Source organism: Ranitomeya imitator, chromosome 5, assembly GCF_032444005.1.
Source record: "Ranitomeya imitator isolate aRanImi1 chromosome 5, aRanImi1.pri, whole genome shotgun sequence".
NCBI classification, from domain to species: domain Eukaryota; kingdom Metazoa; phylum Chordata; class Amphibia; order Anura; family Dendrobatidae; genus Ranitomeya; species Ranitomeya imitator.
Window position 1 is genome coordinate 676,342,108 of NC_091286.1, and position 72,089 is coordinate 676,414,196.

The following is a 72,089-nucleotide window of genomic DNA, read 5'->3' on the forward strand; positions in this document are numbered from 1 at the left end:
GGAGGTAGGGCATCAGACTTGGACTCTTCAAATACATCCTGAAAGTCCGACAAGAACTCTGGGATGTCAGAAGGAATGGATGACGAAATAGACAAAAATGGAACATCACCATGTACTCCCTGACAACCCCAGCTGGTTACCGACATAGAGTTCCAATCCAATACTGGATTATGGGTTTGTAGCCATGGCAACCCCAACACGACCACATCATGCAAATTATGCAGTACCAGAAAGCGAATAACTTCCTGATGTGCAGGAGCCATGCACATGGTCAGCTGGGCCCAGTACTGAGGCTTATTCTTGGCCAAAGGTGTAGCATCAATTCCTCTCAACGGAATAGGACACCGCAAAGGCTCCAAGAAAAATCCACAACGTTTAGCATAATCCAAATCCATCAGATTCAGGGCAGCGCCTGAATCCACAAACGCCATGACAGAATACGATGACAAAGAGCACATTAAGGTAATGGACAAAAGGAATTTGGACTGTACAGTACCAATAACGGCAGAGCTATCAAACCGCCTAGTGCGTTTAGGACAATTAGAAATAGCATGAGTAGAATCACCACAATAGAAACACAGTCTGTTCAGACGTCTGTGTTCTTGCCGTTCTACTTTAGTCATAGTCCTGTCGCACTGCATAGGCTCAGGTTTACTCTCAGGCAGTACCGCCAGATGGTGCACAGATTTACGCTCGCGCAAGCGACGACCGATCTGAATGGCCAAGGACATAGACTCATTCAAACCAGCAGGCATAGGAAATCCCACCATTACATCCTTAAGAGCTTCAGAGAGACCCTTTCTGAACAAAGCCGCTAGTGCAGATTCATTCCACAGAGTGAGTACTGACCATTTCCTAAATTTCTGACAATATACTTCTACATCATCCTGACCCTGGCATAAAGCCAGCAGATTTTGCTCAGCCTGATCCACTGAATTAGGCTCATCGTAAAGCAATCCGAGCGCCAGGAAAAATGCATCAACATTACTCAATGCAGAATCTCCTGGTGCAAGAGAAAACGCCCAGTCCTGTGGGTCGCCGCGCAAAAAAGAAATAATAATCAAAACCTGTTGAATAGGATTACCAGAAGAATGAGGTTTCAAGGCCAAAAATAGCTTACAATTATTTCTGAAGCTCAGGAACTTAGTTCTGTCACCAAAAAACAAATCAGGAATCGGAATTCTTGGTTCTAGCATCGATTTCTGACCAATAGTATCTTGAATCTTTTGTACATTTACAACGAGATTATCCATTGAGGAGCACAGAGCCTGAATATCCATGTCCACAGCTGTGTCCTGAAGCACTCTAATGTCTAGGGGAAAAAAAAGACTGAAGACAGAGCTAAGAAAAAAAAATGCTGTCAGGATTTCTTTTTTCCCTCTATTGGGAATCATTGGTGAGGCTCCTTGTACTGTTATGGCTGGCAATCAGGCAACACAGCGTGCAGTAATCAGCGCACATACAGAGATCTGGCAATAACCAAAAACAATAGGACGAGCTCTGAGACGTGGAATCTCTGTAGACTGCAGTACCTGATCTATCCTCACACAACTATAAGCAGCAGTGGATTGCGCCTAACAACTACCTATGCAACTCGGCACTGCCTGAGGAGCTGACTAGCCTGAAGATAGAAATACAAGCCTGACTTACCTCAGAGAAATACCCCAAAGGAATAGGCAGCCCCCCACATATAATGACTGTTAGCAAGATGAAAAGACAAACGTAGGAATGAAATAGATTCAGCAAAGTGAGGCCCGATATTCTAGACAGAGCGAGGATAGCAAAGAGAACTATGCAGTCTACAAAAAACCCTAAAACGAAAACCACGCAAAGGGGCAAAAAGACCCACCGTGCCGAACTAACAGCACGGCGGTGCACCCCTCTGCTTCTCAGAGCTTCCAGCAAAAGACAATAGCAAGCTGGACAGAAAAAAACAGAAAACAAACTAGAAGCACTTATCTAGCAGAGCAGCAGGCCCAAGGAAAGATGCAGTAGCTCAGATCCAACACTGGAACATTGACAAGGAGCAAGGAAGACAGACTCAGGTGGAGCTAAATAGCAAGGCAGCCAACGAGCTCACCAAAACACCTGAGGGAGGAAGCCCAGAGACTGCAATACCACTTGTGACCACAGAAGTGAACTCAGCCACAGAATTCACAACAGGCATCGAAGGCCTAAAATAATAACACATGGCTGTAGGCAATTTTAAATTGGTTCCAGGGGTACACGGGCAGCAGTGGTGTGGTCAGTGGAGGCCTAGTGGAAGGAGTCACCGCAGACAGGCATCGAAGGCCTAAAATAATAACACATGGCTGTAGGCAATTTTAAATTGGTTACAGGGGTACACGGGCAGCAGTGGTGTGGTCAGTGGAGGCCTAGTGGAAGGAGTGACCGCAGACAGGCATCGAAGGCCTAAAATAATAACACATGGCTGTAGGCAATTTCAAATTGGTTCCAGGGGTACACGGGCAGCAGTGGTGTGGTCAGTGGAGGCCTAGTGGAAGGAGTGACCGCAGACAGGCATCGAAGGCCTAAAATAATAACACATGGCTGTAGGCAATTTTAAATTGGTTCCAGGGGTACACGGGCAGCAGTGGTGTGGTCAGTGGAGGCCTAGTGGAAGGAGTGACCGCAGACAGGCATCGAAGGCCTAAAATAATAACACATGGCTGTAGGCAATTTTAAATTGGTTCCAGGGGTACACGGGCAGCAGTGGTGTGGTCAGTGGAGGCCTAGTGGAAGGAGTGACCGCAGACAGGCATCGAAGGCCTAAAATAATAACACATGGCTGTAGGCAATTTTAAATTGGTTCCAGGGGTACACAGGCAGCAGTGGTGTGGTCAGTGGAGGCCTAGTGGAAGGAGTGACCGCAGACAGGCATCGAAGGCCTAAAATAATAACACATGGCTGTAGGCAATTTTAAATTGGTTCCAGGGGTACACGGGCAGCAGTGGTGTGGTCAGTGGAGGCCTAGTGGAAGGAGTGACCGCAGACAGGCATCGAAGGCCTAAAATAATAACACATGGCTGTAGGCAATTTTAAATAGGTTACAGGGGTACACGGGCAGCAGTGGTGTGGTCAGTGGAGGCCTAGTGGAAGGAGTGACCACAGACAGGCATCGAAGGCCTAACATAACAAAAATGTCAATACAATGGTATTGTCAGTGGCAGGCATTGATGGATGTCAGCGCATAGACTAAACATTGGTGGAGCTGTGAGATAATTTTGCAAGTGGTAGAGCACTGTTTGAGCTGGGGTGGGGGGAAACTGTCTTGTGGCCGGCGGTACAGGCCCAGGGCCCCTCATATTACAACGGTGTGTCTGACGTTGGGTGCGCACCACCACCGCCAGAGACACTTTATTGTACTAGGAGGGACCCAGTGGCAGTGCCGTCGACCAAAAGCGGGCTCACCCACCTCTTCAGACAAACTGCACTCTCACGGGTGCTGTCGCCAAGTGTCGATACCACGGCCCCGTGTGGGGAGTTTGGCCATTTAGTGAGGTGTAAACATGTCATATGCTGGACAATCAGGTGCAGAAAATTACGAGATTGGAAAAGGCATTCAGAATAGTCCACAGGCAACACCTTTTCATAGGAAAGCTAGGTGTCAGCCGGGCAAGGTGGGGCAAAAGATTTCGAAATCCAGTTGTGGTTCATTTTAATGAAGGTTAGATCATCTACATTTTGGGTAGCCAGACGAGTCCTTTTTTCTGTTAGTATTGAACCTGCAGCACTGAATACTCTTTCTGATAGGACACTAGCTGCCGGGCAAGCAAGCTCCTGCAATGCATATTCTGCCAATTCTGGCCAGGTGTCTAATTTTGATGCCCAGTAATCAAATGGGAATGACGGTTGAGGGAGAACATCGATAAGGGATGAAAAATAGTTTGTAAGCATACTGGACAAATGTTGTCTCCTGTCACTTTGAATTGATGCTGCAGTACCTGTCCTGTCTGCGGTCATAGCAAAATCACTCCACAACCTGGTCAGAAAACCCCTCTGGCCAATGCCACTTCTGATTTCTGCCCCTCTAACTCCTCTGGTCTGCTGGCCCCTGCAGCTCGTGTGAGAACGATCACGGGCGCTGTGTGCAGGGAATGCCAGAAGCAAACGGTCAACAAGAGTTGATTGTTTGGTTGCTAATATTAGTTCCAAGTTCTCATGTGGCATTATATTTTGCAATTTGCCTTTATAGCGAGGATCAAGGAGGCAGGCCAACCAGTAATCGTCATCATTCATCATTTTAGTTATGCGTGTGTCCCTTTTGAGGATACGTAAGGCATAATCCGCCATGTGGGCCAAAGTTCCAGTTCTCAAATCTGCGGTTGTGCTTGGTTGAGGGGCAGTTTCAGGCAAATCCACGTCACTTGTGTCCCTCAAAAAACCAGAACCCGGCCGTGCCGCGCCACCAATTTCCAGTGGCCCCGGAAAAGCTTCCTCATTAAAAATATAATCATCCCCATCATCCTCCTTGTCCTCCTCCTCCTCTTCGCCCGCTACCTCGTCCTGTACACTGCCCTGGCCAGACAATGGCTGACTGTCATCAAGGCTTTCCTCTTCCTCAGCTGCAGACGCCTGATCCTTTATGTGCGTCAAACTTTGCATCAGCAGACGCATTAGGGGGATGCTCATGCTTATTATGGCGTTGTCTGCACTAACCAGCCGTGTGCATTCCTCAAAACACTGAAGGACTTGGCACATGTCTTGAATCTTCGACCACTGCACACCTGACAACTCCATGTCTGCCATCCTACTGCCTGCCCGTGTATGTGTATCCTCCCACAAAAACATAACAGCCCGCTTCTGTTCACACAGTCTCTGAAGCATGTGCAGTGTTGAGTTCCACCTTGTTGCAACGTCTATGATTAGGCGATGCTGGGGAAGGTTCAAAGAACGCTGATAGGTCTGCATACGGCTGGAGTGTACGGGCGAACGGCGGATATGTGAGCAAAGTCCACGCACTTTGAGGAGCAGGTCGGATAACCCCGGATAACTTTTCAGGAAGCACTGCACCACCAGGTTTAAGGTGTGAGCCAGGCAAGGAATGTGTTTCAGTTGGGAAAGGGAGATGGCAGCCATGAAATTCCTTCCGTTATCACTCACTACCTTGCCTGCCTCAAGATCTACAGTGCCCAGCCACGACTGCGTTTCTTTCTGCAAGAACTCGGACAGAACTTCCGCGGTGTGTCTGTTGTCGCCCAAACACTTCATAGCCAATACAGCCTGCTGATGTTTGCCAGTAGCTGCCCCATAATGGGAGACCTGGTGTGCAACAGTGGCAGCTACGGATGGAGTGGTTGTGCGACTGCGGTCTGTGGACGAGCTCTCGCTTCTGCAGGAGGACGAAGAGGAGGAGGAGGGGGTGCGAACGGCTACAGCCAATTGTTTCCTAGACCGTGGGCTAGGCAGAACTGTCCCAAACTTGCTGTCCCCTGTGGACCCTGCATCCACCACATTTACCCAGTGTGCCGTGATGGACACGTAACGTCCCTGGCCATGCCTACTGGTCCATGCATCTGTTGTCAGGTGCACCTTTGTGCTCACAGATTGCCTGAGTGCATGGACGATGCGCTCTTTAACATGCTGGTGGAGGGCTGGGATGGCTTTTCTGGAAAAAAAGTGTCGACTGGGTAGCTCGTAGCGTGGTACAGCGTAGTCCATCAGGGCTTTGAAAGCTTCGCTTTCAACTAACCGGTAGGGCATCATCTCTAACGAGATTAGTCTAGCTATGTGTGCGTTCAAACCCTGTGTACGCGGATGCGAGGCTAAGTACTTCTTTTTTCTAACCATAGTCTCATGTAGGGTGAGCTGGACTGGAGAGCTGGAGATCGTGGAACTAGCGGGGGTGCCGGTGGACATGGCAGACTGAGAGACGGTGGGAGATGGTATTGTTGCCACCGGTGCCCTAGATGCAGTGTTTCCTACTACGAAACTGGTGATTCCCTGACCCTGACTGCTTTGGCCTGGCAAAGAAACCTGCACAGATACTGCAGGTGGTGCGGAAAATGGTGGCCCTACACTGCCGGAAGGGATGTTGCGTTGCTGACTAGCTTCATTGGCCGAGGGTGCTACAACCTTAAGGGACGTTTGGTAGTTAGTCCAGGCTTGCAAATGCATGGTTGTTAAATGTCTATGCATGCAACTTGTATTGAGACTTTTCAGATTCTGTCCTCTGCTTAAGGTAGTTGAACATTTTTGACAGATGACTTTGCGCTGATCAATTGGATGTTGTTTAAAAAAAATGCCAGACTGCACTCTTTTTAGCATCGGATACCTTTTCAGGCATTGCAGACTGAGCTTTAACCGGATGGCCACGCTGTCCTCCAACAGGTTTTGGCTTTGCCACGCGTTTTGGGCAAGATACGGGCCCGGCAGATGGAACCTGTTGCGATGTTGATGCCTGCTGCGGCCCCTCCTCCTCCGCTTCAGAACTGCTGCCGCCTGCACCCTGTTCCCCCAATGGCTGCCAATCGGGGTCAAGAACTGGGTCATCTATTACCTCTTCTTGTAGCTCGTGTGCAACTTCGTCTGTGTCACCGTGTCGGTCGGTGGTATAGCGTTCGTGATGGGGCAACATAGTCTCATCAGGGTCTGATTCTTGATCAGCACCCTGCGAGGGCAATGTTGTGGTCTGAGTCAAAGGACCAGCATAGTAGTCTGGCTGTGGCTGTGCATCAGTGCACTCCATGTCAGATTCAACTTGTAATGGGCATGGACTGTTAACTGCTTCACTTTCTAAGCCAGGGACGGTATGTGTAAAGAGCTCCATGGAGTAACCCGTTGTGTCGCCTGCTGCATTCTTCTCTGTTGTTGTTTTTGCTGAAGAGGACAAGGAAGCGACTTGTCCCTGACCGTGAACATCCACTAACGACGTGCTGCTTTGACATTTACCAGTTTCACGAGAGGAGGCAAAAGAGCTAGAGGCTGAGTCAGCAAGATAAGCCAAAACTTGCTCTTGCTGCTCCGGGTTTAAAAGCGGTTTTCCTACTCCCAGAAAAGGGAGCGGTCGAGGCCTTGTGTAGCCAGACGACGAACCTGGCTCCACAGCTCCAGACTTAGGTGCAATATTTTTTTTCCCACGACCAGCTGATGCTCCACCACTACCACTACCCTCATTACCAGCTGACAATGAACGCCCCCGGCCACGACCTCTTCCACCATACTTCCTCATTGTTTTAAAAACGTAAACAAACTTACGGTATTTGTTGCCGTCACACAAATTACACGGTGAGCTATAACTTCAGTATGATTTAGCTACCCCTTTACAGGTGAGTGAGACCACAACGAAAATCAGGCACAATGTTACACACTCTGTTGTTGGTGGCAACAAATGAGAGAGATGCCACACACGCAGGACTGTCACTGAAGCACAAATGTAAATATTAATCTCCCACTGATTGACGGCTTTCAGATAGTTTTTGGATGAATCAATAGTCTCCACTTGCTCACATTACTCAATGTTAGATTTTTGCATCAGTCCATGAACATTACTGCAATGTATTAGAACACGATATTGAAAAATTAATTCCTTTTCTCTGCCTATAGAGTCAGTGTTAATGAAAAAACTGTATGTGATGGAATATTTTTTAAATATTTTTACTGAGATCAGTGATTGAAAATGTATAAAAATCACCTCTTACTTTTCAAAATATTTCACCCTTGCCCTGTGAGCTAGATATGAATTCTACTGGATTTTTAAATGCTCCATGATGACCTATTCATGAATACCTCAAGACAAAGTAGAAATGCTTTGTCTTTGGCTATTATAGTCCATGTGTTAATTTATACTGCTTTCCTGGTAAAGTGCGTTTCCTATGCCATTCAGTTCAGCCTACGGGCACCACTCACTTGCGCCATTAGAACTGGGCTGGCTTATTTAGATTTTTTTTGTTGCAAAGTTTGATCTGGCTTTTCTATTTTTATGGCTGGTTAATAGTTTACTCATTATGACCCCTTGTGATCAAAACAGGAATAAAGCATGAGAACCACCAACACTTCAGAAATACATCACCAAAACTATCATCAGAACAGGAAAACAGCATCACAACCACCAATAGTACAGAAATGCTAACCATAACCACCATCAGTACATTAATACATAACTAGAACTACCAACAGTGCAGAATGACATCATAACTTCCAACAGTACAGATATACATCACCAGAACCACTATCACTACATGAATACATCACCAGACCACCATCAGTACTTGAATACATCACCAAAACCACCAACAGTACAGAAATACATCACCAAAACCCCCATCAAAACAGAAATATTGCATGACAACCACCATTAGTACAAAAAAGTTTTTTTCATCTATTTTTTTCTAAAGACACAGGAACATCATTGAGACTTTGAGAAAATTGCACTATTGCCATTGAATAATTTGTTTAAACCAGCAGCATAGAACACCAAACATGTTTTATCCAACTGGATCTAATATTTCCTGGAGGATTTTTTCACCAGCCACAGGGTAGCAACAGCTGTTTTTCCTAATGCCTACATAATTGTTGTGCCTGCCACAACTTCACTATTTCTTCATAGGGTATCACCCTATTTTTTGGAAAACATAACGACAACTACCATCAGTCCATGAATGTATCACTAGAACCTCAATCAGTACAGGAATACATTGTAATGAACAACAATGCCCTGAACATTCTGACTTCCTTATATTCAGGCTAAGTAACTCTCTCCATACAAAAGTACACATCCTGAATTTAATATCATGCAGATATATACCTATTTGTGACAGTGATGGACTGTGCCTAGGAATGTATCTCCTCATTTCAACTGTTCTTAGGTGGCAAAGCATGCCTTCCTGGCTTTGCAGAAACAGAACAGTCTACAAGAGTGCCACCTGATTTCTGATATCAAAACTCAATGGAATTCAACTCTGCATACTGTATGCTGGAGTATCTGCATCAGTAGTGCAAAGCAATGACGGACGACATCAGGCAGCAGCCAAACTGGAGCATGGATTATTTTGAGACACACCAATGGCATTCCAATACTGCAAATATCGGGTATCGGAGTTCAGTTACTGAGTTCCAATACATTTACGATATCGAATACCGGAATCGGAAGTTCCCATAGTGCAATAATGCACTATAAAGACTGCGTGTCTGTGTGTGCAGGTGGGGTCTATGCGCGACCGTGGGGGGTGTGTGGGCCTGCCGGGGTCTGTATGGGCCTGCAAGATGTCTGTGCAGGCTGCCAGGGGTCTGTATGGGCCTGCCGGGGGTCTCTGTGGGCTGCCGGGGGTCTGTGCGGGCCTGCCGGGGGTCTGTGTAAAATAATAAACCGTATACTGCCTGTCCGCTGTAGTCCGATAAATAACGAGTGTCCCACAATGATCTCGCCTATAGAACAGTGACATCGGGTGATGTCACTGCTCTATAGGACCTTCAGTGACACACTGACAGGAGACAATGGCTGAGAGGTTACCTTAGTTCAGAGTCTCACTTTATGGCATTTGCTGCATGGGAAATTTCTCACACAGCAATGCCAAAAGAGAGACTAGGGACTATTTTTTTACAGGAATACAGTGTGGAAGGATACCTTCCTCCCGTCATTGTATTCCTGGAGCCCCTTGAGAGCGGTCGCATCAGTTGATGCTGCTGCTCTCCACGGGAGGTCGTCGTGGGACACTCGTGGATTTCTACCGGTCAGGGGGTAAATTGTTTCTTATTTTAATATTTTTTACAGATGACACTGGCTTCGGGGATCAAAGTGACAAGTGATGGTGAGTATGTACTCTATCTTATATGTACTGTATGTCTATATGTATGTATGTACTGTATGTAATATATGAATGTATTGTATGTAGTATCTATGTAGTATGTACAGTATGTAGTATGTATGTATGTATGTGGCATGTGTGTAGTATGTATGTAGTGTGTATTTAGTATGTATGTTGCATGTATGTAGTATGTATGTAGTATGTTGTATGCATGTATGTAGTATGTATGCAGTATATAGTATGTTGTATGTAGTATGTATGTTGTATGTAGTATGTATGTTGTATGTAGTATGTATGTTGTATGTTTCAGAACTGAAGCCACCTATGGATGTATCATGATTTTAATAACGCACCAATAAAAGAATATTTTAAGTCCATGCAGCTGGATTTTTTTCCTGAATTTTTTATTATTATGGAATAGTCATGCTTTTAGGCCCTTGATACAAAAGCAAAATGCCAGGTCTAATACCAGCTTCCAAAAGAAAGTTAAAATTGTCTTATTATCTAGATAACCTATGTTACCTGCTCTGCAAACTATTGCCAAACAGACGCCTGCCGCCTTTACAGCTGACCAGCAGAACCCTCTGTGATTGATCAGATGACATATTTGGCATTGTAACAACCTGACAAACTTCAGTGAAGATAGACATACCAGTAGATCTACCAGATTTAGTCATACACAGACTGTGTCCTTTTTCAGGAAGTTACCCTGAGTGCCGATCTCATGGACTTCTGGATTGGCAGATTAGAATATTGGCAAGAACTGGCCCAGTTCGCTATGGGCATAGTGTCATATGGAGCCTACAGTGACTTGTCAGGGAGGGTATTTAACACTGCCAATGGCTTTGTCACACCCAAGTGGACCATGTTGTGCACAGCAAGTGTGGAAAACCTTACACTTGTCAAAATAAATCAGGCATGGATCAGTGCGGACTTTATTCACCTATGACTGATACCAATGAGTAAATCATGCAGACGCTCATCTCTACTCAACACCAAACACCCAACGTGAGGTTCACTGGTTCTTCGTCATGGACACTACATTTTGACTATTTTCCAAATTGGATTTATGTTATATAAAACATTCAAGATAAACAAATAATCATTTATGATTATACCAATTGTGGATATGTTGCAGATGTCTGCTCTCACTAATAGGATACATGTTATTATTAGTTAAAAAAAAAAAGTAGAGATCACAAAGAAGAAAAAAAATCTGGTTTCCAAAAGAATCCAAATCACCAGGGAAAAAGATGATGCGCCGATAGATTGGTTGATGTTGCTGATATTAAAAAATTAGATGCCTAACAAGTTTGATTGTTTGATATGTCAATGTCACTTTGATTCATGCAGATTAAAAGGTCTGAAACAGAAGGTTAAGCAAATTTTACATTTAGTTCTCACCATTTATTATTGTTTTCAAAACACAATCCCAATTACAAAGAGTTAGGACACTGTAAGATATATAAAGAAAAAAACAGAATGCAAAATTTTGGAAATCTGTTAGCACCATATTTTGTTAAAGGGACTCTGTCACCTGATTTTGGCGGGCCCTGTGTTCGGTCCGATGGGCGGTGTTTTCAGTTGTTTCATTGACCGCCAAAATCAGGTGACAGAGTCCCTTTAACAAAAGAACATAAAACACAGATGAGAAGTTTCACATTACACATTGTTCCATTTCAATTGACAAAAATATAAGAAATAGATGGTAGCAAAAGCAGTTGGGACAGAGTTATCCAAAGGCTGGAAGAGTAAGTGGTACTAATGAAAACAGCTGTACGGTCAATTTTCATCTAATGCACACAAAAAGAGCACTGTAGAGAGGCGGAGCCTCTCAGAAGCAAAGATGATCAAAAGGGTCAGAGGTCACTGCTTCTAACTGGCTGAAAAATCATTGCTGCTAGTCAGAAAGCCGCAGTTCTCACACTGTCAAGTGACAGTGCGAGCCCGCCGCTGTGATCAGAGGTATAACATTTACCTCCAGTCACTGGTGTGGACTAAAGAGACTACTTCTCCTATCAGCCTACGCCTGCTGCCGCTAATAACAGTGAGAGCAGGAGGTGGCTGATGGGAGTATAGATGACTCTCCATTACTGACCCGTGGGCTTGATGTCACCAGGCAATACAAAGGTGACATGAACCCCACAAATATGAACATATGCTACAGAGCAAGTGAGAAGAATCAGGCAAAGCGACAGAATTGGCGCATCTAATAGCTGTGGGTTCCTATTTTTAGTCTGGGCAGGGCCAAAAATGGGGAGACCCCACATCGTTTTCTAAAAATTATTTAAATAATTTAAAAAACAGCCTGGGGACCCCTCTATTCTTGATAGCCAACCTTGCTAACACTGACAGCTGAGGGCTGCAGACCCAGCTGTCAGTTTTGCCTGGCTGGTTATCAAAAACACAGGGGGACACATGCCGTTTTTTAAAAATTATTTAGAGCGCAGCCACCGGCTGATGAATACTCCCATCAGCCGGTATCTGCTCTCACTGTTAGCATATGCTGATGGGAGCAGTAGTCCCATTACCTGACCAGAGGTAAACTTTATACCTCAGATCACAGATGCAGGCTTACACATTTGACGGTGTGGGAACTATGCCTGTCTGACTGGTGGTAATGATTTTATTGTCGATCAGAAGCAGTGTTTGCCACACTGTCATGCACATGACAGCTTGGCAAATACTGGATGTTCGGGCCCCCCATTCAAATGAAAGCAGTTCAGGTTCTGGTCCTCCTATCTTTATGGTACCTGAACATTTTTTTAACTGTTTGACCGAACCCACCAGACCTGGACCAGAAGTCTGCCCATCTCTAGTTACATGTGCGTCTTACAGTTCAAATGTACCTTACCGGGGTGGGTGGCGGTGGTCAAGCAGGGTCAAAGAAGGCAGCAGCAAGGTCATATTTACATCACTTCACAGCAAAAGTGAGATGATGCTGTGGGCTCTAAGCAAGGTGGAGGGTTGTCCTGGCAATGAGAGTCCATTATTATTATTATTATTATGCTGCGCACATTGATATTCCATCGGTATTTAGTAAAATGGCTCACATTTGCAGATTGACATCTTTGCTCTTCATTGAGACAAGAGCAAAATCTGCATAGGCACCGAAACCTGCACCATTTTCCTGAAGCCCTCCACGAGATCAATGTGAGCAAAAGGGACTCAATTCCTGCCTTGCACCACCAGGAGATCCCCTCCTTCTAGCCTAGGGTCTCGCAACATCACTCCTTTCCTGCTACTGCTGGCTTCCCGTAGCAGCCACCCTGCTAATGTCTCCTTTGAACCCACTCAATTGCCGCTCCCCTTCACGATAAGCTGAATTTGGCCTAAAAGACACGCCCCCCTTTTGCTCACAAATTTTGGGGAAAAAGATGGGTCTTATGGTCAAAAAAATGCGGTATCAATACAATCCTGAAACATTGTGTTAGGACTGGCGGAACGCATCAAATAATATTTAGAGAGGATATGAGGTATGTTCACAGTCCGGGGTCCACCGTGCAGAAAGCACACCTGCTGCTCGGTAATGGTGGACTAGATGGTGGTATAATGTGAATACACACATGGGATAACTTAACCCAGTATGAAGGAAGCGAACCCTGTTGCTTCACAGGGATGCGATACCGCACAGAGAGCGCAAGTAAAGGGTCACAGAACTCTGTCCCAAGACACGGGGAAAGAGTTCCTCTGGACCTCATACGCTTGACACCGTTTCTGTGGTGTCAGGGGAAGAACAGAACTAATAATAATAATTTATCGCACAAGAGTGCGTACAACGCTGCTCTGGCGGATGCCACTAACCACCCTAACCAGGGCCTGGAAAGTGCACTAAGCTCACGGCGCTGCACTGGCGGTCGCTGCTGAGACACGCTGTATTGTGTGCTGGATGTGCAGAGTAGCACTGTCTGGCACTAGGTAGCTTCCACCTTTCCCGAACAGGCAACAATACTAGGGATGGTAATGATTCGGAGCTTTCATCCATCGACAGGCATTCATCTACACACACACACAAGTAAATAACTTTACACTAGCGCATGGCCGCTCGGCCATGGGAACCTTTCATAGCTTTAGTGCTCCAGCTGAAGCTGGACCTTCCTGATGGTCCAATAGGAGCCGTAACAGGACCTTAGCATATGACCCCCGACCTCCAATGGGAGGTCGTCCCATAGGCATGCTCAGTAGAGGAAAAGCAGGACTTAGTCCCAGAAAGGCCTGCTTGCTGCTGATCAGTGCTGGCTACAGAGGCAGAGCCTGGAAAGGCAGTAGTAACCATTCGCACAGTATCAGCTTGAGCCAGACGCTGGGACTGACATCTCTGCTGAGCAGGTTCCACTGTGGCTGGAGGAGAATAGGTGACCACAGCACACATGGTTTGAGATCCCCCCGTGCAGTGGCGGGAACTCAACACCTAACACACTGCAGTCTTCTCTCTTTTAAAGTGGACTAAGGCAAAATGGAAAACTGCTTTTTGGTCCCAACTGTTTTTTTTTACATATTAGATTGCAGAAAAACATATGTCCATCAAGTTCAGTCAAGGAATGGGAAAGAAAATAAATGGAATTCTAATTCTATTCAAATTCTATTTGATCAGAGAAAGGAAAAAATTATGTGCCTGAGGCAAATTTTCCTTCCTGATCCTAAGTGTTGATCAACTGGATCAACACTCAGAACAACAATATTACACATTTATGCAAGTATTCATATTATTTTCTTCTTAAAAAAATGCATCTAAGCTTTATGAAGTAGATTAATAGTTCTGACAAACAAGACTCTTGTGGATTTTGAAACTTCTTTTTGCTGACACTGCAACACTTTTGTCATTTGAAGGGTTTTACATGAAACACAGTATTTTCACTTGGGTCTTTTGTCTGCCTGTACAGATAAATTATGATTTCCCTTTTTTACCTTCTCAAAACGAAATAAATATAATTCTTTTAATCTTTGCTCAATAACCTTTATCAGTTTTTGTTGCTTTGCTTTGTACCTTTTCAAACTCCTGGGAATCCTGTCTATGAACTGGTGTCTAGAACTGAACTCCATTTTACAGATGAGTCTGCAATAAAGCTTTGTAAAGTGATAATATTATGTTCCTCTCCCACTAGTCCATTCCTCAATTCCTCAAAGCTCCTTATTGACATGCTGTTATTTATTCTGTGATCTAGAAGTACATTTGATACATACTCCCATGGTGAGAGGGAATCTGGAAGTCATAAGTCTGGATGAGCAACATTGTCCAGAATCACTAGTATAGTGGAGTTGTTCTCGACGGATCACATGTGGATTGAGGAGGACCAGGACATAAAGAAAAAAAGCTAGCATAGCTAGCTGGTGGCACAGGTGAAGCAAAGTCAGGTATGTGAATACATAAAAGAACAGTAGCAGTATTGGAAAAAGGTATCTTACTTCAGACAAACAGTTAATCACATGATGAATAATAGAGAAGTAAATGCAGTGCAGTACCTTAGATATGGTCAATGGTTATTGTTAGGGTTGGCGGATTGCACTAAATAAATTAAATAATAAAGCGCAATTGCAACCCGTGGTCCACCATGCAGAGATGTTAAATAGTGATGAGCGAGTGCATTCGTTGCTTGGGTTTTTCCGAGCACGCTCGGGTGATTTCCGAGTATTTGTTGTGTTTGGAGATTAAGTTTTCATCGCGGCAGCTGAATGATTTACAGCTACTAGACAGCTTGATAACATATAAGGATTCCCTAGCAACCAGGCAACCCCCACATGTACTCAGCCTAGTTAATAGCTGTAAATCATTCAGCTGAGGCGATGAAAACTTAATCTCCGAACACTAACAAATACTTGGAGGTCACCCGAGCGTGCTCGGAAAAACCCGATCAATGAGTATACTCGCTCATCACTAATGTTAAACTAAAAGGGGGGTAGAGGGGGGGAGGCATCTAACCAACAAAATAAATCCAAAGAATATATTTATTAACCTAAAAAAAATGCCTAAAATTATTTATTCACCAAAAATTGTGCATGGTTAAGGTTCAGTACAAAAACACGGAATCAGATTAGAATGAAATGTACACAAGAACCAATCGTAAAAAATAAAATTTTTTATTAACAAACGGCAAAAACAAAAACACATGTAAGGTATTAAAAAAGAAGAAGGCAGTCAGCCGAGGCAGGCATTTGCACCCACCAGAGGTAATCTTTGTACTACTAGTATACTCGTTTGTTGCTGATTATTTTACGTCTGTGGATAGAATAATCTTGTACCAAGTATCTTAATATCTTTGTTTAACGTATAATCATGTGTAGCAAATTAGTGTGTTTAGTTCTTTGTAGTGCTTCTGTACAATACATGGTAGGTCTCCTTTGCCATTTTTTTGGTTTCCCTTGCACTTTTTTTGTTTTTTTGTTTTTGCCGTTTGTTAATAAAATTTTGTATTTTTTACGATTGATTGGTTCTTGTGTACATTTTTTTCTAATCTGATTGAGAGATGTTAAGCTGCAGCTAGTGTGAATAATGACGGAACACACAGCGAGCGATTGCTTGCACACACTGAGATATACATCACTCAGTGAACAGCACATGAAGCTGTGTCACTCGCAGAAAGAAATTGAACAGATGCTCTGCAATGGAGCTGTGTCAGTCACACACAGTAATGGAAAGATGCTCTGCGGTAGAGCTGTATCATTCACTCACAGTAATGGAAAAGGCATGAAGCTAGATACGATCCCTGTTAAACTCACAGGGGAAAGTAGCCTGCTCAGAAAGCAATCAGTGGTCACACAGTCAGCAAAGCACACAACAAACTTCTCTCCGGAGGTGCCGCAATTCTAATGGCTAAACGCCAGCCCTGAATTCATGCAGACAGACAATCTCCTCTCCAGAGGTGCCAGAATTCTAATGGCTTACCGCCAACACTGGTCACATGCTGATAAAGACCACACTGATGCAATGTCCCATACACACATGTAGGATAATGATGCTAGTGCACAGGCATGCGCCTCCGAGAGCCTTTTATACATAAAGCTCAAGTCCAGTCAGACAGGACCTTGCATGTAGACCAATCCGGAGCTGCCACATCACCAGAGCAGCTGACAACTGAGCACCAATGAGATGGCGCCACCTCACGGACATGCTCAGTAACGTGATTTCTGGACTTAAGCTCCGGAGCGCAATGCTGCACGTGTATATCAGTGGTTACCATAGACTTAGCTGGAGAGCCAGCAGTAACCACATGTACAGCACGAGCCTGTGCAAGAATCTGGGACCAGAGTCTGTGCTGAGCAGTCATCCCAGCGGCTGGGCCTGAATGGAAGACCACAGTACCAGACAAGGCTTGGGATCTATCCCGTGCAGCCAAAAAATCCTGGAGCCTAACAGTTATTGGCTTTTATTCACAAAACATCATTAGGGGAGCAGGTAAGCTATTATATACAGAAAGCGACTAAGATATTTAGAGAAATTGACTGGCTTGTATAAACAACCTAAATAGCTTGACTTAAGGTACGTCACATTTAGCGACGCTGCAGCGATCTAGACAACGATGCCGATCGCTGCAGCGTCGCTGTGTGGTCGCTGGAGAGCTGTCACACAGATAGCTCTCCAGCGACCAACTATGCGAAATTCCCTGGTAACCAGAGTAAACATCGGGTTACTAAGCGCAGGGCCGCGCTTAGTAACCCGATGTTTACCCTGGTTACCAGTGTAAATGTAAAAAAATATCTTAGTCGCTTTCTGTATATAATAGCTTACCTGCCCCCCTAATGATGTTTTGTGAATAAAAACCTTTATTTTGCATACTAATCTTATAGAGTGTGCAGTGTATTACCAACCCTTTTACTATTTGGGACTTTTTACAGTCCATTACACCGGCACCTCGCCATTATTGACTGAGTGCACACCATTACTTATTTAATAACAGTTATTGGCAGCAATGTAACAGACACATACAGTGCCTTCAAATAGTATTCATACCCTGTTAACTTTTTAACAATTTCTCACATTACACACACACACAAACTTAAATGTATTTTATTGGACTTTTATGTGATATGGCAACAAAAAGTAGAAAGTATTTGTAAAACATAAAGGAAATTACCGTATTTTTTGGACTATAAGACCTAACGAACCATAAGACGCACTTAGGTTTTAGAGGAGGAAAGGAGAAAAAAAATTGTAGCAAAAAATGTGGTCAAATCATACTAATATCCCCCATCCTGGTATATACAGTGGGTACGGAAAGTTTTCAGACCCCTTTTAAATTTTTCACTCTTTGTTTCATTGCAGCCATTTGGTAAATTCAAAAAAGTTAATTTTTTTTCACATTAATGTACACTCTGCACCCCATCTTGACTGAAAGAAAACAGAAAAGTAGCAATTTTTGCAAATGTAATGAAAAAGAAAAACTGAAATATCCCATGGTCATAAGTATTCAGACCCTTTGCTCAGACACTCATATTTAAGTCACATGCTGCCCATTTCCTTGTGATCCTCCTTGAGATCGTTCTACTCCTTCACTGGAGTCCAGCTGTGCTTAATTAAACTCATAGGACTTGATCTGGAAAGGCGCACACCTGTCTATATCAGACCTCACAGCTCACAGTGCATGTCAGACCAAATGAGAATCATGAGGTCAAAGGAACTGGCCAAGGAGCTCAGAGACAGAATTGTGGCAAGGCACAGATCTGGCCAAGGTTACAACATAATTTCTGCAGTTCTCAAGGTTCCTAAGAGCACAGTGGCCTCCATAATCCTTAAATAGAAGATGTTTGCGACCACAAGAAGTCTTCCTAGACCTGGCGGTCCAGACAAACCTAGCAATCATGGGAGAAGATCCTTGGTGAGAGAGGTAAAGAAGAACCCCAAGATCACTGTGGCTGAGCTCCAGAGATGCAGTAGGGAGATGGGAGAAAGTTCCACAAAGTCAACTATCACTGCAGCCCTCCTCCAGTTGGGCCTTTATGGCAGAGTGGCCTGACGGAAGCCTCTCCTCAGTGAAGATAGACCTTTTTGGTTATAATTCTAAGTGGTATGTGTGGAGAAAACCAGGCACTGCTCATCCCCTGCCCAATACAATCCCAACAGTGAATCATTGTGGTGGCAGCATCATGCTATGGGGGTGTTTTTGAGCTGCAGGGACAGGACTACTGGTTGTTATTGAAGGAGACATGAATGCGGCCAAGTACAGAGATATCCTGGATGAAAACCTCTTCCACTGTGCTCCGGACCTCAGACTTGGCCAAAGGTTCACATTCTAACAAGACAATGACCCAAAGCACACAGCTAAAATAACAAAGGAGCGGCTTCAGAACAACTCTGTGACCATTCCTGACTGTCCCAGCCAGAGCCCTGACCTAAACCCAATTGAGCATCTCTGGAGAGACCAGAAAATGGCTGTCCACCAACGTTCACCATCCAGCCTGACGGAACTGGAGAGGATTTGCAAGGAAGAATGGCCGAGGATCCCCAAATCCAGGGGGGAAAAACTTGTTGCATCATTCCGAAGAAGACTCATGGCTGTACTAGCTCTAAAGGTGCTTCTACTCAATACTGAGCAAAGGGGCTGAAAATTAGGATCATGTGATATTTCAGTTTTATTTGCAAACATTTCTACATTTCTGTTTTTTTCAGTCCAGATTTGGTGCAGAGTGTACATTAATGAGAAAAAAATGAACTTTTTTGAATTTACCAAATGGCTGCAATGAAACAAAGAGTGGAAAATTTAAAGGGGTCCGAATACTTTCCATACCCACTGTATGTGTATAATATATGGATAGTATGAAAATAACAGAAGTGATACATTTCTTCTTACATTTTTATGCAGTAGAAAATATGTCTTCCTATTAAAGAAAAGAGAATTCCTTATGGGAAAGTCTGTGTTTACAAAGGTCATAAGCCGGCAGGCCCCTGTAGTGTATACACAGACCTGACTGTCAGGATGTCATGTACCGTGCATAATTAAATACGCTATGTACCGCACTGTGGATCTGACCCTGACTTTCCTGAAATTGCAGGTTGAATTTATAGATCTGTCAGAAATGTTATATTAAAGGCCCTTTATGAATGGAATTTGTGGAGAATACTGTAAATCCTATTACTTTATTGGCTCAATGCTTACTGCTCTGTTGAAAATATTATTGGCCTCCAAAGAGCCAGTTTATTACAAAAATAGACAATTGATTTTAATTTGTTCTGCGGGGAAAGAGGTTGTCCAAGAAAGACATCTCCATTAGGGCTTTTAAAAAGGGATCGCTCAACACTTTTGCAGAACAACCATGTGTTATCAAATTAACCAAGTCACTACCCGAGACCACTTGATATGTACTTTAGTACCACTTGTAGGGTTCGTGCAGCTAACACGTCTACCTTTTGCAGTGAGCTCAGGTATATATATACACATCAGCCTCTCTGAGTCCAATGATTTCAAAGACTTCTCCGTTGATGTCACCAGACAGAAGCAATCAATCAAAAGGAATGGTCGACTTTTCAAAAGATATATCGGAAGCTTGACCAGTATACTGCACTGCCCTAATAACTCTGAGTAATGGTTTTACACACTCGGAGACCATTTTTTCATTTCTAACTATATCAGAACCACAAGATGCACAGTTTAGGAGAATGGGGTCCAGTTATTAGGTTGTTTTCTGATGTCAGGTTCCATTTAATGAAAATATTCTGATGTTTTTTGACGTAGTCTTTTTTACAGGTGTTTTACTCATGTAGTGTTATAGCGGTATTATTAGATAAATACAGCACTATTTCTGTGTACTATATGGTGGCATTTTTTCTTACAATATTAAATACTGTAAATATAGCATTAGTTATGTGTGTGTGGCACCCCATGAGTTCAGATACCACAGTGGTATTGCCTTTCTTTCGGGGAGGGTAATGCCATGCCTGGAGACAGGAGGAATCCCTTTGGCAGGTAACCTTACATGGAACACATTCTGACTCCAGGCCAGAAGGGGGAGCTCTACACCCGACTTGAGGGGAGCTGCTCTCTCTGGTCGTGAGGATGGGTCAGTTACTAGGCAGACAAGCAGACAGTTGACAGTTGGTAGCAGACAGTGAAGGAGCACAGAGGTACTTAGGAGCTAGAGAAAGAGTGCTACTGGGCCTCTCTAAGCTGAGCGCAGAAACCGGGTACCGAGAGCCAGAGGCTGAGGGGGACTGTAAGCCCCACGGCAGAAACGGAGGGCAGGAAACTAAAAATGACTTGCCCACATATTACCTGAGTTACAGCAGCAATCAGAGTCCAGAGTCACTGTGAACAGAGACGCAAAAGAGTCAGCTCAAGTTGCCTACCGGGTACTGTCCCTGGACAGGGAAGAAAGAGGGCCTTGTTAGAGAGCTACAGGCAGCAAGGGACCACAGACCAGCGCATAGTGGAAGGCTCCCAAACTGTCCTGTCAAGGGGATTTCCACCTGTCTTCAAGCTGCCTGGACTCCAGCTACACCTGTTACCGGTACCCTGGACTGAGGCTGAATACCATCTCAGTAAACCAGGTAAAGACTGCAACCCTTTGTCCTCCATTTATTTGCAGCATTCATCATCCCTGCCAAATACATCGTGAGCCCTGGGAACAATGCTTCACTTGTGGGAAGCGACACCATCTTTGCTGCAGCACCATAACCTCAGAGGACCCCCTTAAGCAGCGTCAGTCACCTCTGACCGAGAACCACAGGTGGCATCAGAAACTTTTCTTATTTCCACAACCCCTTTAAAGACAGTCCCTTTCACTTGGGTGCCCAGGGCCACGGACCGGGTCGCTGCCACTGTTGTTAATTGCAACCGGACCCGGTACCGAGTACCCGACAGGCGACTCATGTGTACTATATTGTGGCATTATTTCTTTATAAAATTCCTAAAATGGTTACCCTATATCAACTGGGTAGGGCAAAATCTGAGTTATATCCCAGAGAACCTAACGCGGCTCTGGTTTATGGGAACTCGATGTCACGCTTCTACTTAACCCCTTAATCCCATTTAATGTACTATCCCGTCAAGGTGACCTGTGACTTAATTCCCAGGGACAGGATAGTACGTCATAGCGCGGCCGATCGCGGCTGGGTGTCAACTGACTATTGCAGCTGACATCCGGCACTATGTCATGGACCGCTCCTGGCACATTAACCCATGGCACACTGCGATGAAACATGATCGCAGTGTTCTGGCGGTATAGGGAAGCATCGCGCAGGGAGGGGGCTCCCTGCGTGCTTCTCTGAGACCCTCTCTGAGATGTGATCGCGTTGCTCTGAGGGTCTCCTACCTTCTTCTCCCTGTAGGCCCCTGATCCAAAATGGCCACGGGGCTGCATCCGGGTCCTGCAGGGAGGTGGCTTCCAAACGCCTGCTCAGAGCAGGTGCCAGGAAGACTCCCAACTGTGCACGTCAGATCGCTGATCTGACACAGTGCACAGCAAAGTGTCAGATCAGCGGTGTTAGGACTGGCGGAACGCACCAAGACAGATGATAAAGGTGCGTTCGCAGTCCGGGGTCCACCGTGCAGGTGAGAACCTGCTGCTAGCAATTAGCAGACAATATGGCGGTATACACGCGTGGGTTAAACCTCACCCAGCGTGAAGAAAGCGATCCTGTTAATTCACAGGACCGCAATACCGCACTAGTGCGCGAGCAAGTGGTCAGCGGACTTAACCCCAGAAGGGATTGGAGCCCGATTAGACCCTTGCTGGCGTAACACCGCAACTGGGTGTGTAGAGAACCTTAAGCAATCTATGTGCACAAGAGTGCGAGCGATGCCGCACTAACGGACGCCACTAACCACCCAGACTCGGGTATGGAAAGCGCAAGGCAGGCGCACGGCGCCGTACTGGCAGGCACAGCTACAGGACGCTGTGATGTGTGTTAGTGCTGTAGGCTAAGTCGGGCGCTAGGTAGCAGCCATACACCTTCCGCGAACAGACATTCAATAGGGTAGGGGTTTCCAAGGACGACTTGCACTCACAACATACACACATAAGCAATTGTAAGAAAATACTAGCGCATGGCCGTGCGGTCATGCGCAGTTTATATAGCAGCAGCACAGGAAGTGGCCACAGCACTTTTGCCCTTCTAGGACCTGCCAAGAGGACCAATGGAATGTGCTGCAGAGACTGAGCACATGACCCTCGATCTCCAACGGGAGACCTTACGCTGGGCATGCTCAGTACATGCAGACAAGGACTTAGTCCCAGAGAAGTCCGCTCGCTGCTGACCAGCACTGACTTTAAAGGCAGAGACTGGAGAAGCAGCACTAACTCTCAGAACAGAGTGAGAATGAGCAAGACGCTGGGACCGACGTCCTTGCTGAGCAGGCTCCACTGCGGCTGGACAAGAATGGGAGACCGCAGCGGAAGTGGCTCGAGATTCCCCCTGTGCAGAAGCGGGAACTCGACCCCTAACATTACCCCCCCTCCTAGGGCCCCCCCCTCCTTGGGCCTCGCTACGTTCGAAGGCAGCAATGAGCTGCGGAGCCCGAATGTGCTCAACAGGCTCCCAGGACCTGTCCTCGGGGCCATAACCCTTCCAGTCCACCAAATAAATTTTTTTACCACGCACCACCTTGCACCCCAAAATAGCGTTCACCTCATAATCGTCCGTAGACGAACCCGATGTCCCAGCAGATGACTCGGAAAAGCGGGACATATACACAGGTTTCAAGAGGGACATATGAAAGGTGTCGGTGATACCCAGGCGTGGCGGAAGGGCCAAACGATAGACCACAGGATTAACCTGTTCGAGGACCTTGAATGGACCCAAGTAGCGAGGAGCAAATTTAGTGGACTCAACTCGCAGCCTGATGTTACGGGCGGAGAGCCACACCAAGTCGCCAGGAGCAAAGGTCGGGGCGGGGCGCCGATGAGCATCAGCGGAGGACCTCATTCTCTCCTTAGAGGCCCGAATGGCATCCTGAGTGCGGTCCCAAATATCCCGTGCCTCCACAGCCCAGTCTGCCACCCTGGAGTCGGCGGAAGACACGGGCATAGGCACAGGTACCCGTGGATGCTGACCATAGTTGAGGAGGAATGGGGTTTGTCCAGTGGAGTCGGCAACGGCGTTGTTCAGTGCAAACTCTGCCCATGATAGCAAGGATGCCCAGTCATCCTGCCTGGCTGAAACAAAATGTCGCAGGTATGTGACCAAGGTCTGGTTGGCCCTCTCTACCATCCCATTCGTCTCGGGATGATAAGCGGAAGAGAGATTCAACTCAATACTGAGAAGACGACAGAGCTCTCTCCAGAACCGAGACGCAAACTGGGGACCCCGGTCACTGACAATTTTGTCTGGCATACCATGTAGGCGGAAGATATGTCTGATGAACAACGCTGCCAAGGCCCGTGCAGAAGGTAACCGCGGCAGCGGCACCAAATGCACCATTTTTGAGAAATGATCGGTGATGACCCAAATGATGGTACAGCCGCGAGACTTGGGCAAACCCACAACAAAGTCCATCCCGACCATCTCCCAGGGCCTATCTGCCACTGGCAAGGGATAGAGCAAACCAGCTGGCCTTTGACGCGGAGATTTATTTTTGGCGCAGGAGACACACGCCAGAACATAATCCCTGACATCCCGGACCATATGCGGCCACCAGTACGTCCTCGCCAGTAGCTCAGATGTCCTCTTTGTCCCAAAGTGTCCACCCACCCTGGACGAATGAGCCCAAGAGAGAACCTCCGGTCGCAAATTAATGGGCACAAAAGTCTTGCCCGGAGGCACAGACTCTAGCGAAACCGGCGCCAGGGTTCTCAGGCTCTCGGAAGGGACAATAAGTCGAGGCTCCTCTTCCTCCTCCTCAGTTGACATAAGGGAGCGAGAGAGAGCGTCAGCACGGATATTCTTCTCCCCGGCGAGATAATGAAGGGAAAAGTGGAACCGGGAGAAGAACAGGGACCATCTGGCCTGGCGAGAATTTAGCCGCTGGGCTGTCTGCAAATAGACCAAATTTTTGTGGTCCATGTAAACTTGGAAGGGAAACCACGCACCTTCCAGAAGATGTCTTCACTCCGAAAAGGCCAACTTCATTGCTAGCAACTCCCTGTCCCCGATGGAGTAGTTCCTCTCCGCTGGCGTGAAGGTCTTGGAGAAGAAGAAGCATGGATGCTTCCGACCTTGAGCATCCTTTTGGTAGAGGACTGCTCCAGCACCAACGGACGAGGCATCCACCTCCAGTAGGAATGGCTTATCCACATCGGGACGATGTAAGATGGGAGCGCTAGCAAAGTGGGACTTAATAGAAGTGAAGGCCTTGGAGACCTCTTCCGACCACAATTTGGGATTCGCTCCCTTCTTGGTGAGGGCTACCAAGGGAGCTACCAGAGTTGAGAAGTGGGGAATGAACTGGCGGTAATAGTTTATGAACCCCATAAAGCGCTGCACCGCTTTAAGAGAATGGGGCTCTTGCCAGTCCATCACAGCCTGTAGTTTGGCAGGATCCATAGCCAATCCCTGGGCGGAGATGATATAGCCCAGGAAAGGTAAGGACTCCTGCTCAAACACACACTTCTCCAACTTTGCGTAAAGAGAGTTTGCCTGTAGGAGGTCGAAGACTCTGCCAACATCTCTCCGGTGGGAGTCAATATCTGGAGAAAAGATGAGAATATCATCCAGATAGACTACAACCGAGGTGAAAAGCATATACCGGAAGATGTCATTGACAAAGTCTTGAAAAACGGCAGGTGCATTACAGAGCCCGAAGGGCATCACCAGATACTCATAGTGCCCATCTCTGGTGTTAAATGCCGTTTTCCACTCGTCCCCCTCACGGATGCGAATCAGGTTGTAAGCACCCCGCAGATCTAGTTTTGTAAACACTCTAGCTCCCCGAAGCCTATCGAAAAGCTCAGAAATCAACGGCAAAGGGTACTTGTTCTTAACTGTGATAGCATTAAGACCCCTGTAGTCTATGCATGGACGTAGTTCTCCATTCTTCTTCTGCACGAAGAAGAACCCTGCCCCAGCAGGTGACACTGACTTCCTAATGAACCCTCTTGCCAGATTCTCTTGTATGTACTGAGACATTGCCTCCGTTTCCGGGAGAGATAATGGATAGACTCGACCCCGGGGAGGCTCAGCACCAGGCAAGAGATCGATAGGACAGTCATAGGGGCGATGGGGCGGAAGGGTCTCCGCCGCCTTCTTGGAGAATACGTCTGCATAAGACCAATATTGCTTGGGGAGAGAGGATAGATCTGCGGGTACCTCAGTAGTAGCAACCTGAACGCACTCTCGGTGACACCTACCCCCACATGATTCACCCCATCCCAGAATTCTGCCTGAGGACCACTCGATGTGAGGAGAGTGGTACCGTAGCCAAGGTATCCCCAACAGGACCTCATCAATACCCTCAGGAATGACGAGCAGAGAAATAATCTCCTGATGGGATGGCGACAGGGACAGAGTAATAGGGATGGTCTGATGTGTTATCTGTGCGGGGAGTGTCGACCCATTCACCACTCGTACCGTTACTGGTTGGGATAGCATAACCAGGGGTATTGCGTGACGTTGGGCAACGGCAGAAGACATAAAATTGCCCTCCGCCCCAGAATCCACGCAGAGGTCTACCGAGTGGGAGGATGAGCCAAAGGTAATTGTCCCCTTAAAGGACAATTTGGAGGCAAACGTCGCAGTGTCTAGTGCACCTCCACCTACTACCACTAGACGCTGACGTTTCCTCGACCGCTGATGACATCTGGTGGCAAGATGTCCTGACTGTTGGCAAACCTGGCAACCCTGGAGTGCACGAGCAGTCTGGGACTTAGATCCCGCTCGTGACACCACCTTAGGTTCCTGGAACTCAGGAGCCTGAACTGGAGATTCCAAAGGTTTGGCGAAGGTGGGAGCCAGCCGAAACCTCTGCCTACACTGGGCTCGCTCTAACCTCCGCTCGTGAAAACGGAGGTCAATGCGAGTAGATACTGCTATTAACTCCTCCAGTGTGGCGGGAATCTCCCTAGTGGCCAGAGCGTCCTTAACGTGGTCAGCCAGCCCCCTCCAAAATATAGGGATAAGGGCTTTATCCGTCCACTCCAGCTCAGATGCCAGAGTGCGGAAATGGACGGCAAAAAGGCTGACCAAGGACGAGCCCTGAGTCAGTGCCAACAGTTGGAGCGCCGTGTCATGGGTGACACGAGGTCCTAGAAAGACCTGTTTCAGAGTGCTCAGGAATAACGGAGCACTCTGCACCACATGATCGCCACGCTCCCACAGCGGCGTAGCCCACTGCAACGCCCTGTCCGACAATAAGGAAATTATAAAGCCCACCTTAGCCCGCTCTGTAGGGAAATGAGAGGCCAGAAGCTCGAGATGTATTGAGCACTGACTCACGAAACCCCTACAGGACTTACTGTCACCAGAAAATTTCTCTGGTAGCGGGAGGCGAGATAGCGTCGGTACAGGAGCGGCAGTGGACAAGGTAGCTGCAGCCACACTTGCAGCCTGAACAGCGACAGCAGTAACGTCCACAGCTGAAGTTGAACGCTCAAAAGCCGCCAACCTTCCCTCCAGCTGCTGGATGTACCGCTGTAAACGCTGATCGTCCGCCATTTTACTAGCCAGACCCTGGCGCTAGTATTATGTTAGGACTGGCGGAACGCACCAAGACAGATGATAAAGGTGCGTTCGCAGTCCGGGGTCCACCGTGCAGGTGAGAACCTGCTGCTAGCAATTAGCAGACAATATGGCGGTATACACGCGTGGGTTAAACCTCACCCAGCGTGAAGAAAGCGATCCTGTTAATTCACAGGACCGCAGTACCGCACTAGTGCGCGAGCAAGTGGTCAGCGGACTTAACCCCAGAAGGGATTGGAGCCCGATTAGACCCTTGCTGGCGTAACACCGCAACTGGGTGTGTAGAGAACCTTAAGCAATCTATGTGCACAAGAGTGCGAGCGATGCCGCACTAACGGACGCCACTAACCACCCAGACTCGGGTATGGAAAGCGCAAGGCAGGCGCACGGCGCCGTACTGGCAGGCACAGCTACAGGACGCTGTGATGTGTGTTAGTGCTGTAGGCTAAGTCGGGCGCTAGGTAGCAGCCATACACCTTCCGCGAACAGACATTCAATAGGGTAGGGGTTTCCAAGGACGACTTACACTCACAACATACACACATAAGCAATTGTAAGAAAATACTAGCGCATGGCCGTGCGGTCATGCGCAGTTTATATAGCAGCAGCACAGGAAGTGGCCACAGCACTTTTGCCCTTCTAGGACCTGCCAAGAGGACCAATGGAATGTGCTGCAGAGACTGAGCACATGACCCTCGATCTCCAACGGGAGACCTTACGCTGGGCATGCTCAGTACATGCAGACAAGGACTTAGTCCCAGAGAAGTCCGCTCGCTGCTGACCAGCACTGACTTTAAAGGCAGAGACTGGAGAAGCAGCACTAACTCTCAGAACAGAGTGAGAATGAGCAAGACGCTGGGACCGACGTCCTTGCTGAGCAGGCTCCACTGCGGCTGGACAAGAATGGGAGACCGCAGCGGAAGTGGCTCGAGATTCCCCCTGTGCAGAAGCGGGAACTCGACCCCTAACAAGCGGTCTGTCACTTTACTGTGATGTCCCCCCCTGGGGCAAAGTTAAAAAGTAAAAAAAAAACGTATTCAGATGGGAAAAAAAAAAAATTTCTAAATAAAAAAAAATATATAATGTTCCAATAAATACATTCATTTATCTTAATAAAAAAAACAATAAAAGTACACATATTTAGTATCGCCGCGTCTATAATGACCCAACCTATAAAACTGTCCCACTAGTAAACCCCTTCAGTGAAAACCGTAAAAAAAATAAAAAAAAAACTAGGCAAAAAACAACCCTTTATTATCATACCACGTACAAAAAGTGGAATAGCACGTGATCAAAAAGACAGATATAAATAACATGGTACCGCTGAAAACATCATCTTGTCCCGCAAAAAAACAAGCCGCCATACAGCATCATCAGTGAAAAGTAAAAAAGTTATAGTCCTCAGAATAAAGCGATGCAAAAATAATTATTTTTTCTATAAAATAGTTTTTATCGTATAAAAGCGCCAATACATAAAAAATAATTTAAATGAGGTATAGCTGTAATCATACTGACCCAAATAATATAACTGCTTTATCCATTTTACCAAACGCAGAATGGTATAAACACCCCCCCCCCCAAAAAAAAAAAAGAAATTCATGAATAGCTGTTTTTTTGTCACACTGCCTCACAAAAATCGGAATAAAAAGCGATCAAAAAATGTCACATGCCTGAAGATGTTACCAATAAAAACGTCAACTCGTCCCGCAAAAAACAAGACCTCACATGACTTTGTGGACCAAAATATGGAAAAATTATAGCTCTCAAAATGTGGTAATGCAAAAAAATATTTTTTGCAGTAAAAAAGCGTCTTTTAGTGTGTGACAGCTGCCAATCATAAAAATCCGCTAAAAAATCCACTATAAAAGTAAATTAACCCCCCCCCCCCCCTTCATCACCCCCTTAGTTAGGGAAAAATAAAAAACATTAAAAAAGTACCGTATATACTCGAGTATAAACCGAGATTTTCAGCCCAAATTTTTGGGCTGAAAGTGCCCCTCTCGGCTTATACTCGAGTCACGGTGGGCGGCAGGGTCGGCGGGTGAGGGGGAGAGGGCGCTGAGGCATACTTATCTGCTTCCGGGGCTCCTGCCGCTGCCCCTGCCTGTCACACTGTCTCTGGGTGCCGCAGCTCGTCCTGTCAGCGGTCACGTGGGACTGCTCATTAGAGAACTGAATATGGACTCCACTCCCATAGGGGTGGAGCCACATATTCATTCCTCTGAGCGGTGCCAGTGACTGCTGACAGGAAGAGCTGCGGCACCCAGAGACAGTGTGACAGGCAGGGGCAGTGTCAGGAGCGCCGGGATTACGTGAGTATTTTATAGTCACCTATCCCCGTTCCACACGCCGGGCGCCGCTCTGTCTTCCCGGCGTCTCTGCGCTCTGACTGTGCAGGTCAGAGGGCGCGATGATGCATATAGTGTGCGCGGCGCCCTCTGCCTGAACAGTCAGTGCAGAGAGACGCCGGGACGAGACGCTGGAACGAGACGCCGGGAGCTGCAATCAAGAGAGGTGAGTATGGCTTTTTTTTTTATTATTGCAGCAGCAGCAGCAGCAGCAGCAATGGCACAACTTTCTATGGCACATCAATGGGGCAATAATGAACGGTGCAGAGCACTATATGGCACAGCTATGGGACAAGAATGAACGGTGCAGAGCACTATATGGCACAGCTATGGGGCAAAAATGAATGGTGCAGAGCACTATATGGAGCATCTATGGGGCAAAAATGAACGGTGCAGAGCACTATATGGCACAGCTAGGAGGCAAGAATGAACGGTGCCGAGCACTATATGGCACAGCTATGGGGCAATAATGAACGGTGCAGAACACTATATGGCACAGCTAGGGGGCAAGAATGAACGGTGCAGAGCACTATATGGCAGAGCTATGGGGCAAGAATGAACGGTGCAGAGCACTATATGGCGGAGCTATGGGGCAAGAATGAACTGTGTAGAGCACTATATGGCACAGCTAGGGGACAAGAATGAACGGTGCAGGGCACTATATGGCAGAGCTATGGGGCAAGAATGAACGGTGCAGAGCACTATATGGCAGAGCTATGGGGCAAGAATGAACGGTGCAGAGCACTATATGGCAGAGCTATGGGGCAAGAATGAACGGTGCAGAGCACTATATGGCACAGCTAGGGGGCAAGAAAGAACGGTGCAGAGCACTATATGGCACAGCTAGGGGGCAAGAATGAATGGTGCAGAGCACTATATGACACAGCTATGGGGCAAGAATGAATGGTGCAGAGCACTATATGACACAGCTATGGGGCAATAATGAATGGTGCAGAGCACTATTTGGCACAGCTATGGGGCAATAATGAACGGTGCAGAGCACTATATGGCACACCTTTCTATGATACATCTATGGGGCAATAATGAACGGTGCAGAGCACTATATGGCACAGCTATGGGGCAATAATGAACGGTGCAGAGCACTATATGGCACAGCTATGGGGTCATAATGAATGGTATGGAGCATCTATTTTTATTTTTGAAATTCACCGGTAGCTGCTGCATTTTCCACCCTAGGTTTATACTCGAGTCAATAAGTTTTCCCAGTTTTTTGTGGCAAAATTAGGGGGGTCGGCTTATACTCGGGTCGGCTTATACTCGAGTATATGCGGTATTTATTTCCATTTTCCCATTAGGGTTAGGGCTACGGTTAGGGCTAGGGTTAGGGTTGGGGCTAGGGTTGGGGTTAGGGCTAGGGTTAGGTTTGGGGCTAGGATTAGGGTTGGGGCTAGGGTTAGGGTTTGGATTACATTTACGGTTGGGATTAGGATTAGGGGTGTGTCAGGGTTAGGGGTGTGGTTAGGGTTATGGTTGGGATTAGGGTTAGGGGTGTGGTTAGGGTTGGGGTTTAGTTGTGTGGTTGAGATTAGGGGTGTGTTTGGGTTAGGGTTTCAGTTAGAATTGGGGGTTTCCACTGTTTAGACACATCAGAGTTCTCCAAATGTGACATGGCGTCCGATCTCAATTCCAGCCAATTCTGCGATGAAAAAGTAAAACAGTGCTCCTTCCCTTCCGAGCTCTCCCGTGCACCCAAACAGGGGTTTACCCCAACATATTTGGTATCAACATACTCAGGACAAATTGCACAACAACTTCTGGGGTCCAATTTCTCTTGTTACCCTTGGGAAAATGAAAATTTTGGGGGCTAAAAAAACATTTTCGTGGGACACAAATGATTTTTCCTTTTCACGGCTCTGCAATATAAACTGTAGTGAAATACTTGGGGGTTCAAAGTTCTCACAACACATCTAGATACGTTCCTTGGGGGGGGTCTAGGTTCCAATATGTGGTCACCTGTGAGGGGGGTTCTATTGTTTAGGTACATTAGGGGCTCTGCAAATACAATTTGACACCTGCAGACCATTACATCTAAGTCTGCATTCCAAATGGCGCTCCTTCCCTTCCGAGCTCTGCCATGCGCACAAACAGTGGTTACCTGTTGTGAATTCTGTTGTCGGGCTCCCTCCTGTGGTCATGAATGGTACTTCGGCTGGTTCTGTCCATAGACTTCCTCTGGTGGGTGTTTCTGAGTTTCCTTCCACAGGTGACGAGGTTAATTCGTTAGCTGCTGCTCTATTTAACTCCACTTAGATCTTTGCTCTAGGCCACCTGTCAATGTTCCAGTATTGGTTTAGTTCACTCCTGGATCGTTCTTGTGACCTGTCTTCCCAACAGAAGCTAAGTTCCAGCTTGTATTTCTTTGGTTTGCTATTTTTCTGTCCAGCTTGCAATTTTTATTGTTGTTTTGCTTGCTGGAAGCTCTGGGACGCAGAGGGAGCGCCTCCGCACCGTGAGTCGGTGCAGAGGGTCTTTTTGCGCCCTCTGCGTGATCTTTTTGGTAGGTTTTTGTGCTGATCGCAAAGTAACCTTTCCTATCCTCGGTCTGTTCAGTAAGTCGGGCCTCACTTTGCTAAATCTATTTTATCTCTGTGTTTGTATTTTCATCTTACTCACAGTCATTATATGTGGGGGGCTGCCTTTTCCTTTGGGGAATTTCTCTGAGGCAAGGTAGGCTTTATTTTTCTATCTTCAGGGCTAGCTAGTTTCTTAGGCTGTGCCGAGTTGCATAGGGAGCGTTAGGCGCAATCCACGGCTATTTCTAGTGTGTTTGATAGGATTAGGGATTGCGGTCAGCAGAGTTCCCACGTCCCAGAGCTCGTCCTTTATTATCAGTAACTATCAGGTCATTCTGTGTGCTCTTAACCACTAGGTCCATTATTGTCCTGACCACCAGGTCATAACAGTACAGGTGGCCCAAAGTACTAATGCATCTCAATAGAGGGATAAGAGAAGTTCTGAGACCATTTTTTTTTCTTTGCAGTGTGTTTTGTCTTTTTTTTCCCCTTTACCTCTGGGTGGTTCAGGACACTGGTGTAAACATGGACATTCAAGGTCTGTCCTCTTGGATGGATAATCTCACTACAAGGGTACAAAATATTCAAGATTTTGTGGTTCAGAATCCGATGTCTGAGCCTAGGATTCCAATTCCTGATTTGTTTTTTGGTGATAGATCTAAGTTCTTGAATTTCAAAAATAATTGTAAATTATTTCTTGCCTTGAAACCTCGCTCCTCAGGTGACCCTGTTCAACAAGTAAAGATCATTATTTCTTTGTTACGTGGTAACCCTCAAGACTGGGCATTTTCCCTTGCGCCAGGAGATCCAGCATTGCGTGATGTTGATGCGTTTTTCCTGGTGCTTGGATTGCTTTATGATGAACCAAATTCAGTGGATCAGGCAGAGAAAATCTTGCTGGCTCTGTGTCAGGGTCAGGATGAAGTGGAGATATATTGTCAGAAGTTTAGAAAGTGGTCTGTGCTCACTCAGTGGAATGAATGTGCCCTGGCAGCAATCTTCAGAAAGGGTCTCTCTGAAGCCCTTAAGGATGTCATGGTGGGGTTTCCCATGCCTGCTGGTCTGAATGAGTCTATGTCCTTGGCCATTCAGATCGATCGACGCTTGCGTGAGCGTAAAGCTGTGCACCATTTGGCGGTACTATCTGAGCATGGGCCTGAGCCTATGCAATGTGATAGGACTTTGACCAAAGCTGAACGGCAAGAACACAGACGTCGGAATGGGCTATGTTTTTACTGTGGTGATTCCACTCATGCTATCTCTGTTTGTCCTAAGCGCACTAAGCGGTTTGCTAGGTCTGCCACCATTGGTACAGTCTAAATTTCTATTGTCTGTTACTCTGATTTGCTCTTTGTCATCCTATTCTGTTATCGCATTTGTGGATTCAGGCGCTGCACTGAATTTGATGGACTTGGAGTATGCTAGGCGCTGTGGTTTTTTCTTGGAGCCCTTGCAGTATCCTATTCCATTGAGAGGAATTGATGCTACACCTTTGGGCAAGAATAAGCCTCAGTACTGGACCCAATTGACCATGTGCATGGCTCCTGCACATCAGGAGGATATCCGCTTTCTGGTGTTGCATAATCTGCATGATGTGGTCGTTTTGGGGTTGCCATGGCTACAGGTTCATAATCCAGTATTGGACTGGAAATCTATGTCTGTGTCCAGCTGGGGTTGCCAGGGGGTACATGGTGATGTTCCATTTTTGTCTATTTCATCATCCACCCCTTCTGAAGTTCCAGAGTTTTTGTCGGATTATCGGGATGTATTTGATGAGCCCAAAGCCAGTGTCCTACCTCCTCATAGGGATTGCAATTGTGCAATTAATTTGATTCCTGGTAGTAAGTTTCATAAGGGCAGATTGTTCAATTTATCTGTGCCAGAACACGCCGCTATGCGGAGTTATATAAAGGAATCCTTGGAGAAAGGCCATATTCGCCCGTCGTCATCACCGTTAGGAGCAGGGTTCTTTTTTGTGGCCAAGAAGCATGGTTCTTTGAGACCTTGTATTGATTACCGCCTTCTTAATAAAATTACAGTCAAATTTCAGTATCCTTTGCCGTTGCTATCTGATTTGTTTGCTCGTATTAAAGGGGCTAGTTGGTTCACCAAGATAGATCTTCGAGGGGCGTATAATCTTGTGCGTATTAAACAAGGCGATGAATGGAAAACAGCATTTAATACGCCCGAGGGCCATTTTGAGTACCTGGTTATGCCATTTGGGCTTTCCAATGCTCCATCAGTATTTCAGTCCTTTATGCATGACATCTTCCGAGAGTACCTGGATAAATTCCCGATTGTGTATTTGGATGATATTTTGGTCTTTTCGGATGATTGGGAGTCTCATGTGAAGCAGGTCAGAATGGTGTTCCAGGTCCTTCGTGCGAATTCCTTGTTTGTGAAGGGGTCAAAGTGTCTCTTTGGAGTTCAGAAGGTTTCATTTTTGGGGTTCATTTTTTCCCCTTCTACTATCGAGATGGACCCTGTTAAAGTCCAGGCCATTTACGATTGGACTCAGCCGACATCTGTGAAGAGCCTGCAGAAGTTCCTGAGCTTTGCTAATTTTTATCGGCGCTTCATCGATAATTTTTCTACTGTTGCTAAACCGTTGACTGATTTGACCAAGAAGGGTGCTGATGTGGTCAATTGGTCTTCTGCAGCTGTAGAGGCTTTTCTGGAATTGAAGCGTCGTTTTTCTTCTGCCCCTGTCTTGTGCCAGCCAGATATTTTGCTCCCGTTTCAGATTGAGGTTGATGCTTCTGAGATTGGAGCAGGGGCTGTTTTGTCGCAAAGAAGTTCTGATGGCTCGGTGATGAAGCCATGTGCTTTCTTTTCTAGAAAGTTTTCGCCTGCTGAGCGTAACTCTGATGTTGGTAATCGTGAGTTGTTGGCCATGAAGTGGGCATTCGAGGAGTGGCGTCATTGGCTGGAAGGAGCCAAGCATCGCGTGGTGGTCTTGACAGATCACAAGAATTTTACTTATCTTGAGTCTGCCAAACGGTTGAATCCTAGACAGGCTCGATGGTCGTTATTTTTCTCCCGTTTTGATTTTGTGGTTTCGTACCTTCCGGGCTCTAAGAATGTGAAGGCTGATGCCCTGTCAAGGAGTTTTGTGCCTGACTCTCAGGGTGTTCCTGAGCCGGCGGGTATTCTCAAAGAGGGGGTAATTTTGTCTGCTATCTCCCCTGATTTGCGGCGGGTGCTGCAAAAATTTCAGGCTGATAGACCTGACCGTTGCCCAGCGGAGCAACTGTTTGTCCCTGATAGATGGACTAATAGAGTTATCTCTGAGATTCATTGTTCAGTGTTGGCTGGGCATCCTGGAATCTTTGGTACCAGAGATTTGGTGGCTAGATCCTTCTGGTGGCCGTCTTCGTCACGGGATGTGCGTTCTTTTGTGCAGTCCTGTGGGACTTGTGCTCGGGCTAAGCCCTGCTGTTCTCGTGCCAGTGGGTTGCTTTTGCCCTTGCCGGTCCCGAAGAGGCCCTGGACGCATATTTCTATGGATTTTATTTTGGATCTCCCCGTCTCTCAAAAGATGTCGGTCATTTGGGTGGTTTGTGATCGCTTTTCTAAGATGGTCCATTTGGTACCTTTGTCTAAATTGCCTTCCTCCTCTGATTTGGTGCCATTATTTTTCCAGCATGTGGTTCGTTTACATGGTATCCCGGAGAACATTGTTTCTGACAGAGGTTCCCAGTTTGTTTCGAGGTTTTGGCGATCCTTTTGTGCTAGGATGGGCATTGATTTGTCTTTTTCCTCGGCTTTCCATCCTCAGACAAATGGCCAAACCGAACGAACTAATCAAACTTTGGAAACATATCTGAGATGCTTTGTTTCTGCTGATCAGGATGATTGGGTGTCCTTTTTGCCGTTGGCTGAGTTCGCCCTTAATAATCGGGCCAGCTCGGCTACTTTGGTTTCGCCGTTTTTCTGCAATTCTGGTTTCCATCCTCGTTTCTCTTCAGGGCAGGTTGAGTCTTCGGACTGTCCTTGTGTAGATACTGTGGTGGATAGGTTGCAGCAGATTTGGACTCATGTGGTGGACAATTTGACATTGTCACAGGAGAAGGCTCAACGTTTCGCTAACCGCCGGTGCTGTGTGGGTCCCCGACTTCGTGTTGGGGATTTGGTTTGGTTGTCGTCTCGTTATGTTCCTATGAAGGTTTCCTCTCCTAAGTTTAAGCCTCGTTTCATTGGTCCGTATAAGATTTCTGAGGTTATCAATCCTGTGTCATTTCTTTTGGCCCTTCCTGCTTCTTTTGCCATCCATAATGTGTTCCATAGGTCGTTATTGCGGAGATATGTGGCGCCTGTGGTTCCATCCGTTGATCCTCCTGCCCCGGTGTTGGTTGAGGGGGAGTTGGAGTATGTGGTGGAGAAGATTTTGGATTCTCGTGTTTCAAGACGGAAACTCCAGTACCTGGTCAAGTGGAAGGGTTATGGTCAGGAAGATAATTCCTGGGTTTTTGCCTCTGATGTTCATGCTGCCGATCTGGTTCGTGCCTTTCATTTGGCTCATCCTGGTCGGCCTGGGGGCTCTGGTGAGGGTTCGGTGACCCCTCCTCAAGGGGGGGGTACTGTTGTGAATTCTGTTGTCGGGCTCCCTCCTGTGGTCATGAATGGTACTTCGGCTGGTTCTGTACATGGACTTCCTCTGGTGGGTGTTTCTGAGTTTCCTTCCACAGGTGACGAGGTTAATTCGTTAGCTGCTGCTCTATTTTTCTCCACTTAGATCTTTGCTCTAGGCCACCTGTCAATGTTCCAGTATTGGTTTAGTTCACTCCTGGATCGTTCTTGTGACCTGTCTTCCCAACAGAAGCTAAGTTCCAGCTTGTATTTCTTTGGTTTGCTATATTTCTGTCCAGCTTGCAATTTTTATTGTTGTCTTGCTTGCTGGAAGCTCTGGGACGCAGAGGGAGCGCCTCCGCACCGTGAGTCGGTGCGGAGGGTCTTTTTGCGCCCTCTGCGTGGTCTTTTTGGTAGGTTTTTGTGCTGATCGCAAAGTAACCTTTCCTATCCTCGGTCTGTTCAGTAAGTCGGGCCTCACTTTGCTAAATCTATTTCATCTCTGTGTTTGTATTTTCATCTTACTCACAGTCATTATATGTGGGGGGCTGCCTTTTCCTTTGGGGAATTTCTTTGAGGCAAGGTAGGCTTTATTTTTCTATCTTCAGGGCTAGCTAGTTTCTTAGGCTGTGCCGAGTTGCATAGGGAGCGTTAGGCGCAATCCACGGCTATTTCTAGTGTGTTTGATAGGATTAAGGATTGCGGTCAGCAGAGTTCCCACGTCCCAGAGCTCGTCCTTTATTATCAGTAACTATCAGGTCATTCTGTGTGCTCTTAACCACCAGGTCCATTATTGTCCTGACCACCAGGTCATAACAATTACCCCACACATATGTGGTATCAGCGTACTCAGGACAAATTGCACAACTACTTTTGGCATCCAATTTCTCCTGTTACCCTTGGGAAAATACAAAACTGGGGGCTAAAAAATCATTTTTGTGGAAAAAAAAAAGAATTTTTATTTTCACGGCTCTGCATTATAAACTGTAGTAAAACACTTGGGGGTTCAAAGCTCTGACAACGCATTTAGATAAGATCTTTAGGGGGTCTACTTTCCAAAATGGTGTAACTTGTGGGGGTTTCAATGATTAGGCACATCAGGGGCTCTCCAAACGCAACATGATGTCCCATCTCAATTCCAGTCAATTTTGCATTGAAAAGTCAAACGGCGCTCCATCCCATCCGAGCTCTGCCAGGCACCCAAACAGTGGTTTACCCCCACATATGGGGTATCAGCGCACTCAGGACAAATCGCACAACAATGTTTGGGGTACAATTTCTTCTGGTAACCTTGGGAAAATAAATAATAATTGGGGGCGAAAAGTTCATTTTTGTTAAACAATATTATTTTTTATTTTTACAGCTCTACATTATAAACTTCTGTGAAGCACTTGGTAGGTCAAAGTGCTCACCACACATCTAGATAAGTTCCTTAGGGGGTATACTTTCCAAAATGGTGTCATTTGTACGGGGTTTCAATGTTTAGGCTCATTAGTGGCTCTCCAAACGTAACATGGTGTCCCATCTCAATTCCAGCCAATTTTGCATTGAAAAGTTAAATGGCGCTCCTTCCCTTCCGAGCTCTGCTATGCGCCAAAACAGTGGTTTACCCCGACATATTGGGTATTTCGGTACTCAGGACAAATTGTACAAGAACTTTTGGGGGCCATATTCTCCTATTACCCTTGGTAAAATAAAACAAATTGGAGCTGAAGTAAATTTTTTGTGGAAAAAAATTAAATGTTCATTTTTTTTTTAAACATTTCAAAAATTCCTGTGAAACACCTAAAGGGTTAATAAACTTCTTGGATGTGGTTTTGAGAACCTTGAGGGGTTTAGTTTTAGAATGGTGTCACACTTGGGTATTTTCTATCATATAGACCTCTCAAAATGACTTCAAATGTGACGTGGTCAATAAAAAAATGGTGTTGTAAAAATGAGAAATTGCTGGTCAAATTTTAACCCTTATAACTCCCTAAAAAAAAATGTGTTTCCAAAATTGTGCTGATGTAAAGTAGACATGTGGGAAATGTTAGTCATTAAGTATTTTGTGTGACATATCTCTGTGATTTAAGGGCATAAAAAATCAAATTTGGAAAATAGCAAAATTTTCACCAAATTTCCATTTTTTTCACAAATAAATGCAGGTAATATCAAAGAAATTTTATGACTATCATGAAGTAAAATATGCTTTGAGAAAACATTGTCAGAATCACCGGGTTCCGTTGAAGCGTTCCAGAGTTATAACCTCATAAATGGAAAGTAATCAGAATTGTAAAAATTGGCCCAGTCATTAAAGTGCAATGCACCCTCGGGGCTTAAGGGGTTAAAGCAAGATGACACATGGCAAGACAGAAGTTGGAGGAAGCTCTGCCGCTATGGAAAGATATGAGAGTACCCTTGATACTTGCCCTGTTCCACCCTGAGTTCCCTAGCATCTCTAGATGGGTTCTTTCACCCCATGCGGCGATCACATTCCCTTACCTTACCTTAAGTACCATTCTGATTAGTAAGTAGGACAGCAGGAACGCTAGTCCTGCTCTAATGTAATGACACAAAGAGGAAACAGACAGGGATAAAAGAAAATGGCAATCATACAAAAGCACCGGGAAATAGGGAAGGAGAGGATAAGGCAAGCCAAATGGGAATAAAGACCAGGAGATGCACACACAAACCAACTATACGCAAATATCTTTTGAAACAACTCCAAACGCCTGCTCCTTCCTCAGCTCACTCCTCTAGCTCCAAACCAGGTAGTTGCAAGCTATCACTGGCAACAACTGAACCTTAGAGAAGAGAATTTAAACCAGAGGGAAGTGATGAACTCAGAACAGCTGAGGCAACTTAGGACAGCGAGTTTCAGGAGACAAACAGAACTGTTTAAGCACTGCAAGAACAAAGAAGGAAGAGCTCAACTGCTAATAGGAAGGTAAAACTGCTCTAATCAGCGCAGATGTACATGTAATCAGACGCCGCAATCGTCTGGCCGCACTCTGTCGCGGTATCGCTGTAACACCCAGGCTCTGAAGACACCCATCTTTAAAGGTTTAGCAGTGCCCATTCTCGGCCTTCACTCCCTAGATAGATCCAGTCCTATATGCATGGACTATTTGGCATTTTTTATTTTTTGAATATTTCATAAATACAGCATGGCAAATGAGTAAGATTTGATGTCATTATTAACTTTTTTCAATTTTATTAAACACGCTATTATTTGTGTGTACAGTATAGTAACATTTATTATACTTTAGATTGATATAGCATTATTTAATGCATATGTACTTCATGGGGCATGTATGAGTGTTTATGAGGCTGCATGGGGCATTGCATAGTGGAGTTATTTATCTATACAATATGGATCTGCACTCTGCAGTATTTATGTGAATTACATTATTTTATAATAGAGTCGCATTATCTATACACACTATGTGCTGATTATTGATTCCATTTTTAATGAGGACATTCACATTTACCGCTTCACAAAAAAATTTGCATTCCCACCAAGCTCAATAAAATAGAGAACAGGAAAATAGAAAATCCACAATATATTAAGAAATATAATGTTGACATGTAAATATATCTCTCTTGTCAAAATGTAACATTTTAATCTGATACTTGTGCTATAAAGAATTCCAATCACTACTCTCTAAAATGTAAAATATAAAAATAAAGTCATAAAAAGCAAATAAACCACACTGTAAAAAGATATTAAATACTGCAGACTCTATGGTCAAATAACCAACACAATTTGTTTGGCTGTTAGGTCATAAGCCATTAAATGCAGAAGCATATGACAGTATATTTTTACGGATTCAGCTAATCCTTGCTCCAGTGTGATGACAAACATTTTGGAGCCTGGGGCAAAGAAACAAAAAAAGATCATTGCAACTCAGGTTTATGTTCCGGGAAAGTAGAAGAGAATCCAAAATGTGTAACTTTACACTGCTGCTGTTGTCTTCTATTTCTTTCTTATATGCTTCTTATTTGCAATGAAAATCTAAATATAATGAGTTATTTTCTGAAAAGAAAATTAAAATATGTATTTGTTTTAAATCACTCGTAAAACAGGACAGAGAGCTCACTATGGATGTCCTCGACGTGAAAGGAACTCTGTCCTGATCAGACAGATATAACAATATAGAATTTCCGACGTTATTAGAACAGGAACTTTGTCAGTAGGATCAACCCTTCTAAGCCATCTACTTGTGCATGCAGGTCCTAGGAAGCTGAATGATACCTTGATATCTGCTATGTGATGTCTTATTCCACAGAAATCCATGTCTTTCTTAATATGTAAAGGAGCTGTCAAGATCTATTGGCCGGACATAGATCTCCCTTAGGATCTGCCTACAGAGCTTATTTTAAACTAGCTATTGAACCCGTTCTACGCCCGGGTGGCGAGCATTTATATTGGTATATGGTCTCTATCCTGGTATGTGCTGCTCCATCCTGCGTCCCCATCCTGTCATGTGCTGCACCCATCCTGCGTCCCCATCCTGTCATGTGCTGCTCCATCCTGCGTCCCCATCCTGTCATGTGCTGCACCCATTCTGCGTCCCCATCCTGTCATGTGCTGCACCCATCCTGCATCCCCATCCTGTCATGTGCTGCACCCATCCTGCGCCCCCATCCTGTCATGTGCTGCACCCATCCTGCGTCCCCATCCTGGTACGTGCTGCACCCATCCTGCTTCCCCATCCTGCGTCCCCATCCTGTCTTGTGCTGCACCCATCTTGCGTCCCCATTCTGTCATGTGCTGCACCCATCATGCGTCCCCATCCTGTCATGTGCTGCACCCATCCTGCGCCCCCATCCTGTCATGTGCTGCACCCATCCTGTGTCCCCATCCTGGTATGTGCTGCACCCATCCTGCATCCCCATCCTGTCATGTGCTGCACCCATCCTGCGTCCCCATCCTGTCATGTGCTGCACCCATCCTGCGTCCCCATCCTGGTTTGTGCTGCACCCATCCTGCGTCCCCATCCTGCGTCCCCATCCTGTCATGTGCTGCACCCATCCTGCATCCCCATCCTGGTATGTGCTGCACCCATCCTGCGTCCCCATCCTGTCATGTGCTGCACCCATCCTGCGTCCCCATCCTGTCATGTGCTGCAACCATCCTGCGTCCCCATCCTGGTATGTGCTGCACCCATCCTGCGTCCCCATCCTGCGTCCCCATCCTGTCATGTGCTGCACCCATCCTGCGTCCCCATCCTGGTATGTGCTGCACCCATCCTGCGTCCCCATCCTGTCATGTGCTGCACCCATCCTGCATCCCCATCCTGCGTCCCCATCCTGTCATGTGCTGCACCCATCCTGCATCCCCATCCTGTCATGTGCTGCACCCATCCTGCGTCCCCATCCTGTCATGTGCTGCACCCATCCTGCGTCCCCATCCTGGTATGTGCTGCACCCATCCTGCGTCCCCATCCTGCGTCCCCATCCTGTCATGTGCTGCACCCATCCTGCTTCCCCATCCTGGTATGTGCTGCACCCATCCTGCATCCCCATCCTGCGTCCCCATCCTGTCATGTGCTGCACCCATCCTGCGTCCCCATCCTGTCATGTGCTGCACCCATCCTGCGTCCCCATCCTTTTATGTGCTGCACCCATCCTGCGTCCCCATCCTGTCATGTGCTGCACCCATCCTGCGTCCCCATCCTGTCATGTGCTGCACCCATCCTGCGTCCCCATCCTGTCATGTGCTGCACCCATCCTGCGCCCCCATCCTGTCATGTGCTGCACCCATCCTGCGTCCCCATCCTGTCATGTGCTGCACCCATCCTGCGCCCCCATCCTGTCATGTGCTGCACCCATCCTGTGTCCCCATCCTGGTATGTGCTGCACCCATCCTGCGTCCCCATCCTGGTATGTGCTGCACCCATCCTGCGTCCCCATCCTGGTATGTGCTGCACCCATCCTTCGTCCCCATCCTGCGTCCCCATCCTGTCATGTGCTGCTCCATCCTGCGTCCCCATCCTGGTATGTGCTGCACTCATCCTGCATCCCCATCCTGCGTCCCCATCCTGTCATTTGCTGCTCCATCCTGCGTCCCCATCCTGGTATGTGCTGCACCCATCCTGCATCCCCATCCTGCGTCCCCATCCTGTCATGTGCTGCACCCATCCTGCGTCCCCATCCTGGTATGTGCTGCACCCATCCTGCGTCCCCATCCTGCGTCCCCATCCTGTCATGTGCTGCACCCATCCTGCGTCCCCATCCTGTCATGTGCTGCACCCATCCTGCGTCCCCATCCTGTCATGTGCTGCACCCATCCTGCGTCCCCATCCTGGTATGTGCTGCACCCATCCTGCGTCCCCATCCTGCATCCCCATCCTGTCATGTGCTGCACCCATCCTGCGTCCCCATCCTGGTATGTGCTGCACCCATCCTGCGTCCCCATTCTGGTATGTGCTGCACCCATCCTGCGTCCCCATCCTGTCATGTGCTGCACCCATCCTGCGTCCCCATCCTGTCATGTGCTGCACCCATCCTGCGTCCCCATCCTGGTATGTGCTGCACCCATCCTGTGCCCCCATCCTGTCATGTGCTGCACCCATCCTGTGTCCCCATCCTGGTATGTGCTGCACCCATCCTGCGTCCCCATTCTGGTATGTGCTGCACCCATCCTTCGTCCCCATCCTGCGTCCCCATCCTGTCATGTGCTGCTCCATCCTGCGTCCCCATCCTGGTATGTGCTGCACTCATCCTGCATCCCCATCCTGCGTCCCCATCCTGTCATTTGCTGCTCCATCCTGCGTCCCCATCCTGGTATGTGCTGCACCCATCCTGCATCCCCATCCTGCGTCCCCATCCTGTCATGTGCTACACCCATCCTGCGTCCCCATCCTGGTATGTGCTGCACCCATCCTGTGTCCCCATCCTGCGTCCCCATCCTGTCATGTGCTGCACCCATCCTGCGTCCCCATCCTGTCATGTGCTGCACCCATCCTGCGTCCCCATCCTGTCATGTGCTGCACCCATCCTGCGTCCCCATCCTGGTATGTGCTGCACCCATCCTGCGTCCCCATCCTGCGTCCCCATCCTGTCATGTGCTGCACCCATCCTGCGTCCCCATCCTGGTATGTGCTGCACCCATCCTGCGTCCCCATCCTGCGTCCCCATCCTGTCATGTGCTGCACCCATCCTGTGTCCCCATCCTGTCATGTGCTGCACCCATCCTGCGTCCCCATTCTGGTATGTGCTGCACCCATCCTGCGTCTCCATCCTGTCATGTGCTGCACCCATCCTGCGTCCCCATCCTGTCATGTGCTGCACCCATCCTGCGTCCCCATCCTGGTATGTGCTGCACCCATCCTGCGTCCCCATCCTGTCATGTGCTGCACCTATCCTGCGTTCCCATCCTGGTATGTGCTGCACCCATCCTGCGTCCCCATCCTGGTATGTGCTGCACCCATCCTGCGTCCCCATCCTGCGTCCCCATCCTGTCATGTGCTGCTCCATCCTGCGTCCCCATCCTTGTATTTGCTGCACCTATCCTGCATCCCCATCCTGCGTCCCCATCCTGTCATGTGCTGCTCCATCCTGCGTCCCCATCCTGGTATGTGCAGCGCCCATGCTGCATCCCCATCCTGCGTCCCCATCCTGTCATGTGCTGCTCCATCCTGAGTCCCCATCCTGGTATGTGCTGCACCCATCCTGCATCCCCATCCTGCGTCCCCATCCTGTCATGTGCTGCTCCATCCTGCGTCCCCATCCTGGTATGTGCTGCACCCATCCTGCGTCCCCATCCTGTCATGTGCTGCACCCATCCGGGGGCCTGAGCAGGCGGGGACACCGGCGCGCTGTGGGGGTCAGGTGCCGGTATCGCCGCCAGCTCAGGCCCCCCAGCACTTACTATATTCACCTGTCCTGCGTTCCACCGCTGGGGGCCGCCATCTTCCCGGCTCCTCTGGCTGTGACTGTTCAGTCAGAGGGCGGTGCCGGCGCGCATTATGCGCGTCATCGCGCCCTCTGAACTGAAGGTCACAGGCCGAAGACCGGGAACATGGCGGCGCTCAGAGGTGGAACGCAGGACAGGTGAATATAGGCGATACTCACCCTCCTTCTCTGTTGGAGATCGCGGTGTGCGTTCACTGTGAACGCACACCGCGATCTCCCGGGAGTGTCACTCTGTGAGGCCCAGACTGCGCCGGTGCTTGCGCCTGCGCAGTCTATAAAGGCTTCGGACAGAGTGACGCTCCCAGCGTTATATTATAGATGAAAGGGGGTGTTACCAGTGTGAGACATGTAATGACTGACAGTCTGCTTTCCTGATCTACATGTCTCACTGGTAAAACCCCCTTTCATTTAAAGTAAGCTCTGGAAGCAGATAATCATGGAGATTTATGTCCCGCCCATAGATTTTAACTGCTCATTTACATTTAAAAAAAATGTGGAATTCTCTGGAATAAGGCATTAGATCCCAGATATCAAGTTATCATTTTATTTAACTTTCAATGACCTGCATTTCCATATAGATGGCGTTGGAGGATTGATCCCAGTGGCAGATGCCCTTTAAAACTGGGGATTCGTTCCAGCTCCTTTAAATAAAATTTAACACTTCATTACATCATCAGTAAAACTCAATTTCATTCATAGGGATTAAAAAAATCAGAGAAGAAAGCAAGGTATTTCAACCGCAAGCAGATACAGTTCGCCAAACTGTGATTAAAAAGCGTTTCTTTCTTCTCTGATTTTTGCTATCAGTGAAATTGTGTTTTAAGCATGATCTAGTAAAGTCTGAAATTTTATTCAAGAGTGAATCCACTTTCCTTTTTTCTAGGAATTGATAGGAACACTAATGCTGGGGTCTAGTGTCCCCCATTCCTCATTTGTATGATCTTTGGCCATTACCTACGACTTTATGTTAATTTTTCTTGAAGTGAATTTGTTTTCAAGAAATAACCATTTTTTTATTAAGTTTATTTATTAAATATTATTTATCCATATCACTATAAATGTATAAAAAATAATCTTGCAGTTTTCACTGAGACCACTAAGCCATATAATAATAAACTGCTAATTCCTATTTTAAGAGGCAACTTCTCCACAGTCATCTCATTATCAATTCAGACCAGACTATATTAAAAGATAAGAGGAAAGAGGATCCCACTGAACATAAGGGCTTACACTCCAAAGGACTGAGAGAGAGGATCTGTTATGCCGCCTCATACTTACCTTTCCGGCCGGCGTGCTCCCGACGCTCCCCCTTGCTCCTCTGCATCTGGATTCTCTGGTGCTCGTCCCTTCGGCGGTCCATGCATACGCAGATGCGCTCCTCTCACCGCTGGGGCTTCTGGGAGGTCGTGACCCGGTGGCCCTGCCCCCAATGTGGCGGCGCCCATCAGGTATTTCTCCCCTGCATCTCTCCAGGTAAGACGCCTTTGCATCTATTGCTTTCGCCGGCTTCTTGCTGGCATCTCCTCAGGTTCCTTGGCTCCAGTCTCTGCTCCCCATGCTTAGACTCAGATTTGGCTTGTTACTTATTTTCATTTCTCTGCCGTCCCTGCCAGCCCTGTGTTCCTGCCATCCCTGCCAGTCCTGTGTTCCTGCCGTCTCCGCCAGTCCTGTGTTCCTGCCGTTTCTGCCAGTCCTGTGTTCCTGCCATCTCTGCCAGTCCTGTGTACCTGCTGTCTCTGCCATTCCTGTTTTCCTGCCGTCTCTGCCAGTCCTGTGTTTCTGCCGTTCCTGCCAGTCCTGTGTTCCTGTTGTTCTTCGTCTATCATGTGTGTCTCCACCATACCGGTCAGTACTGTGTCTTGCCGTCCCTGCCCGTCCGGTGCCTTCTCCATTCTGGTCTCCTCTGTGGTCCCGTCTTACTTTTGTCCTCAGTATCATCTTTGGCCCAGCCCTCAGAGGCCCCTTTGGCTGCGGCAGTTGCGGCTCCATCCTCCTTGGGCCTGTCCCAAATTCTCCCTGTATAGGGGGTGGCACTATCTGGTCAGCTCACCCTCGGGGGCTCTGAAGCCGTGACCCAGAGAGTCCACTTCTCGGGTTCTTATAGGATCCTGCTGACCATAGGAGCTTACACCCTACATGAGAGAGAGGACCCTGCTAACCATAAGAGCTTACACCCAACATGAGAGAAAGGACCTCGCTGATCAAAAGAGCTTACACCCTGAAGCAGAGAGACAGGATCTCGCTGACCATAAGAGCTTACACTCTACAGGAGAGAGAGGACCCCGCTGATCATAAGAGCTTACACTCTACAGGAGAGAGAGGACCCAATGACCATAAGAGCTTACACTCTACATTAGAGAGAGGACCCCACTGACTATAAGAGCTTACACTCTACAGGAGAGAGAGGACCACACTGACCATAAGAGCTTACACTCTACAGGAGAGAGGACCCCGTTGATTATAAGAGCTTACCCTCTACAGGAGAGAGAGGACCCTGCTCACCATAAGAGCTTACACTCTACAGGAGAGAGAGGACCCTGCTGACCATAAAAGCTTACACTCTACAGGAGAGAGAGGACCCCACTGATCATAAGAGCTTACACCCTATAGGAGAGAGGAAGGACCTCGCTGACCATAAGAGCTTACACTCTACAGGAGAGGACCCTGCTGACCATAAAAGCTTATACTCTACAGGAGAGAGAGAGGACCCCGCTGATCATAAGAGCTTACACCCTACAGGAGAGAGAAATGACCTCGCTGACCATAAGTGCTTACACTCTACAGGAGAGAAAGAGAATCCCACTAACCATAAGAGCTTGCACTCTACAAGGAGAGAGAGTGGACCCCGCTGATCATAAGAGCTTACACCCTACAGGAGAGAGAAAGGACCTCGATGACATTAAAAGCCTACACTCTATAGCAGAGAGAAAGAGGATCCCACTGAACATAAGAGTTTGCACTTTAAAGGACTGAGAGAGATGATCCCACTGACCATAGGAGCTTACACTCTACAGGAGTGGGAGAGAGAGGAACCCACTGACCATTAGAGCTTACACCCTAGAAGAGAGAAACAAAGGACCTTGCTGACCATAAAAGCCTACACTTTACAGGGAGAGAAAAAGGACCTTGTTGACCATAACAGCTTACACTCTACAGGAGAGAGAGGACCCCGCTGACCATAAGATTTTTCACCCTACAGGAGAGAGAGAGGGTCCTGCTGACCATACGAGCTTACACTCACCAAGAGAAGAAGACTTAACTACTGACTCTGGATATGGAAAACAACTCTGCTGTTGAAATTGCGCTCCACTGAGAACCTCTGGTCTGTGAAGTCCCAGATACTGACCACCACTGTGCGAGGATAGATAATCCTCTAGATGTCATAGCTGTAGGACATTATGTAGAAGCCTGGGTGGCAAGGCAAAATTGTACTAGCCTGATCTCCAATGCTTCAGCAAAGTTTGGGAGACAGTGTCAGAAGCAAGTTTGTTTTTTTTCTGTGATCCGAGAAAAGAATCTCAAAATGTTTAAATTCTCGTGAAACCACAAATTTCAAGGAAATTAACCTCAAACTCGATTCTCCACAGATCGATCTGCTCATCTCTAGCACCATGACCTCTTCTTGTTCTGAATTCATAAAGATTCCTAGGTGTGTTTCCCAGGAGGTATCCTTTTTTCCTCTCCTTCTCCCCCCTCAAGACTAGTGCATGTATAACAGGGTGTTAACAAATTTTTCTACATCGGAAACCGATCTACTCACTGTAAAGGAAGCAAGCAAATGACACTCCACTACAAGCTCCCACATCATCTAGTTCCCAATATCAGGAGCAAATGAACATCTATTGTAAGTCTCATTTCACAGTCTTTGGGCAGTTGCAAATGACTGTATATTCTCTCACCCAGGAGAATTGGGCAATTATTCTAATTACACTCTGATCAGAGTTTGTTTAGAGTGTGATCACAGAATGATCTGATTATCTAGAATGAGGAGAAGGTGGAGGGAAAAAATGTCTTGACTTGTATGGCCGAATATCAAATCAAACTCGGGCAGGCTGCAAATTTTTCTTTGAACAGACTCTGTCCAGGGAAAAAAAAATCGAACATGTGCATGACCCCATAAACTAACATTGGTCCGAAAGTGATCCAATGTTTTCTCGGATCTCACTCGGATCACAAATATGGTCGACTGCACATGCCCGTTCAGAAAGTGATAGAAGAAAGAAACATATCAAGGCAAAAAATAAATTAATATCTATTTGCTTTTGAAAAAAAGGCACAGACTTTTGGCTGGGAGGCAGCTTGCAAGCAGCAAACACTTACCCATTACTGATAGTTCGTCAACTGCAATCAAACAAGCTAAGGGAACCTCTCATGTTGAAAATGGCATCTGATCGGTAGCCAGTTTCACTCTATACCATGATGCCCGTGATATGACTGCATATTGAAAGTGACAGGTTCTGTAAAATTTCACATCGTCAAGCTCCCAGAACCAGCATAAAATATAAATCTGTGTTAGGTTTCCGAAAGTAAGAGAACACAAGAAATATGAGTGATTTAGGAAAATTGGGAGGACTTAGGCAACGTTCTCTTGTCTGCACTTTCCTATGCAACTAAACACATGGTATCAAGAGGCAAGCAGGCCAGTTGGACAACAAAAAACAAACTTTTGCCCTCCATTTGGTGAATAGAGCCCTAGGGGAACATTAATGTATAATTTGGTAAAAGCTTCCAACGTATACTTTATTACAAGTGCATAAGCGCAGTGTGGACTTAGCCTCAGTATTATTCGATCATTTGGAACACTACTAATGACAGGAAGATTGGAAGCCCTGTTGGGAGCTGCATAGAAAGGGAATACAAGAAAAGATGTTGCCAGCAGTGCATTAGTGTCAGGGCTCACCAGTATGGAAACTTAATAAAGAGGTTAAATGAATCGGTCCTAGCACAGATCCCTGCGATCCCCACTGCAGACTATATTACATTTAGAGAAAGTACTGAAACGCCCGCCAGGGCCGTGGTGTACTCAGTACTGGGTCTGGTACTTAAAAGGATATGTCACAATGGCGGTGACCCGGTCTGTGTCACTGGGCACCCATGTTAAGGGAAAAGTCATTAAAGGGGTTTGTGAAATAAAGTTTGTTCGTGACGCCACCTGTAGTATTCAGTCAGGGGTGACCGACGCTGCTTAAAGAGGTCCTTTAGGGTGATGTTATGACAGCAGGGATGGTATGGCTTCCCACAGGTGAAGCTAGGTCCCTAGGGCTCCCGGTGTAGTAGGGACAGGTGGTAGGTGGTGTAGAAAGAAACGGAGGACACAGGGTTGCAGCCTCTTTACCTCTTTACTTGATTCAATGCAGCCACAGTCCAGGGTACCGGATCACAAATGCTGGTGTGGTCCAGCCAGCTTGGTAGCGAATTGGGAATCCCTTTAACCAGGTGGGGTTGGAAGCCTTCCTACTAGTGCTGTGGTGTTGTAGTCCCTTGCTGCCTTAGGCCTCACACAACTTCTTCATGTCTCCTCTTTGTCTCCCTTGTTGGTAGGACACTACCCATACAAAAGCCTTCCTTCTAGCGCTGTGTTGTTGTAGTCCCTTGCTGCCTTAGGCCTCACACAAGGTCCTCATGTCTCCTCTTTGTCCCCCTTGTTGGTAGGACAATACCCATACAAAAGCCTTCCTTCTAGTGCTGTGTTGTTGTAGTCCCTTGCTGCCTTAGGCCTCACACAAGGTCCTCACATTTTCTCTCTATCCCCCTTTTGGTTGGACACTACCCGTACGACAGGTAGCTCAAGCCTTTTTACAGGATCTCTATCATGACCCGGGCTCTATCTGCTACTGTGTCCTCGGGAATTAATGGTGGACAGGTAACTTGCAATCTACTGTCTGACGGTTTCTGCCATGGGGCATAGAGTTACCCCTACTGTTGTGAATTCTGTGATCAAGCTCCCTCCTGTGGTCACGAGTGGTACTGCGGCTTCTGAGTTTCCTTCCTCAGGTGATGAGGTTAAGTCGTTAGGTGCTGCTCTATTTAACTCCACCTAGTGCTTTGATCCTGGCCTCCAGTCAATGTTCTAGTATTGGTCTTGCTTCCTCCTGGATCGTTCCTGTGGCCTGTCTGCTCAGCATAAGCTAAGTTCTGCTTGTGTTACTTTTGTTGCTATATTTTCTGTCCAGCTGGCTTTTTTGGTTTTGTTTGCTTGCTGGAAGCTCTGAGACGCAGAGGGAGCACCTCCGTACCGTTAGTCGGTGCGGAGGGTCTTTTTGCCCCTCTGCGTGGTTGTTTGTAGGTTTTTGTGTTGACCGCAAAGCTGTCTTTCCTATCCTCGGTCTATTCAGTAAGTCGGGCCTCACTTTGCTAAATCTATTTCATCTCTGTGTTTTTGTTTTCATCTTACTCACAGTCATTATATGTGGGGGGGTGCCTTTTCCTTTGGGGAATTTCTCTGAGGCAAGGTAGGCTTATTTTTCTATCTTCAGGTCTAGCTAGTTTCTCAGGCTGTGCCGAGTTGCATAGGGAGCGTTAGGCGCAATCCACGGCTACCTCTAGTGTGGTTTGATAGGTTTAGGGATTGCGGTCAGCAGAGTTCCCACGTCTCAGAGCTCGTCCTATGTTTTGTGGTTTTTGTCAGGTCACTTGTGTGCTTTGAACTTCAAGGTCCATTGTGGTTCTGAATTACCTATTCATAACACCCTACAACCTCGGTCTCCCGGCTACCGGTATCTGCGATAAGTGGGGAGGAAGCTCAATCGCAGCTTCTCTCTCCAGCTCTTCACTCTCCTGTGCTCCACTTTCCAAATCAGTCACTTTACAGATTGCTCTACTTTCTCTTTCCTTCCCAGGAGCTGCAGAATCACTCGTCTCCATGGCCCCAGCTTTCCTTCCTCTCTCCTTGCTCTCCTTTCACCAGCTGTCTAACTCTAACTGTCTAATTAGTCCTCTCCTTGCTTGGAATGTCAGTTTAGGTGGACGTCCATGTCTTTGTACGTTTGCAGTTTTGCCATACTCCTTGCCTTTTTGGATGACAGATTGTTCAGTGCTCCATGAGATGTTCAGAGCTTGGGCTATTTTTTATACATAACATAACCCTGCTTTACTCCACACCACAACTTTATCACTGACATGTCTGGTGTGTTCCTTCACTTTCATGATGCTGTTTGATCCCTCATGTTCTCAGACAAACATCTGAGGCCTTCACAGAACAGTTGTAGTTATACTGAGAATAACTTACACACATGTGGACTCAATTTACTAATTATGTGACTTCTGGAGGCAATTGGTCACTCAAAATTGTATTTAGGAGTATCAGACTACAGGGGGCTGAATATAAATGCACCTCACAATTTTACACATTTATGTTTTTAATATAATTAGAAAAACATGTATGATTTACTTTACACTTCACAAATACTTGCTACTTTGTGTTGGTATCAGATAAAGTCCCAATAAAATACACTTACGAAAATATGTGGAAATGTTAACAGGTTAGCCTATATATTTTTTTTTCAGTTTTTTGCCTGTGTTTATAAATCTGTCTAATGACTTATTTATTTCTTCTATACATCTATCTATTTATTTATCTATTATCTATCTGTCTATTTTCTATCTATCTATCAATTTATCTGTATATATATATCATTAACTATCTATGCATAAGGAAAAAATTAAGGGTGGCACTTAGGGTTGAGCGAAAAGGATCGGTCAATTTCATAAATCGCCGACTTTCGGCAAAGTCGGGTTTCGTGAAACCCGAGCCGATCCCAATGTGGGATCGGCCACACGGTCGGCGATCTTCGCGCCAAAGTCGCGTTTCATATGACGCGTTAAGCGCCATTTCTCAGCCAATGAAGGTGGACGCAGAGTGTGGGCAGCATGATGACATAGGTCTCAGTCCCCACCATCATAGAGAAGGGCATTACAGTGATTGGCTTGCTTTCTGCGGTGTCACAGGGGCTATAAAGGGGCGTGCGCGCTGACCGCCATCTTACTTCTGCCGATCTGAGCATAGGGAGAGGTTGCTGTAGCTTCGTCTGAAGCAGGGATATTGTTAGGAAGGGAATATTAACCCCCAAACCGCTTGTACTGTAGCGATTTCCACAGTCCAACATCACCGTTTTTTTGCAGGGACAGTGGAGGTTTTTTTGGTGCATCAGCTCTGTAGCTTATTAGGCTCCCTGATAGCTGATTTGCTGTTTGTACGCCGCTGTGCAAACCAACTGCTATTTTTAAAGCAAAAATCCTGTTGCTCCTTCTTTTCTGCACAGTTCTCTTGTTTCTTTGTCCACACTCTTGTGTGCAGCAGTCCTTTTTATTGCTGGCATACTTCTACTACAGCCCTTGTATTTTTTGATATATCTGTCAACCACTTTCTGCTGTCTCCCACACATAAAAAAGGGAGATTTGTATTGCCACTGAGTGCTTCTGCGTCAGTCTTGTTTGTGGCATCTGTCATCCACTTTCTGCCACTCAAACTGTAGTGTAATACAGTGGGCCTGATTTTTTTCCTGCTGTCTCCCACACATAAAAAAGGTAGATTTGTATTGCCACTGAGTGCATCTGTGTCAGTCCTGTTTGTGGCATCTGTCATCCACTTTCTGCCACTCAAACTGTGTAGTGTAATACAGTGGGCCTGATTTTTTCCTGCTATCTCCCACACATAAAAAGGGAGATTTGTATTGCCACTGAGTGCATCTGCGTCAGTCCTGTTTGTGGCATCTGTCATACACTTTCTGCCACTCAAATTATAGTGTAATACAGTGGGCCTGATTTTTTCCTGCTGTCTCCCACACATAAAAAAGGGAGATTTGTATTGCCACTGAGTGCATCTGCGTCAGTCCTGTTGTGGCATCTGTCATCCACTTTCTGCCACTCAAATTGTAGTGTAATACAGTGTTAGGGCTAGCGGAACGCACCGAGTAGAAATAGATATTTATTATTAATGGTGCGTTCGCAGCCCGGGGTCCACCGTGCAGGAAGAACCTGCTGCTAGTGAATGGTGGCACAATATGGCGGTGGAGACTAGCTCTGTTACCTCACAGAGCAGCCGCGAGAGGAAAGCACTGCGCCCTGTTAGCCTCACAGGAGCACAAGCTTACTGCCAAGCTGATAGCAGTCTGTGGTTAAGCAACACGCAATCTCCTCACCGGAGAAGCCGGTATTCTAGGGGCTTATTTCAGCCGGGTCCCTGAACACACTCATACAATCTCCTCACCGGAGGTGCCGGTATTCTAGGGGCTTATTTCAGCCGGGTCCCTGAACACACTTATGCTAACCACACTGGCGCAAAGCACATATGACTTGATACTAGCGCATGGCCGTGCGGTCATGCGCAGTTTATATAGCTGCAGCACAGGAAGTGGCTATAGAACTTTTGCCCTTCCAAGACCTGCCAAGAGGACCAATGGAATGTGCCGCAGAGCCTGAGCACATGACCCTCGATCTCCAACGGGAGATCTTGCCCTGGGCATGCTCAGTGTGTGCAGATAAGGACTTAGTCCCAGAGAAGTCCGCTCGCTGCTGACCAGTATAGGCTTTAAAGGCAGAAGCTGGAGAAGCAGCAGTAACTCTTCTCACAGAGTCAGATTGAGCGAGACGCTGGGATCGACATCCCTGCTGAGCAGACTCCACTGCGGCTGGAGGAGAATGGGAGACCGCAGCGGAGATGGATTGAAATTCCCCCTGTGCAGCAGAGGAAACTCGACTCCTAACATTACTCCCCCTCCTAGGGCCCCCCCCTCCTTGGGCCTCGCTACGTTCGAAGGCAGCAATGAGCTGCGGAGCCCGAATGTGCTCAACAGGCTCCCAGGACCTGTCCTCAGGACCATAACCCTTCCAGTCCACCAAATAAAATTTTTTACCACGCACCACCTTGCACCCCAAAATAGCGTTCACCTCATAATCGTCCGAAGACGAACCCGATGTCCCAGCAGATGACTCGGAGAACCGGGACATATACACGGGTTTCAAGAGGGACACATGAAAGGTGTCGGTGATACCCAGGTGTGGCGGAAGGGCCAAACGATAGACCACAGGATTAACCTGCTCGAGGACCTTGAATGGGCCCAAGTAGCGAGGAGCAAATTTAGTGGACTCAACTCGCAGCCTGATGTTACGGGCGGAGAGCCACACCAAGTCGCCAGGAGCAAAGGTCGGGGCAGGGCGCCGATGTGCATCGGCGGAGGACCTCATTCTCTCCTTCGAGGCTCAAATGGCATCCTGAGTGCGGTCCCAAATGTCCCGTGCCTCCACTGCCCAGTCTGCCACCCTGGAGTCAGCAGAGGACACGGGCATAGGCACAGGAACCCGCGGATGCTGGCCGTAATTAAGGAGACAGGAACACATGGGCTACTTGCACAGTGAACAAGTCTGTATGATCATGTTCACACACCACCAAGAAACCTGAAGACACAAAAGAGAATAGTAAAACCGAAAACACTCAGTTTGAAAAAATGTTGCAGTAATCCGCAAGTGCTAGTAAAAGATGTAAAAAACAGGGTATTTGGTTGATACGTTTTTTGCAAAAAATGTATACTAAGCTGCTCTACCAATCTTCACGGTATACCCTTATCATAGCAGTCCTAACTAATGTATGCAATCCCTATCTGATGTATTTAAAAACCTGATCATCTGTATATAACCTGTGTGAACAGGGTTCAGAGAGGAAAAATCCATGTGTGCATACAGGGTAGAACAGCTTTTGTGCAGATAGCCCAAGAGGAGTGGTGGAACTCCCCAGTCTTGTAGACACAAGAGAACAATTATGGAAACAGGAACACATGGGCTACTTGCACAGTGAACAAGTCTGTATGATCATGTTCACACACCACCAAGAAACCTGAAGACACAAAAGAGAATAGTAAAACCAAAAACACTCAGTTTGAAAAAATGTTGCAGTAATCCGCAAGTGCTAGTAAAAGATGTAAAAAACAGGGTATTTGGTTGATACGTTTTCTGCAAAAAATGTATACTAAGCTGCTCTACCAATCTTCACGGTATACCCTTATCAGAGCAGTCCTAACTAATGTATGCAATCCCTATCTGATGTATTTAAAAACCTGATCATCTGTATATAACCTGTGTGAACAGGGTTCAGAGAGGAAAAATCCATGTGTGCATACAGGGTAGAACAGCTTTTGTGCAGATAGCCCAAGAGGAGTGGTGGAACTCCCCAGTCTTGTAGACACAAGAGAACAATTATGGAAACAGGAACACATGGGCTACTTGCACAGTGAACAAGTCTGTATGATCATGTTCACACACCACCAAGAAACCTGAAGACACAAAAGAGAATAGTAAAACCAAAAACATTCAGTTTGAAAAAATGTTGCAGTAATCCGCAAGTGCTAGTAAAAGATGTAAAAAACAGGGTATTTGGTTGATACGTTTTTTGCAAAAAATGTATACTAAGCTGCTCTACCAATCTTCACGGTATACCCTTATCAGAGCAGTCCTAACTAATGTATGCAATCCCTATCTGATGTATTTAAAAACCTGATCATCTGTATATAACCTGTGTGAACAGGGTTCAGAGAGGAAAAATCCATGTGTGCATACAGGGTAGAACAGCTTTTGTGCAGATAGCCCAAGAGGAGTGGTGGAACTCCCCAGTCTTGTAGACACAAGAGAACAATTATGGAAACAGGAACACATGGGCTACTTGCACAGTGAACAAGTCTGTATGATCATGTTCACACACCACCAAGAAACCTGAAGACACAAAAGAGAATAGTAAAACCAAAAACACTCAGTTTGAAAAAATGTTGCAGTAATCCGCAAGTGCTAGTAAAAGATGTAAAAAACAGGGTATTTGGTTGATACGTTTTTTGCAAAAAATGTATACTAAGCTGCTCTACCAATCTTCACGGTATACCCTTATCAGAGCAGTCCTAACTAATGTATGCAATCCCTATCTGATGTATTTAAAAACCTGATCATCTGTATATAACCTGTGTGAACAGGGTTCAGAGAGGAAAAATCCATGTGTGCATACAGGGTAGAACAGCTTTTGTGCAGATAGCCCAAGAGGAGTGGTGGAACTCCCCAGTCTTGTAGACACAAGAGAACAATTATGGAAACAGGAACACATGGGCTACTTGCACAGTGAACAAGTCTGTATGATCATGTTCACACACCACCAAGAAACCTGAAGACACAAAAGAGAATAGTAAAACCAAAAACACTCAGTTTGAAAAAATGTTGCAGTAATCCGCAAGTGCTAGTAAAAGATGTAAAAAACAGGGTATTTGGTTGATACGTTTTTTGCAAAAAATGTATACTAAGCTGCTCTACCAATCTTCACGGTATACCCTTATCAGAGCAGTCCTAACTAATGTATGCAATCCCTATCTGATGTATTTAAAAACCTGATCATCTGTATATAACCTGTGTGAACAGGGTTCAGAGAGGAAAAATCCATGTGTGCATACAGGGTAGAACAGCTTTTGTGCAGATAGCCCAAGAGGAGTGGTGGAACTCCCCAGTCTTGTAGACACAAGAGAACAATTATGGAAACAGGAACACATGGGCTACTTGCACAGTGAACAAGTCTGTATGATCATGTTCACACACCACCAAGAAACCTGAAGACACAAAAGAGAATAGTAAAACCAAAAACACTCAGTTTGAAAAAATGTTGCAGTAATCTGCAAGTGCTAGTAAAAGATGTAAAAAACAGGGTATTTGGTTGATACGTTTTTTGCAAAAAATGTATACTAAGCTGCTCTACCAATCTTCACGGTATACCCTTATCAGAGCAGTCCTAACTAATGTATGCAATCCCTATCTGATGTATTTAAAAACCTGATCATCTGTATATAACCTGTGTGAACAGGGTTCAGAGAGGAAAAATCCATGTGTGCATACAGGGTAGAACAGCTTTTGTGCAGATAGCCCAAGAGGAGTGGTGGAACTCCCCAGTCTTGTAGACACAAGAGAACAATTATGGAAACAGGAACACATGGGCTACTTGCACAGTGAACAAGTCTGTATGATCATGTTCACACACCACCAAGAAACCTGAAGACACAAAAGAGAATAGTAAAACCAAAAACACTCAGTTTGAAAAAATGTTGCAGTAATCCGCAAGTGCTAGTAAAAGATGTAAAAAACAGGGTATTTGGTTGATACGTTTTTTGCAAAAAATGTATACTAAGCTGCTCTACCAATCTTCACGGTATACCCTTATCAAAGCAGGCCTAACTAATGTATGCAATCCCTATCTGATGTATTTAAAAACCTGATCATCTGTATATAACCTGTGTGAACAGGGTTCAGAGAGGAAAAATCCATGTGTGCATACAGGGTAGAACAGCTTTTGTGCAGATAGCCCAAGAGGAGTGGTGGAACTCCCCAGTCTTGTAGACACAAGAGAACAATTATGGAAACAGGAACACATGGGCTACTTGCACAGTGAACAAGTCTGTATGATCATGTTCACACACCACCAAGAAACCTGAAGACACAAAAGAGAATAGTAAAACCAAAAACATTCAGTTTGAAAAAATGTTGCAGTAATCCGCAAGTGCTAGTAAAAGATGTAAAAAACAGGGTATTTGGTTGATACGTTTTTTGCAAAAAATGTATACTAAGCTGCTCTACCAATCTTCACGGTATACCCTTATCAGAGCAGTCCTAACTAATGTATGCAATCCCTATCTGATGTATTTAAAAACCTGATCATCTGTATATAACCTGTGTGAACAGGGTTCAGAGAGGAAAAATCCATGTGTGCATACAGGGTAGAACAGCTTTTGTGCAGATAGCCCAAGAGGAGTGGTGGAACTCCCCAGTCTTGTAGACACAAGAGAACAATTATGGAAACAGGAACACATGGGCTACTTGCACAGTGAACAAGTCTGTATGATCATGTTCACACACCACCAAGAAACCTGAAGACACAAAAGAGAATAGTAAAACCAAAAACACTCAGTTTGAAAAAATGTTGCAGTAATCCGCAAGTGCTAGTAAAAGATGTAAAAAACAGGGTATTTGGTTGATACGTTTTTTGCAAAAAATGTATACTAAGCTGCTCTACCAATCTTCACGGTATACCCTTATCAGAGCAGTCCTAACTAATGTATGCAATCCCTATCTGATGTATTTAAAAACCTGATCATCTGTATATAACCTGTGTGAACAGGGTTCAGAGAGGAAAAATCCATGTGTGCATACAGGGTAGAACAGCTTTTGTGCAGATAGCCCAAGAGGAGTGGTGGAACTCCCCAGTCTTGTAGACACAAGAGAACAATTATGGAAACAGGAACACATGGGCTACTTGCACAGTGAACAAGTCTGTATGATCATGTTCACACACCACCAAGAAACCTGAAGACACAAAAGAGAATAGTAAAACCAAAAACACTCAGTTTGAAAAAATGTTGCAGTAATCCGCAAGTGCTAGTAAAAGATGTAAAAAACAGGGTATTTGGTTGATACGTTTTTTGCAAAAAATGTATACTAAGCTGCTCTACCAATCTTCACGGTATACCCTTATCAGAGCAGTCCTAACTAATGTATGCAATCCCTATCTGATGTATTTAAAAACCTGATCATCTGTATATAACCTGTGTGAACAGGGTTCAGAGAGGAAAAATCCATGTGTGCATACAGGGTAGAACAGCTTTTGTGCAGATAGCCCAAGAGGAGTGGTGGAACTCCCCAGTCTTGTAGACACAAGAGAACAATTATGGAAACAGGAACACATGGGCTACTTGCACAGTGAACAAGTCTGTATGATCATGTTCACACACCACCAAGAAACCTGAAGACACAAAAGAGAATAGTAAAACCAAAAACACTCAGTTTGAAAAAATGTTGCAGTAATCCGCAAGTGCTAGTAAAAGATGTAAAAAACAGGGTATTTGGTTGATACGTTTTTTGCAAAAAATGTATACTAAGCTGCTCTACCAATCTTCACGGTATACCCTTATCAGAGCAGTCCTAACTAATGTATGCAATCCCTATCTGATGTATTTAAAAACCTGATCATCTGTATATAACCTGTGTGAACAGGGTTCAGAGAGGAAAAATCCATGTGTGCATACAGGGTAGAACAGCTTTTGTGCAGATAGCCCAAGAGGAGTGGTGGAACTCCCCAGTCTTGTAGACACAAGAGAACAATTATGGAAACAGGAACACATGGGCTACTTGCACAGTGAACAAGTCTGTATGATCATGTTCACACACCACCAAGAAACCTGAAGACACAAAAGAGAATAGTAAAACCAAAAACACTCAGTTTGAAAAAATGTTGCAGTAATCCGCAAGTGCTAGTAAAAGATGTAAAAAACAGGGTATTTGGTTGATACGTTTTTTGCAAAAAATGTATACTAAGCTGCTCTACCAATCTTCACGGTATACCCTTATCAAAGCAGGCCTAACTAATGTATGCAATCCCTATCTGATGTATTTAAAAACCTGATCATCTGTATATAACCTGTGTGAACAGGGTTCAGAGAGGAAAAATCCATGTGTGCATACAGGGTAGAACAGCTTTTGTGCAGATAGCCCAAGAGGAGTGGTGGAACTCCCCAGTCTTGTAGACACAAGAGAACAATTATGGAAACAGGAACACATGGGCTACTTGCACAGTGAACAAGTCTGTATGATCATGTTCACACACCACCAAGAAACCTGAAGACACAAAAGAGAATAGTAAAACCAAAAACACTCAGTTTGAAAAAATGTTGCAGTAATCCGCAAGTGCTAGTAAAAGATGTAAAAAACAGGGTATTTGGTTGATACGTTTTTTGCAAAAAATGTATACTAAGCTGCTCTACCAATCTTCACGGTATACCCTTATCAGAGCAGTCCTAACTAATGTATGCAATTCCTATCTGATGTATTTAAAAACCTGATCATCTGTATATAACCTGTGTGAACAGGGTTCAGAGAGGAAAATCCATGTGTGCATACAGGGTAGAACAGCTTTTGTGCAGATAGCCCAAGAGGAGTGGTGGAACTCCCCAGTCTTGTAGACACAAGAGAACAATTATGGAAACAGGAACACATGGGCTACTTGCACAGTGAACAAGTCTGTATGATCATGTTCACACACCACCAAGAAACCTGAAGACACAAAAGAGAATAGTAAAACCAAAAACACTCAGTTTGAAAAAATGTTGCAGTAATCCGCAAGTGCTAGTAAAAGATGTAAAAAACAGGGTATTTGGTTGATACGTTTTTTGCAAAAAATGTATACTAAGCTGCTCTACCAATCTTCACGGTATACCCTTATCAGAGCAGTCCTAACTAATGTATGCAATCCCTATCAGATGTATTTAAAAACCTGATCATCTGTATATAACCTGTGTGAACAGGGTTCAGAGAGGAAAAATCCATGTGTGCATACAGGGTAGAACAGCTTTTGTGCAGATAGCCCAAGAGGAGTGGTGGAACTCCCCAGTCTTGTAGACACAAGAGAACAATTATGGAAACAGGAACACATGGGCTACTTGCACAGTGAACAAGTCTGTATGATCATGTTCACACACCACCAAGAAACCTGAAGACACAAAAGAGAATAGTAAAACCAAAAACATTCAGTTTGAAAAAATGTTGCAGTAATCCGCAAGTGCTAGTAAAAGATGTAAAAAACAGGGTATTTGGTTGATACGTTTTTTGCAAAAAATGTATACTAAGCTGCTCTACCAATCTTCACGGTATACCCTTATCAGAGCAGTCCTAACTAATGTATGCAATCCCTATCTGATGTATTTAAAAACCTGATCATCTGTATATAACCTGTGTGAACAGGGTTCAGAGAGGAAAAATCCATGTGTGCATACAGGGTAGAACAGCTTTTGTGCAGATAGCCCAAGAGGAGTGGTGGAACTCCCCAGTCTTGTAGACACAAGAGAACAATTATGGAAACAGGAACACATAGGGATTGCATACATTAGTTAGGACTGCTCTGATAAGGGTATACCGTGAAGATTGGTAGAGCAGCTTAGTATACATTTTTTGCAAAAAACGTATCAACCAAATACCCTGTTTTTTACATCTTTTACTAGCACTTGCGGATTACTGCAACATTTTTTCAAACTGAGTGTTTTTGGTTTTACTATTCTCTTTTGTGTCTTCCGTAATTAAGGAGGAAAGGAGTCTGACCGGTGGAGTCGGCTACAGCGTTATTAAGGGCGAACTCTGCCCATGGTAATAAAGATGCCCAGTCATCCTGCCTGGCAGAAACAAAATGTCGTAGATATGTGACCAGAGTCTGATTGGCCCTCTCTACCAACCCATTCGTCTCGGGATGATATGCGGAAGAGAGATTTAACTCAATGCTGAGAAGACAACAAAGCTCTCTCCAGAACCGAGACGCAAACTGGGGACCCCGGTCACTGACAATTTTGTCTGGCATGCCGTGTAGGCGGAAGATGTGTCTTATGAACAACGCTGCCAAGGCCCATGCAGAAGGTAACCGTGGGAGCGGCACCAAGTGCACCATTTTCGAGAAATGATCGGTAATAACCCAAATGACGGTACAGCCGCGAGACTTGGGCAAACCCACTACAAAGTCCATCCCGACCATCTCCCAGGGCCTGTCTGCCACCGGCAAGGGATAGAGTAACCCAGACGGCCGTTGTCGAGGAGACTTATTTTTGGCGCATGAGACACACGCCAGAACGTAATCTCTGACATCTCGCAGCATATGCGGCCACCAGTACGTCCTCGCCAGCAGCTCAGATGTCCTTTTTGTCCCAAAGTGTCCACCCACCCTGGAGGAATGAGCCCAAGAGAGAACCTCCGGTCGCAAATTTATGGGCACAAATGTCTTGCCCGGAGGCACAGACTCAAGCGACACCGGAGCCACGGTTCTCAAGCTCTCAGAAGGAACAATAAGCCGAGGCTCTCCTTCCTCCTCCTCAGATGACACAACAGAGCGAGAAAGAGCATCAGCTCGAATGTTCTTCTCCCCAGCGACATAATGGAGGGTGAAGTGGAATCGGGAGAAGAATAAGGACCATCTGGCCTGGCGAGAATTTAGCCGCTGGGCTGTTTGCAAATATAGCAAATTTTTGTGGTCTGTAAATACTTGAAACGGAAAACGAGCCCCCTCCAAGAGATGTCTCCACTCAGAGAAAACCAATTTCATCGCTAGCAACTCCCTGTCCCCGATGGAATAATTCCTCTCCGCTGGTGTGAAGGTCTTGGAGAAGAAGAAGCACGGATGCTTCCGACCTTGAGCATCCTTTTGGAAGAGGACTGCTCCAGCACCAACGGAAGAGGCATCCACCTCCATTATAAACGGCTTATCGACATCGGGACGATGTAGGATGGGAGCGCTAGCAAAATGAGACTTAGTAGAAGAAAAGGCCCTGGAGACCTCTTCAGACCACACTTTGGGATTTGCTCCCTTCTTGGTGAGGGCTACCAAGGGAGCTACCAAAGTTGAGAAATGGGGAATGAACTGGCGGTAATAATTAATGAACCCCATAAAGCGCTGCACCGCTTTAAGTGAATGAGGTTCTTGCCAGTCCATCACAGCCTGTAGTTTGGCAGGATCCATAGCCAATCCCTGGGCAGAGACGATATAGCCCAGGAAAGGTAAAGACTCCTGCTCAAACACACACTTCTCCAACTTTGCGTAAAGAGAGTTTGCCCGTAAGAGGTCGAAGACTCTGCCAACATCTCTCCGGTGGGAGTCAATATCTGGAGAGAAGATGAGAATATCATCCAGATAGACTACGACCGAGGTGGAAAGCATATCCCGGAAGATGTCGTTGACAAAGTCTTGGAAAACGGCTGGGGCGTTACAGAGCCCGAAGGGCATCACCAGATACTCATAGTGCCCATCTCTGGTGTTAAACGCCGTCTTCCCTTCGTCCCCCTCACGAATGCGAATCAGGTTATAAGGTCCCCGCAGGTCTAATTTGGTAAATACCTTAGCTCCCCGTAGCCTATCAAAAAGCTCAGAAATCAGGGGCAGCGGGTACTTATTCTTAACGGTGATGGCGTTAAGACCCCTGTAGTCTATGCAAGGACGCAATTCTCCATTCTTCTTCTGTACGAAGAAGAACCCTGGCCCTGCTGGTGACACTGACTTCCTAATAAATCCTCTTGCCAAATTCTCCTGGATGTATTGGGACATAGCCTCCGTCTCCGGGAGAGAGAGGGGATAGACACGTCCCCGAGGAGGTTCTGCTCCAGGCAAGAGATCTATAGGAGAGTCATAGGGACGGTGAGGCGGAAGGGTCTCCGCGGCCTTTTTGGAGAAGACGTCTGCATAAGACCAATAGTATTTGGGGAGAGTAGAGAGATCTGCGGGTATCTCAGTGGTGGAAACCTGAACGCACTCTTTCACACATCTGCCCTTACAGGATTCACTCCAACCCAATATCCTCCCAGAGGTCCACTCAATATGTGGGGAGTGGAAACGGAGCCAGGGTATTCCCAGCAGAATCTCATCCATTCCCTCGGGAAGGACAAGAAGGGAAATAATCTCCTGGTGGGATGGGGACATGGCTAACGTGAAAGGGACAGTCTGATGTGTGATCTGTAATGGAAGTGTCGACCCATTCACCACTCTAACGGTTACTGGTTTGGCAAGCATAACCAGAGGTATTGCGTGGCGCAGAGCAAAAGCAGAAGACATAAAATTTCCCTCTGCTCCTGAATCCACACAAAGCTCTACTGTAAGAGTGGATGTGCCTAACAGGATTGTCCCTTTAAAGGACAATTTTGAGGAAAATGCCGCAGTGTCCAGTGAACCTCCTCCAATGGACACTAGACGCGATCGTTTTCCCGACCGCCGTGGACATTTATTAGCGTAATGTCCCGGTTGCTGGCAATTTTTACATACCACAGGTACTCGAACGGTCTGAGACCTAGGTCCCGCTCGAGAAACCTCCATGGCCTCATGGGAGTCGGACGCCATAACAGGAGATTCTAGAGGTTTGGCAAAGGTGGGAGCCAGCCGAAACCTCTGCCTACACTGGGTCCGCTCCAACCTCCGCTCGTTAAAACGGAGATCGATGCGGGTAGCTATAGTAATAAGTCGGGTTGAGCGAAACGGGTCGAACATTTTCAAAAGTCGCCGACTTTTGACAAAGTCGGGTTTCATGAAACCCGATCCGACCCCTGTGCGGGGTCGGCCATGCCGTACGCGACTTTCGCGCCAAAGTCGAGTTTCAATGACGCGAAAAGCGCCATTTCTCAGCCAATGAAGGTAAACGCAGAGTGTGGGCAGCGTGATGACATAGGTCCTGGTCCCCACCATCTTAGAGAAGGGCATTGCAGTGATTGGCTTGTTGTCCGCGGCGTCACAGGGGCTATAAAGGGGCGTTCCCGCCGACCACCATGTTACTGCTGCTGATCTGAGCCTAGGGAGAGGTTGCTGCCGCTTCGTCAGAAGCAGGGATAGCGTTAGGCAGGGTCCATTAACCACCAAACCGCTTGTGCTGTAGCGATTTCCACTGCCCAACACCACCTTCGGTGTGCAGGGACTGTGGAAGCTACATTTTTTTTTTTTTCCCCTCAGCGCTGTAGCTCATTGGGCTGCCCTAGAAGGCTCCCTGATAGCTGCATTGCTGTGTGTACGCCGCTGTGCAAACCAACTGCTTTTTTCAAAGCACAAATCCTCTTGTTCCTTCCTTTCTGCACAGCTATCTTGTTTGTTTGTCCACACTTTTTATTTAATTTGTGCATCAGTCCACTCCTTATTGCTGCCTGCCATACCTGGCTGAGATTACTGCAGGGAGATAGTAATTGAAGGACAGTTCCTTTTTTTTTTTTTTTTGTGGGAGATTAAGATTGGCATTTCTGCTAGAGTGCCATCCCTGTCTGTGTCATCTCTCACTCAGTGGGCCATAGAAAGCCTATTTATTTTTTTGCTTGATTTGGGTTCTAAAATCTACCTGAAAAAATCACTACATCAATCAGTGGGAGAAAAATATTGGCCTCAGGGCTTGTGTGCCACTCCTTACTCCTGTGTGTGCCATCTCTCAGTGGGCCATAGAAAGCCTATTTATTTTTTTGCTTGATTTGGGTTCCAAAATCTACCTGAAAAAATCAATAAATCAATCAGTGGGAGATTAATATTGGCCTTTGGGCTTGTGTGCCAGTCCTAAGCGTGCCATCTCTCTCTCTCAGATAGTGGGCCATAGAAAGCCTATTTATTATTTTTTTTATTGGGTTTATAAATTTTCCCTGGAAAAAAAAAAAAAAGTGGGAGATTAATATTGGCCTCTGGGCTTGTGTGCCACTCCTGACTCCTGTGTGCGTCCTCTCTCACTCAGTGGGCCCTAGAAAGCCTATTTTTTGTTTTATTTGTTTTCTAAATTTTCCCTGAAAAAATCATTTTATTTTATTTGGTTTCTAAATTATTCCTGAAAAAAATCATTTTTTTTGTATTTTTTTTTTCTAAAGTCTCCCTGAAAAAAAAAAAAACAACAAATCGGTGGGAGATTAATTTTGCCCTTTCTGCTTGTGTGCCAGTCTTGACTCCTGGGTGTGCCATCTCTCTCTCTCCAATTGTGGGCCATAGAAAGCCTATTAATTTTTTTGCTTGATTTGGGTTCCAAAATCTACCTGAAAAAATCACTTAATCAATCAGTGGGAGATAAATATTGGCCTCTGGGCTTGTGTGCCACTCCTGACTCCTGTGTGCGTCCTCTCTCACTCAGTGGGCCCTAGAAAGCCTATTTTTTGTTTTATTTGTTTTCTAAATTCTCCCTGAAAAAATCATTTTATTTTATTTGGTTTCTAAATTATTCCTGAAAAAAATCATTTTTTTTGTATTTTTTTTTTCTAAAGTCTCCCTGAAAAAAAAAAAAAAAAAACAAATCAGTGGGAGATTAATATTGCCCTTTCTGCTTGTGTGCCAGTCTTGACTCCTGGGTGTGCCATCTCTCTCTCTCCAATTGTGGGCCATAGAAAGCCTATTAATTTTTTTGTTTGATTTGGGTTCCAAAATCTACCTGAAAAAATCACTAAATCAATCAGTGGGAGATAAATATTGGCCTCTGGGCTTGTGTGCCACTCCTGACTCCTGTGTGCGTCCTCTCTCACTCAGTGGGCCCTACAAAGCCTATTTTTTTTTATTTGTTTTTTAAATTCTCCCTGAAACAATCATTTTATTTTATTTTGTTTCTAAATTCTTCCTGAAAAATTTATTTTTTTGTATTTTTTTTTCTAAAGTCTCCCTGAAAAAAAACAAAAAAACAAATCAGTGGGAGATTAATATTGCCCTTTCTGCTTGTGTGCCAGTCTTGACTCCTGGGTGTGCCATCTCTCTCTCTCCAATTGTGGGCCATAGAAAGCCTATTAATTTTTTTGCTTGATTTGGGTTCCAAAATCTACCTGAAAAAATCACTTAATCAATCAATGGGAGATAAATATTGGCCTCTGGGCTTGTGTGCCACTCCTGACTCCTGTGTGCGTCCTCTCTCACTCAGTGGGCCCTAGAAAGCCTATTTTTTTGTTTTATTTGTTTTCTAAATTCTCCCTGAAAAAATCATTTTATTTTATTTGGTTTCTAAATTATTCCTGAAAAAAATCATTTTTTTTTTTTTCTAAAGTCTCCTTTTTAAAAAAAAAACACAAATCAGTGGGAGATTAATATTTACATTTGCGCTTCAGTGACAGTCCTGCGTGTGTGGCATCTCTCTCATTTGTTGCCACCAACAACAGAGTGTGTAACATTGTGCCTGATTTTCGTTGTGGTCTCACCCACCTGTAAAGGGGTAGCTAAATCATACTGAAGTTATAGCTCACCGTGTAAGTTGTGTGACTGCAACAAATACCGTTAGTTTGGTAACGTTTTTAAAATAATGAGGAAGTCTGGTGGAAGAGGTCGTGGCCGGGGGCGTTCATTGTCAGCTGGTAATGAGGGTAGTGGTAGTGGTGGAGCATCAGGTGGTCGTGGGAAAAAAAATATTGCACCTAAGTCTGGAGCTGTGGAGCCAGGTTCGTCGTCTGGCTATACAAGGCCTCGAACGCTCCCTTTTCTGGGAGTAGGAAAACCGCTTTTAAAGCCGGAGCAGCAAGAGCAAGTTTTGGCTTATCTTGCTGACTCAGCCTCTAGCTCTTTTGCCTCCTCTCGTGAAACTGGTAAAAGTAAAAGCAGCGCGTCGTTAGTGGATGTTCACGGTCAGGGACAAGTCGCTTCCTTGTCCTCTTCAGCAAAAACAACAACAGAGAAGAATGCAGCAGGCGACACAACGGGTTACTCCATGGAGCTCTTTACACATACTGTCCCTGGCTTAGAAAGTGAAGCAGTTAACAGTCCATGCCCATTACAAGTTGAATCCGACATGGAGTGCACTGATGCACAGCCACAGCCAGACTACTATGCTGGTCCTTTGACTCAGACCACATCATTGCCCTCGCAGGGTGCTGATCAAGAAGACTATGTTGCCCCATCACGAACGCTATACCACCGACCGACAAGGTGACACAGATGAAGTTGCACACGAGCTACAAGAAGAGGTAATAGATGACCCAGTTCTTGACCCCGATTGGCAGCCATTGGGGGAACAGGGTGCAGGCGGCAGCAGTTCTGAAGCGGAGGAGGAGGGGCCGCAGCAGGCATCAACATCGCAACAGGTTCCATCTGCCGGGCCCGTATCTTGCCCAAAACGCGTGGCAAAGTCAAAACCTGTTGGAGGACAGCGTGGCCATCCGGTTAAAGCTCAGTCTGCAATGCCTGAAAAGGTATCCGATGCTAGAAAGAGTGCAGTCTGGCATTTTTTTAAACAACATCCAATTGATCAGCTCAAAGTCATCTGTCAAAAATGTTCAACTACCTTAAGCAGAGGGCGGAATCTGAAAAGTCTCAATACAAGTTGCATGCATAGACATTTAACCACCATGCATTTGCAAGCTTGGACTAACTACCAAACGTCCCTTAAGGTTGTAGCACCCTCGGCCAATGAAGCTAGTCATCAACGCAACATCCCTTCCGGCAGTGTAGGGCCACCATTTTCTGCACCACCTGCAGTATCTGTGCAGGTTTCTTTGCCAGGCCAAAGAAGTCAGGGTCAGGGAATCACCAGTTTCGTAGTAGGAAACACTGCATCTAGGGCACCGGCGGCAACAATACCATCTCCCACCGTCTCTCAGTCTGCCATGTCCACCGGCACCCCCGCTAGTTCCACGATCTCCAGCTCTCCAGTCCAGCTCACCCTACATGAGACTATGGTTAGAAAAAGGAAGTACTTAGCCTCGCATCCGCGTACACAGGGTTTGAACGCCCACATAGCTAGACTAATCTCGTTAGAGATGATGCCCTACCGGTTAGTTGAAAGCGAAGCTTTCAAAGCCCTGATGGACTACGCTGTACCACGCTACGAGCTACCCAGTCGACACTTTTTTTCCAGAAAAGCCATCCCAGCCCTCCACCAGCATGTTAAAGAGCGCATCGTCCATGCACTCAGGCAATCTGTGAGCACAAAGGTGCACCTGAGAACAGATGCATGGACCAGTAGGCATGGCCAGGGACGTTACGTGTCCATCACGGCACACTGGGTAAATGTGGTGGATGCAGGGTCCACAGGGGACAGCAAGTTTGGGACAGTTCTGCCTAGCCCACGGTCTAGGAAACAGTTGGCTGTAGCCATTCGCACCCCCTCCTCCTCCTCCTCGTCCTCCTGCAGAAGCGAGACCTCGTTCACAGACCGCAGTCGCACAACCACTCCATCCGCAGCTGCCACTGTTGCACACCAGGTCTCCCATTATGGGGCAGCTACTGGCAAACGTCAGCAGGCTGTATTGGCTATGAAGTGTTTGGGCGACAACAGACACACCGCTGAAGTTCTGTCCGAGTTCTTGCAGAAAGAAACGCAGTCGTGGCTGGGCACTGTAGATCTTGAGGCAGGCAAGGTAGTGAGTGATAACGGAAGGAATTTCATGGCTGCCATCTCCATTTCCCAACTGAAACACATTCCTTGCCTGGCTCACACCTTAAACCTGGTGGTGCAGTGCTTCCTGAAAAGTTATCCGGGGTTATCCGACCTGCTCCTCAAAGTGCGTGGACTTTGCTCACATATCCGCCGTTCGCCCGTACACTCCAGCCGTATGCAGACCTATCAGCGTTCTTTGAACCTTCCCCAGCATCGCCTAATCATAGACGTTGCAACAAGGTGGAACTCAACACTGCACATGCTTCAGAGACTGTGTGAACAGAGGCGGGCTGTTATGTTTTTGTGGGAGGATACACATACACGAGCAGGCAGTAGGATGGCAGACATGGAGTTGTCAGGTGTGCAGTGGTCGAAGATTCAAGACATGTGTCAAGTCCTTCAGTGTTTTGAGGAATGCACACGGCTGGTTAGTGCAGACAACGCCATAATAAGCATGAGCATCCCCCTAATGCGTCTGCTGATGCAAAGTTTGACGCACATAAAGGATCAGGCGTCTGCAGCTGAGGAAGAGGAAAGCCTTGATGACAGTCAGCCATTGTCTGGCCAGGGCAGTGTACAGGACGAGGTAGCGGGCGAAGAGGAGGAGGAGGACGAGGAGGATGATGGGGATGATTATATTTTTAATGAGGAAGCTTTTCCGGGGCCAGTGGAAATTGTTGGCGCGGCAAGGCCGGGTTCTGGTTTTTGGAGGGACACAAGTGACATGGATTTGCCTGAAACTGCCCCTCAACCAAGCACAACCACAGATTTGAGAACTGGAACTTTGGCCCACATGGCGGATTATGCCTTACGTATCCTCAAAAGGGACACACGCATAACAAAAATGATGAACGATGACGATTACTGGTTGGCCTGCCTCCTTGATCCTCGCTATAAAGGCAAATTGCAAAATATAATGCCACATGAGAACTTGGAACTAATATTAGCAACCAAACAATCAACTCTTGTTGACCGTTTGCTTCTGGCATTCCCTGCACACAGCGCCCGTGATCGTTCTAACACGAGCTGCAGGGGCCAGCAGACCAGAGGTGTTAGAGGGGCAGAAATCAGAAGTGTCGTTGGCCAGAGGGGTTTTCTGACCAGGTTGTGGAGTGATTTTGCTATGACCGCAGACAGGACAGGTACTGCAGCATCAATTCAAAGTGACAGGAGACAACATTTGTCCAGTATGGTTACTAACTATTTTTCATCCCTTATCGACGTTCTCCCTCAACCGTCATTCCCATTTGATTACTGGGCATCAAAATTAGACACCTGGCCAGAATTGGCAGAATATGCATTGCAGGAGCTTGCTTGCCCGGCAGCTAGTGTCCTATCAGAAAGAGTATTCAGTGCTGCAGGTTCAATACTAACAGAAAAAAGGACTCGTCTGGCTACCCAAAATGTAGATGATCTAACCTTCATTAAAATGAACCACAACTGGATTTCGAAATCTTTTGCCCCACCTTGCCCGGCTGACACCTAGCTTTCCTATGTAAAGTTCTTGCCTGTGGACTATTCTGAACGACTTTTCCAATCTCGTAATTTGCAGCACCTGATTGTCCAGCATCCGACATGTTAACACCTCCCTAAATGGCCAAAGTCCCCACACGGGGCCGTGGTATCGCCACTTGGCGCCAGCACCCGTGAGAGTACTGTTTGTCTGAAGAGGTGGGTGTGCCCGCTTTTGGTCGACGGCACTGCCACTAGGTCCCTCATAGTACAATAAAGTGTCTGGCGGTGGTGGTGCGCACCCAACGTCAGACACACCGTTGTAATATGAGGGGCCCTGGGCCTGTACCGCCGGCCACAAGACAGTCCCCCCCCCCCCAGGTCAAACAGTGCTCTACCACTTGCAAAATTTTTTCTCACAGCTCCACCAATGTTTAGTCTATGCGCTGACATCCTTCAATGCCTGGCACTGTCAATACCATTGTATTGACATTTTTCTTATGTTAGGCCTTCGAAGCCTGTCTGCGGTCACTCCTTCCACTAGGCCTCCACTGACCTGTCTACTGCTGCCCGGGTTCCCCTGGAACCAATTTTAAATTGCCTACAGCCAGCCCAATTTATTATGTTAGGGCTTCGAAGCCTGTCTGCGGTCCCTCCTTCCACTAGGCCTCCACTGACCTGTCTACTGCTGCCCGGGTTCCCCTGGAACCAATTTTAAATTGCCTACAGCCAGCCCAATTTATTATGTTAGGGCTTCGAAGTCTGTCTGCGGTCCCTCCTTCCACTAGGCCTCCACTGACCTGTCTACTGCTGCCCGGGTTCCCCTGGAACCAATTTTAAATTGCCTACAGCCCGCCCAATTTATTATGTTAGGGCTTCGAAGCCTGTCTGCGGTCCCTCCTTCCACTAGGCCTCCACTGACCTGTCTACTGCTGCCCGGGTTCCCCTGGAACCAATTTTAAATTGCATACAGCCAGCCCAATTTATTATGTTAGGGCTTCGAAGCCTGTCTGCGGTCCCTCCTTCCACTAGGCCTCCACTGACCTGTCTACTGCTGCCCGGGTTCCCCTGGAACCAATTTTAAATTGCCTACAGCCAGCCCAATTTATTATGTTAGGGCTTCGAAGCCTGTCTGCGGTCCCTCCTTCCACTAGGCCTCC